Here is a 72,089-nt window from a genome sequence, read left to right on the forward strand (position 1 = left end):
ATAAAAAATCAAAAATTTTTAATTTGTTTTAATAGCAACTAAAATGTCAGGCATTTATAGATTTTGGGAAATTTTTTATAATCAAAGTTGGCTCAAAAATCAAAACTACACGAATTGGTCTAAAAAGCTAAAATTTAGTAATCTGAAATTTCTAAAATAAGACCAGGAGGTTCCGAAACTACTTGAATCACCTCCAATCGACTCAGTGTCAGTATATTGAAATCAGAGTACACAGCAAATTTTAGCTTTCCAAGTTCACTACCTATAGATAGAATTTTGTGAGAATTCCAACTTTCAAAAATCCGCTGGAAGTTCCAGAACTACTCAGAACGATTCGAACCCATATCCAATCGATTCGTGCGGCCAAAAATAGGCTGCCTGTCAAATTTAATCTTTCTAGGTAAATTTGGTGATTTTTTTTGCATTTTTTACCCTTTGATTTTCAAAAATCCAGCAAATAAACAAAAAAAAAAAAATGCACTTTAGCATCTGAAATTTTGGCAGGTGATGCATTTTTTTATATTCTTTGGATTCAGTTTTGTCCGGTTCAAAAATTTTTCCGCCTACTGGGATACTTTCCTCGTTAGCATGCAACAATTTTATTGTAAGTATATTTTCTTTACGAAATTTCGTCCAAAATTCTCAGATTACCAAATCCGATATTTTCAAAGCATGCCACTTGAGTGTTATGCCTGTCTATAGGTGTGTTAAGTAAAAGTAGGTAGGTATTCTTTTACATTTTCCACCAATAAATTCATAGGTACCTATACTTCACAGAAAAAAAAAACAGCCACATACACTAAAATGCCAACACATCGAGTCACTCGTCTTCACCGAGTATTACAAAAGGATTGTTACATCGTAACGAGAATAAAAGCTGCATGAATCGGCACTAACTTTTTTATCTAAAAAGAATACATCGTCCATTTCCTACCCTAAAAGAATGCACGCTGCGTGAATAACATCTTTCTTTCCTCCCTTCGCAGTCTTGAAAGAGTTTCAGGGGGAAAATCGTACAGAGAAATCAGAAAATAGCGAAAAGAAAACCAGCCAAGCCTTATACGTATAGTACGGCTATAGGAAAAAAGAACAGAAGAGACTTCTTTTATCGTCTGAGGAAATGGTACTCGGGTATGTGAAAAGTTATGATAGATCTTATGCACATTTTATGAGTTTTTTGGCTTCGTTTAGTAATGAAAGAGGAACTATACATACAAGTAGGTACACGTATATGCGAATCGACAGTAAAAGAAAAAAAAAGTGTACAGTATCTAAGCTTAAGTTTTTATAGTACTATCGTCTTTCGAATAAAAAATATCAGCCCATGTGTTAAAAATGTTTAAAAAAACAAGTTAATCAAATGCACGAAAAAGTTTTTAGGTGTTTGGTTTTTTTTTCGAGTAAGAAAAAACACAGTTCTGATAAGACTAAGTATAGTGAGTGAGAGAGTGTATTATACATAAGGGTACTTGCTCGTATCGAGGTAATGTTTTCTTTTTATACCAAATCTGTGATTTCTTATCGGCTGAAAATTTAATCTGCTCGTTGAAACATACTCTATATGTATAGCGAGGTTGAGAGGTACCTTTAGCTTTTATGTGTATACCTATCTACCTTCGGTGTATTTTAACGTTAACGTTGAACGCTGTGCCAAAACTCTCTCGTCTCTCATCCTGCCCCATCCCGAATTGGAAAACTAGCATCGTTATAACGTAGTTTGAAAAATCTTCGACTATATAGACTTTTGAAACGATAGTAGACCACATCAGGTCCATATAGAAGAGTGTACGTATTATTATATAGGTACCTATGGGCGTGCGTTTAAAAACAAACAAACTTCAAACACTTAATGGCTCTTCTTTGAAGTTGAAATTAAATAAAAGACGAATCGATGACAGAGTGTGCGAGCTCCGGAGAGCTCGAACGTTGATGAATATTAGTTTAAAAAGAGGTCGTGGCTCTGGCTCCTCCACGATGAAGCAGGGCAGCAGAGTCGGAGTCGCGATGACGAGCGAATGTCATCTCTCTTAAAGAAGATGTTGCTCGTGAAGTGTGTAAATGAGTGAATTTACATTGAAATGGAAGTTTTCGTTGGCAGCATTATAGTCTAAACTTGTCGAAATGCAGGATTACAAGAAATGCAAATAAATGGAGGACGCGTGTTAATCTCGCGATAATGAAGCAATTGCGAAGGGAGTTCGCTCTCGCTCTCGCGCTCATCCCCTTGTTACACCCGACTATATTCGAAGGGTGCCTCTGCCGAGCACTTGCAACGCGAATACAAAACGAGAAACTTAAAGTACTTTACGATAGCAGTTAAAATGAATAATTTTGCTATTTTAGATGAAGAATGAGTTTCATGTCTTTTCCTCTAGATGTGTTTGTACGATCTCGCCGTAGTACTACTATACTAAGTATATAAAACTTATCCACTCGACTACAGAGTACCGCCGATGAGGCGATGAAGCTGTATAGGGGTGCTCAAATCCACAGCAAACAGATTAATAGCACCCATGACCGTAACTTCATCATCAAGGTGCAATATTTATTCGCATAGGTATATCTTTTATATATAGCGTAGAACGTCAAACCTCATCTCTTTTTAAATGTAATAATTTTTTAAACCAAAAAATACCGATTTTTTTCTCTATTCAACCAATCCTCGCACTTTGGAAAATGATACCCCCCCCTCCTTACCTCTACGTACTTAAATCTATGTCGTCGTCGCTTTCATCAAACGGCATAATTTAATACGTTCCAACTTTTCAATATTTCGAAGTCTGGCAATAAAAAAGAAACTGTTTTTAAACGTAATTTGTATACAGTCCAAGTTTCCCGCATAAAAAACTAAAATTCGTAACGAAGAGATTAAAAGGTCAGCTAATTACCGAAGCACAGAAGCTACTACACAGAACCTTAATTGCCATCACATTTTCATCGAAACAGAATTTTAAATAAGTTCGACGAAAATTAACTTCGATACTTTTATCGCTCGCTTTGCCCAAGTATAGTTAAGTAACAACTGACGAACGGTTTTTTTTTCGACGAGTAATTTTCGCCTTGTATTATTTTTATTGGGCCGTTTACTTATTAAGGGCTTGAGCTGTAACAGTCGAAAGAAAAAAATGTATTTTAATTAGGTTTACTGGTCTGCGTCCGAAAAATCAAAGGTGGAATGGAAGACGGGGTAGTGGGGGATCATACGCGAGCTTCGTGCAATAATCGAAAGTATCATGGTAGGTTACTTTTTAAAGTGATTGCCTATAGTTTAGTCAAAAATCCAATTCATATGTATCACGTTAAGGAGTTCGTTTCGCACTCACTGAACCAAAATTCACAAAAAAAACGACTGATAAAACAGAACGACGCAGTCGAATTTTAAAGTCTGCTCCTCCCCCCCCCCCCCATTTCAAATAAGAATGAACTGTTGAAGAATTATCCAAAAGTGACCTTGAAACCAATCTAAATAGGTTAAAATTTCGCAAGAAATTCGTACATTTCCTTGGAAATGTTTTTTGGGAATTTTTGGAAAATTTTAGGCCAAAATTTGGTTGTGATTCCTCGGATTTTTGAATAAGTGCCATGCAATCTATACTGTAAAAAAAATGGAATATTTCGACAAAATTTTTTTGAGCATTCTTGAGGAATTTTAAGCCCAAAATTGGTCATGATTTTTGGAGTTTTTGAAAAAGATGCCCTACGATCTATAAAATAAATAAGAATTTCAGCAAAATGCCAAAAATTTCTATTATCTATAATTTTTTGACCTCTTTGAGAAAATTTTGAACCCATTTATTTTTTTAAGAGGCAAGGAGGGAGGGGGGGAGTTAGTCATGATTTCAGAATTTAAAAAGAAACGTTTTTGTCGTGATCTTTGGGATTTTTGACAAATGTGCCATGAAACCTTTGAAAACTGGTCAAAATTTCAACAGAAACCCAAAAATTGCTATCAATAATCTATTTTTGAACAGTTTTCAGGAGTTTTGAGTCCAAAATTGCGTCATGATTTTTTCGGATTCTAACAAAAGTATCAATGCAACCTATCGAAATGTGTTAATATTTCCGCAGATAGATATCTATTCAAATATTTCCAATTTTACATCAGCAATTTTTTTTGAAGACTTCAAAGAATTTCAAATTCAAAATTGAGCCATGATTTCTCGGATTTTTAAAAAATATGTCATGCACAAATTAGAATTTCACCAAAAAATCAAAAATTTCTATTAAAACTTTTTTCAACAGTTTTGAAAAATTTCGAGGCCAAATTTGAGTCACAATTTTTGAGGTTATTGAAAAAATGCCTTACAATCCATCAAAATACAAATAAGTAGAATACATTTTAAAAGAAACCCCATAAATTTCTATCAGAATTTTTTTGTGCAGTTTTCAAGAATTTTGAGCCAAAAGTAGAGTCATGATTTTATGGATTCCTGGAAAAGCTGTCATGTGGTCCATAAAAGTGAATGAACATTTCAGCAGAAAATCAAAAATTACAATCTAAACTTTTCTGAACAGATTTAAAAAATTTAAAGTTCAGAAAGTTTCGGAAGAGATCGATATTGAGATGGACAGTGAAAGCAGCGAGCAAGAAGCTCAAGAAGATATTCAATTTTTATCAATTTTTTTCATCAACAAATTATTTTCAAGCTTGTCTTTAATATTAATGGAAATTTTTCGCCAATTTGTTAATACGATTCTAAAGCAGTTTGGGTAATTTGATTTTCTCATATAATTTCAGCCTAATTCAGAGGACAGTTCGTTCCTTCTCTGATAGTTTCAAAAAATTAACCAGATTTAAAGCATATGCAACTTTTCAAAAAGGCTCGAAAGACATTTTGATAGAACATTTTTACTTTTTGCCAAATTCAATTGCCATTTTGATAGGTCGAATGATATCTACCTATTTCAAAAGCTCCAAAAAATTAGCACCTAGCTTTTGGCTCAACATTCCTCAAAAATGCTCGAAAAACATTTTCACCGAAATATTCGAATTTTTTGTGAAATGACATGTTAACTAAAAACAATTCAAAATTCAGCACTAAGGATCTGTTTAGGAGCCCTCTATTCCTCTCCAATAGATAGCCTATATTGTGAAGCTGCAGAATTGCCCCCAGATTTCAGAAGAACTCTCATAACAAACAAATTCATCTCAAATGCATCCACCAACCCTTCCAATCCACTCCAAAACTCAATTAACCCTCCCAACCCCCAACATTTTGATCATATAGAAGGACCCATTTCTAATTTCATCACAATGTTGAATGATCTTCAAATCAATCCTAAAACACTCATCCAACAACCGATATCATATCCCCCTTGGCTCCTCAGGTCTCCTGAAGTCAATACACAACTTATTAACTACCCGAAAAATAGCCACTCTCTACTAGTAATAAAACAAAACTATCTTGAACTCTTATCAGAATACAAAAAATTCAATCTCTGCTCTACAGATGGATCAAAAATACCAACACTTCATTCGGGGTATGCCTACTCTATTAATGATAGAATTTCAAATTTTAAAATCCATAACTGCTCTTCAATCTACACTGTCGAACTCACAGCTATTTACCACTGCCTCTGTGATATATTCACTTATGAATCAGAAAATAAGTCTTTCTTAATTCAGAGTGATTCCCTCAGCTCACTAACTGCTATCCAAAATATATTTTCTGACCACCCCCTAATTCAAAATACCCATAAAACTCTTATTTGATTTACAAAATTCAAACTTTTCCATCCAGTTTATGTATGTACCCAGCCATGTCGGAATCACAGGAAATGAAATTGTAGATAAAAATGCAAAATCCGCCACTACTCTTTCTCCTCTCACATTTATCACAGCTGACGACCTTAAATCTATCTTCACCCAAAACACACTCAAGAAATGGCAAAACTTTTGGTCCCTCCAAACATCAAACAAACTCTTTCACCGCAAAAAAAACTACTCAGCCTTGGAAAAACCTATCTCAACTAAATAGACTTGAAGAAATCATTATAACCAGATTGAGAATCGGCCACACAAAACTCACCCACAATCACCTCTATGAAAAGGCCCCAAAACCCACATGCCAGTTCTGCACGTCAGAACTTATATCTGTCCAACACTTACTATTTCGCTATCCCTCCTTACATCAGCACAGACGGATATCCCTACAAATAGATGAAAGATCCCTATTCATACCAGATGACCCTTCCGAAATTAAAAAATTCTTAGACCTAATTAAAAAACTTGACCTTAACGATTCGATTTAAATCTCACACGACGGGTGTAATTAATCAAGTAATTACAAACACCCCCCCAAAAAAAAACCTATTTTGATGAACTTCAAGGACACTTTTTATTGATTCAACAGCAGTTTATTTTTACTGTGGGTTCAAAATCCACCCAAAAAACTTTTTTGTCGAAATATTTGAATTTATTTCAAAATATTAATCTACTTATTTTGATTGGCAATGACATGACACTTTTCGAAATTCCAAAAAATTATGACTCAATTTTGGGCTCAAAATTCTTTTAAAATGCTCAAAAAACATTTTCGTCGAAATATTTGAATTTCTCGAAAAATAATGACCGAATGGCATAAAAATTCTTCAAGAAATGCTCAAAAAATCAAGTGAATTTTTGACCAAAATATTATTAAGGGGAAGAAATTTAAAAAGTTTACGTTCGTAGGAAAGTTTTCTATATTATTTAAGGCATTTTGAAGCCCACAGAGCGTAATTTTCAATCTTTCTGCAAGGCCTCAAAAAATTAATTTGGGCATCCAAAATTGCAGATGTGGTTTATTTTACACCTATTTAATAATTTTACAACGTTTAGCTCAATTGTCAGGTGAACACCTTGAGTGTGTGTATTTTACCAATTTTTCCAATTGATAGCTGGAGAATTCTGGTAAAAAAAGAAGAAAAAAAACAGGTTCAGAATAAGCCACAACTCGGTTTCATGTCTTTTGAAAAAATTTTAAAATTCTGAAGAAATGGAAAATCGTGCTGGAGCCTTCAGAATGACCAAAAATGGTGAATATCTGTTCGAGAAAGTTGATATTGGAGGTTAAAAGGTATAATTTGAATCATTTTCACTAAATGAAATTATACCTATAGGTCTATACTTTCGGAAAAAGCATACCTAAATCGCTGAAAATGGCAAATTTTGAACTTTCAATTTGCTAAAAATCAAAAAACCAATTTGGGCAGCTGAAATTTTGGCGAAGGTGGACACCTCAAGATATTCCCTTGTGAGTATATAAAATTTTCTATCATTAAATCCTCAATTTCTATGTGAGTGATTTCTCAATTTTTTTAAAAAACTTACCTACGTATTACAATAGGTAATATAGTTTTTCAGTGTACCTTCTTGCATGAAAATTTTATTTTAGAAATTTTTTTTCAACTTCATTTTTGGGCATAAGGGTTCAAAAAAATCGAATAAAAAAATTCACAAAAATAAAAAATCACACTCGAGAAATTGGTTTGTAAATTGTTTTTAAAAAAAACCTATCTATCCACTGAAATCAAACCACACATTCAAATACCTCCATTCACCCACATTTTAACCATCTGGGTAATTTTTTCGAAAACTCGTACATACAGTATGAGCTTTTGCGTACATTTTCGTGCGTTTTTCAAATTATAAAGAAATAATTTATTAGGTATCGATTGGAAGCTATCGCCAATTATCTAACGAGACTTTCAACGTAGTAAGTATATACGTTGAAACAGTTTATATTTTCATTTATATAGTGTGTAGCCGTTCATTGCAATAAATTTACCGAGTCCGGCAACCCTTACCATATTTTGCACTTCCATTTCGATGTATAACGTCTTAGGGTGAGGCATGTTTCTCTTAGCAGCGTTTAATTTAGTAGCTTTTTTTTCTCCTCTTTCTCTCTCTCTCAAGTCTCAGTGTGGTGAAAAGTAATAAACTATATTGTAAAGGGATGTATCGTTGTAGTAAATCTTGGTTCGGACACGCCTCGAAATCGTCATCAATTTTATGACGTCGGTCGTAATAGTACGTATTTTGCGAAATATTACTCTATAATAAATATTTAAATATGTATCTATCTATCGAGTTCATTGTACACATGGAATATAGACTTTTTTTTGATAGTCTAAAAAAAAAAAAATCTAAAGCAAAAATCAAGATCAAGCACTCATTCATGTCGTTTACCTATATCGGGTATCCAAGTACCCACCTCTACTCTCCCTTCCTTCATCCGTCTGCCATTCATTCCGTAGGTATTTTCATTCATAACGATATACAATACGATGCAGCTATACTAAAATAGGAAGATTTGTTTTCAAATACTTCCAATTGTCATCTGACGCGCGGTAAAACATTCGAAACGTCATTATTTTTAGAACAAATTCAGCGTAGGTTTTCAAAACAACTAGTTTCCTCTCGTTTTATTGGCACAATAGCGTGATCCGCGCCTTCGCAATAACGAGCTCAAAGCACTGTATACGATATGGTATAGATGCCTAGCCTACGTATTTTTTCTAACTCTTTCGCTCCGTACAAATCAACTTGCATCCAGTAACCAGTTTCATCCGATACGTGCAACGTTATAATATTAAATTGTGTCGTTCTTAACGCTTAGTTAGTTCTTTTTTTCCGCTTTTAATTATTTATATTATTATTTTATTTAAAAGAACGTGATTGTTTCGCGATACTGGTGAAAAAATGACGAGAACGGTGACGACCAAAGTGACAGGTAGGATTATTTTTCGTTTTGTTTCTTTCAGGGTGGGAGCGCGAGCGGTGTTTTTGAGGAGAAATTCGTGGTTGACGATTTTTTTGAGGGAGGGGCGAGTTTTTGAAGGAAAAAAATTTGCCAAAATGAACTTTTTTCTTGTTTTTATGCGATCGAGATCGCGTTAATATTGAACTGAAGACACCTCTCTCCCCCCTCCTTCTCAATCAGAAGTCTCTCTTTCCATGAAAGCGTTGGCAAAGGTAGGATAGCGGATTCGTAAAGTAATCATATGAATAATATGAGAAGCTCTTTGATAATAATCTCAAATTTCCACCTATTTGTGATTTTGTTTTGTCCTCACCTTGAAAAATGCTGGCAACTCGAATGACTTTTTCGCATACTTTTTAAAATTCTCATTTCTGGAAATAAATACAAAAGACCCCCCCCCCTTAAACGTAAGGTTCAAAAATAATGGTCCAATACTTATTTGTAGAGCAGAGAGCAATTGAAATTTCATTTGAAGCACAAAACTGACCATCTTTTAGAAACAAAAAATTTCTTTAAAAAAACTCGCTCTTCTCTTCCATTTCTTTTTCGGTGAATATTCAATGTTCCTCGAGAATTGATTGTTTGACAAAGAAAACATGGGAATTGCCATATCTATACCTGAGAAAAACTATCAAAAGTCCAACAGAACAAATTGTCAATCATCATTCTTTATTTTTAAGAACGATTATTCTCCAAGAGGTTTTGTTTTTGAGTGATATTTAAAGCATGAGTTGAGAAGTTCGAACTGAATTAGATGATCAGATGACGATGAAAAATAGTGTTTTTGATTTTTCCCCCCAATTTGTCACTTCAGGTAAGTATGCCCTGTTTGGGAAAAAATTACATTTCAAACGGGGAGGAGAATCGTGGTGATTTTGGAGGAAGAGGGGGTGCTCCTCGTAGATGGGGGGGGAGGGGATTTGAGATATTTTTAAGCACGAGTTGAGAAGTTCAAAGAAAAATCATTCTAAAATGTTTTCAACTTTTCAACATTTCTAATGAGAAGGAATCGTGGCGATTTTTTTTGGTGGGGAGGGGGTGCTCTTCGTACCTATAATAGATTTAGGGAGATTCGAGATATTTCAAGCAAGAGTTGAGAAGTTCAAAATGAATTACGTAGATGATGGATGACGATGAAAAATAGTGTTTTTGATTCCCCTCCTCTCCCTCATTTTTCCACTTCAGGTATGCCCTGTTTTGGCCTTTGGGAAAAATTATGCCAAAATTTCATAAACTTTTCAACATTTTAAGTAGGAAGGAGAATCATGGCGAGTTATTTGGGATGAGGGGGGTGCTCTCCTCGCATATTTATGAAGATTTAAAGTATTTTAAGCACGAGTAAGTAGAGAAGTTCAAAGAAAAATCATGCTAAGATATCATCAACTTTTCAACATTTCAAATAGGTAGCAGGATCATGGCGATTGTTTTGGGGGGGGATGCTCTTCGTAGATTTAGGGAGATTTTAGATATTTTAAGCTAGAGATGAGACGTTCAAAATGAATAAGACGATGAATGGTTTAAAAAAAAAAAAATTTACTTCAGATTTGCCATGTTTTGAGAAAAATTATGCCAAAATTTTAACAACTTTTCAACATTTAAAATGGGGCGGAGGATCATGTGGATTTTTGGGGGGGAGGGGCGTGCTCCTCGTAGATTCGGGTGGATTTGAGATATTTTAAGCACGAGTTGAGAAGTTCAAAGTGAGTTAGACGAATGACGATGAAAAATAGTGTTTTTGATTTTTAAATTTTTTTTTTTCACCTCTCAGGTTTGCCGTGTTTTGGGAAAAATCATGCTAAAATATCATCAACTTTTCAATACCTATTTCAAATGAGAAGGAGGATGATGGCGATTTCGGGTGGAGAGGGGGTGCTTCTCGTAGAAATAGGCAGATTTCAGATATTTTAAGCACGAGTTGAAAAGTTCAAGCTGAATTAGATGATGAATGACAATGAAAAATAGCGTTTTTGATTTTTCACCCATTTTTTTCACTTGAGGGTCATTCCACGTCAATTCAACTAAGAAGTGGTAAGGGGGGGGGGGTCAGAGATTTTTTTGAAATTTTTTCTGTTGAAAGACCTTCCGAAAGGATGACCAATGGTGCAAATCGCAGCCCTCTAGCCCTTTTTTAAAGGCTGCTAGGGAGGTATCAAAGTTTTTAGTGAACTTGAAATATCATCCATTTCAGCAGTGGATTACTCGATAACCGCGATACCTACCAAAATGAAACTTTTTCCAATACTTAGAGGTTTTGAAATGCTTTTTGGTGATATCATTAAAATCAGTATTGCTACCTACTTTTTTTCGTACGAAAAATTAGCTCGAAAAGTTTCAGAACGTAGTTTTCAAATTGAAACACGAAAAAAAGTTATGACCGGCGAAGTTGATCCATTTGACCCCTATTTTTACGTATCCGTTGAAAAAGTTGAAAAACCCCCTTCACTCGATGAAATAACTCATCACAAAAAAATCAAAATTCAAAAAAATTCAATTTTCAATTTCAACATCAAAAAAAGTTTAAATTTATTCAAATGTCTTATTTTGACCTCTTTCTGACGTATTTCAAGAAAAAGTTGATAAAAATCACACTCATAACAAAAAAACTACAATTTTCAGTTAATTTTTTGAATTTTTTTGAATTTTGTTTTTTTTTTGTGATGAGTTTCTTTTATTAGTAGGGTCCCAATTACACGAAAAAAGGCGATCCGCTCGATCAGAGTGTTGAAAGCGATTTTATGATTTATTATTGTTCTACACCCATAAACAAATAAATTTAGCTTGTATGCCTATTTCCCCACTTGAAAATCACTACATCTCCTTATCTATGGGCTGTATGAAAAAAATTTTCAAACAAAAGTTGTTCCTTGATGTCATTTCTATAACTTTAGTTATTAACAAAATTCTGTTTTGAGCAACCCTTACCCCTCCAGAACTCGAAACTCATTTCTAAGAAAAATCAAAATCACGGTTTTTCCGATTTTTAAAATTAAAAACTGATAATCACTAAAAGTGTTCAGAATTGAATTTCCTTTCAAATGAACTATATTAGTATAGATTTCACCCTCCCCCTCCTTGAGGATCTACACCCCCTCCCACTTTTCGGCCCATCTATGGACTGTACGTGAAAATTTTTCAAACAAAAGTTGTTCCTTGATAATTTTTCTATAACTTTTATTATTTGCAAAATTGAGTTTGAAGCAATCTTTTCGCCTCAAAAAGTCTAAAAACAGCTGAAAAAGTCGACATTTACAATTTTTGCATTTTCGATGAAAAATATAACGACAATAGTGAAAAATTTTAAGCGGCAAAATTGTTCAAAATTGGATTTCCTTTCAAATGAACTATTACACGCTAGGTTTTATTGGGGTGAAAAACTGAAAATCCCTCAAAAGATCAGTTTTTTGGATTTTTTACTTATTGAAAATAATGAATGGCTCAAGATCAAAATTTTGGCAACAAATTACCTAGGTATAAGTAAACACGTTTATATAGGTCCAGAATCAGATACAACAGTTTAATCTTTCATTTTGGGCTGTTTAAAAAAAAATTGAAAAAACATCCATAAATTGGTCCTTATCTAACCTAAATTCCACAGAAATCCTAAAACTTTCACTCAATTTGATATATGTAATGAGTAACAATAATATTTATGCTAAAATCACAATTTTTCAAATAGTGAAATCTTTTGGCGTTTCAATTTTTAAGCCTTCGATCGTGGATACATACACCTTGAAAGTTATTATTTTGGATTCATTTTCAAAAATTCATACGGTTTATTCCTCATGAAAATAAATCAAACTTTTATTCAATCAAATTTGAAACTAAAATCTGTTTTTTGGCATGTTTTCAAATCTATTTTCACACCATAAAATCAATTGAAAAAGCTTTCACAGCCTTTCCAGTGCCTCCAGAGAATTTTAAATATTTCCCATATCAATTTTTTTTTTTGAAAGCTTTTCATGAGTCCCTCTGCTTTGGGTCGAAAAGTTGGGGGTTGAGGGGGGGATTGAAGGGGGTGATCCTCAAGAAGAGGGAGGACGAAATCTATCCTGTTACAGCACATTTGAAAAGAAATTCAATTCCGAACACTTTTAGTGATTATCAGTTTTTCATTTTTTCGGCATTTTCCCATGAAAATCGGGAAAAACGTGATTTTGATTTTTCTTAGAAATGAGTTTCGAGTTCTGGAGAGGTAAGGGCTGCTCAAAACAGAATTTTGTTAATAACCAAAGTTATACAACTTTTGTTTGAAAATTTTTTTCATACAGCCCATAGATAAGGAGATAGACCGATTTTCAAGTTAGGGGATGGATCCTCGGAAAGGGGGGAGGGGAAAAATAGGCATACAAGCTAAATTTATTCGTTTATGGGTATAGAACAATAATCAATCATAAAATCGCTTTCAACATTACGATCGAGTGGATAGTTGATTGGGACCTTACTATATCGAGTGAAGGGGGTTTTTCAACTTTTTCAACGGATACGTAAAAATAGAGGTCAACTGGATCAACTTCACCAGTCAAAACTTTTTTTCAAATTTTCAAATCAAAAAATCGCATTTTTTCGCAAACTTTCAATTTTTTTAAATCGACTTTACGATATAATGCCATTCCAATTTTTTAATATGTTGTTCAGCATAAAAATTTGTCCATAATATATTTTTTTCAGAATTTTTGAGAGTCGTAACGATATGAAAACTACGTTTTGAACGAGGAGGAGGGTCATGGGAATTTTTTTCTGGGAGGGAAGCTGCTCCTCGTACATTTAGGGAGATTTTGAGATATTTTAAGCAGGAGTTGAGAAGTTCAAATTGAAACGATAAAAAATAATGTTTTTGATTTCCCCCCACCAATTTTTTCACTTCAGGGTTGCCATGTTTTGGTAAAAATCATGCCACAATTTCATCAAATTTTCAACTTTTCAACATTTTAAACTTGGAGAGGGATCATGGCGAGTTTTTTTGGGGGTGGGGGAAATGCTCCACGTAGATTTAGGGAAGATCGTCACACACCTATTACCTTTTATCACGTTAAATTACGTATTTCATCTGCAAAAAAATTTCATTGTCATCATTTTTTTCATTTCCAGGCAAATCGAGCGCTTCCTCGAAGAGCAAATTTTCACCCAAGGAGAAAGTGAAACTGGTAGGATCAAAAATCATAAAATCGTCGAGCAAGAAAAAAGTGCCAGATAAATTGGAATCAAAAAGCAACGAAAATGTCGCCGACGCAACCTACGTAATCACTCGAGAAACAACCGAAACCAGCGGCAAAGTTAAACAATCGTCGCAGTCTCAAAAAGATGTTAAAATCACTTCGACCTCGTCCACTTCCAATGTAGCTTCTGATTCACAAATCCAGTCCTCTGATTCACGTTTTTCCAGCGAAGTTCGTGGAAACTCGAGTACGCAGCAAGAAGGTAATTCCCCGAACGAGACTAGACGCGAAATACGTAACTTTTTAAACGAAATCGACGGCGATTTTCACGCTACTTATAATCAAAACTATGGCCAAAACGTCGCCTCTGGTTCGACTCGCGATCAAAGTGAAAATTTCATAAATACCGAACGTGTTACGACGAGTAATTCGTACGAAAATGGTAATTACGTTAACGGAAATCGTAACAATGTGGAATTCCAGAGCTCCCAGGTCACTCAGACTTCTACACCTAATTCTAAAACCACCACAAAGACTCGTACGCAAACAACCACGAGCCAATCAGGTGGTAAGAAATTCACCAACAAAGATGGCGACTATAAGGCTAAATTAGTCGGAGGAAAAATAGTAAAAACTTCGAATAAAAAAGACACCAAGTCCAAAAGCAAGAACTCGGCCGAAACATCGAGTAAAAATACAATCAATCGTTCCTACGAATCAAACGACGAGCAGAATTATTATCAAACTAATGTCACTTCCAGCTCCAGCAGCCAATTTTACGATAATCAAATGTCAGATAACTTGCAGTCGTCATCGTATGCCAATAATTCTCACATCGATTACATCGACAATGTGAGGAATACCGCAAATATGGGTAATTCGCAAATGTATCACGATAGTGGTTTCGATTCCACCCTCGAAGAGGCTATTTATTCGTCAAAAATTCAACAAGAAACTACCGACAGGATGAACATCCAGCGAGATTCTTATACCACCAATCAAACGGATTATTCGAATTATAACATCGTTGATAATTCAATTTCCAATCAATTCGTAGATTCGACAAATATTTTACACGATTCGGCCTACGATAGCAGGAATTATTCCAATAATGTCAGACAGACGTCTTTTGACAATGCAGAACTGTCTAGAAGTTACATCATTGATGATTCCATTGTGAATAGGAATACTTTCGATACATCAGATATCTCCAGAAGCTACATTGTTGACAATAGGGACACAATCAATACTGCTGATATCACCAGAAGCTACATTGTCGACAATAGAGACACAATCAATACTGCTGATATCACCAGAAGCTACATTGTCGACAATAGAGACACGATCAATACCACTGATATCTCCAGCAGCTACATTGTCGACAATAGAGACACAATCAATACCACTGATATCTCCAGCAGCTACATTATTGATAACAGAAACACAATCGATACCTCCGATATCTCCAGGAGCTACATTATTGACAATAGAAACACCATCGACACAGCTGACATCTCCAGGAGCTACATCATCGATGACTCCGCAGTCATCAACAGAAACACTTTCGATAACACCGATATCTCCAGAAGTTACATCATCGATGACTCCATCACAAATAGGAATGTATTCTACGACCAAGTTGTCCAAGATGTTGATCAACGAGTAGTCCAAGAAGTCTCCAATATATCTTCAACCTACGACAATGTCGACTACAGGAATTTCTCATCGATCGATGTAGTAGATCGATCTTCTGTCAATACATTCATCGATGAACGTCTCATTCAAGATGCATCCATCATTCAACAATCCTCCAACATCAACTCTTTCATCGACGAACGAATTGTCCAAGAATCAGCTGTTGTCGACACGTTTGTCAATGAAAAAATCATTCAAGAGACTTCCAATATCAACACCGCCTTTGTAGATGAAAGAATCATTACCAATAGAAATGCCATTGTTGATGAAACTCTATACACAGACGTCCGCCAATCCACTTATGATAATGTTGATCTTACCAGTAATTTCACTAATGTCAACGAATCCTCCATATCTACCAGAACAGATGTGTTTGTCGATGAGAGGGTTATTCAAGAAAAAGCAACCATCGAACGAACTGACGAAAGGTTATCTCAGAGGAATGTTGCCAAGACTCGTAAAGATACCAGAACCACCAGCCATAAGGAGCAATGCATTTGTGAAATTTGCACTTGCGGGTGAGTTGAGAAAATATACCTATATTAATTATTTAGGTATACCTATCTATATGATTTGCCTCTTTTTTTTTTTTTTTTTTTGGTATTTGGTAATTCTCAAATTTTTATGGAAATGCAGGGGGACTTGTAGAGGGTATTGAAAGAGTTGCACACCCAAAAATAAATCAACATTCAAACTTAGCAACTCAGAAAACATGATAACATCCATTCACTTTTTCCAATAATTGTGCTCAAAATTTTGGGGTCTCGTGACCACCCCTCCTCCCCTTCCTTTTGGAATTCTCTAACCCTAGAAAGGAATCCATATTCGATGAATAAATTTCTGAAACAATAAACCTCATATTTTTTTATCCTCCACCCTATATATTATGGATGTCCTTGTTTCTAACAACATGAAGGGCAAAAAAGCAAATAATTCAGATTTCCAGATATATGAATGAGAACTCGGTATTGAGAGGTACTTAGCTGTATATTGCGAATTCGTCATTTTAACCCTGACACTCTCGAATAAACCACAAACTCATTCCTTCTTTTACCTTTTGTCATCTACATAAGTAGTACACATACGTGTTACCTACCTGACACACTGCACAAAAATTTAAAAAGTGGAAATATATCTTATGCATATTAACCTACCTTACCTATCGAGTACGATACACTACCTCATATCATTGCCTACTTATAGGGATATCGTCCTTCGCATTCTGAAGTCAAAGTCAACGTTCATTTTACTTGTCTAGATACCCATTTGTGTATGAATTATAATTAGATAAGTATTAACCAAAAGGAGAATCATCTCCAATATTTAATTGCGCTAATGAAACCGTTTCATTTGACATACGAGTGGAAGAACATGGATGTAATTTTACATTTAGCGCAGTTAATAAAAATTTTACGTATTAATTCTAATTCTGCCTGATGTGTTTCTTCTCTGCTCTAAACACGAGTATACGACAGTAAAAAAAAAAAAAAAATACAAATTACATCCCACATAAATTCTCAAGTCATGTACATATGATGAATATAAATCGTAATATCGTAGCATTTTCTACTACACCTCCATGTCTAACAATAGGTTACGTTTCACGTATGAATAATTATCTACATTTTTTAAACCTTCGAAGAACAAACATAAAATTTTGCGAACGTGCAATTTTCTAATCAGAGTTCATAATTAGTCTTCCAGAGAGATTAGGAAACTCGCTGGAGGCTCCAAAAAGGTCGAATCGCGATTGTTTTTTGAGTCGAGTGATCAATGTGGACACACCAGACAATATCTTTGTCAAAAAAAATCAGTTTTGATTTTTTTACACATAAGTTCATTTTTGTCAATTCAGGTTTTTTTTCAATTTGGAAAAATGCACTCGTCATAAGTAAAAAAAAAAAAAACGAAGATTTTCAATTTCTCTTAAATTGCAATTTATGGTGTAATTTTGAGTTGATATTGATCTAGACATGAATTTCGGCCACTTGAGTAATCCGGAAGGGGGTTCAGTGGTTCTTAAAATCATGGAATCCAATTTTTCTAGTAAGTAAAAATTATTAAACATAGACTAAGAACAATTAACAAATTTGGTCCAACTTCGAGTCATGGTGTAGTGTGGCGACTTTCTTAATATAGGTATTGCAAGAAAAAATTTTCCGGTAGAAATTGACCAATTTAAGCGAAAAAAATCATGAAAAAAGCAGTTTTTTGCATTTTTTAAGATCTTCTACCTGATTAAAAAATTCTGAAAAAATATGAATATCTGAAAAAAATTGAAAATTGCTCTGGAAGGGCCAAAAATCTGAAATTTTGGTGGATGCTTTGAGCTTCCTTTCGACCATACTACGAAATTACCGTAAAATTCCAGAAATTTCGGTTAAAAAGTGAATGTTTGACCATTCTGTTTGGAAAAGCATTAGTGGGGTAAAGTAGGCAATTTGACCTCATCCCCGGAATTTGAAACCAGCCTGCGGAAATTGTTCATTATGGTCCATAAAACCCCGTTGATAACATTTTTAGATCGCCAAATCACTTTTAACACCTTCAAATGGGGTGAATTGGAAATTTTAGTTGGAAATTTCCTACCATGGCAGTCTTTTCCCATTTTTTTCAAACTTGCAGGATGTTCAATACTACTGAGGGCTATTTACAGACATTTTTTGGAATTTTTTCAAGCGTATTTTTTGGCCAAAACGCGTATTTTTAGATTTTAAATCGCACTTTTGGTTGCTACTTTCAGAGGTGCAATTATGGAAAAAAAGATGTCTTTTATCTCAATTAGATGCCGAACATATATTTTTTTCAGAATTTCTTGATTATTTGGAAGACCTTGAAAAAATCCAAAAGAACTGCCTTTTTTCACAATTTTTCGCGCCTAAATTGGTCAATTTCGGTTGAAAAATTGTTTCACGCAATATATCATGATATAAGTATGCCCAACTGCACCATAATCCGAATTTGGGCTGAATTTTTCAATTTTTTCTGTTTGATAATTTTTACTAAAAAAAAAAAAAAAAAACGAACAAAAAAAGAAAAATGTAATTTCATGATTTTGGGAACCCTTTTGAATTTGTCAATTTTTTCTATGTTTGAAAATTTTTACTTAAAATAAAATAAAATGGAATTTCATGATTTTGGGAACCCCTTGAATTTGTCAATCTTTTTCCATGTTTAATAATTTGTACTATGGTAAAACAAAAAAAAATGGAATTTCATGATTTTGGGAACCCCTTAAATTTGTCAATCTTTTTCTATGTTTGATAATTTTTACTAAAAAAAAAGGAATTTCATGATTTTGGGCACCCCCTTGAATTTGTCAATCTTTTTCTATGTTTGATAATTTTTACTAAAAAAAAAGGAATTTCATGATTTTGGGCACCCCTTGAATTTGTCAATCTTTTTCTATGTTTAATAATTTGTACTTGGTAAAACAAAAAAAAAATGGAATTTCATGATTTTGGGAACCCCTTGAATTTGTCAATCTCTCTCTATGTTTGATAATTTTTACTAAAAAAAAAGGAATTTCATGATTTTGGGAACTCCTTGAATTTGTCAATTATTTCTATGTTTAATAATTTGTACTTGGTAAAACAAAAAAAAAATGGAATTTCATGATTTTGGGAACTCCTTTTTCTATGTTTGACAATCTTTACTAAAAAAAAAGGGAAAAAACGGAATTTCATGATTTTGAGAACTCCTGAACCTCGAACCTCCTCCCGGATTACCCAAGTGGCTAAAATTCATGTCTGGACCAATTTTCAACTCGAAATACATCATAGCAATTTCAGGGGCTCCAGAATGGCCCAAAACTAGTAGTTGTTGATGTGCGAGAGTTGAATTCAATTGAACAAAATAATTCACGTTAGTTTTCTTTTGCTCAAAAAATTTATATTTCATGTAAAAGTTTAAAAATTGCCCTAAAAAAGCTTTTTTGAATTTTTAAAATTTTCGAAAATTCGCCAAAAATCCAAAAATGAACTCGAGAACCTGAAATTTTGGTTACATGAGTTTTGAGACATATTCTTCCGATCTAGCTCGGTTTTGTCCAAATCGGAGAATGACAGCTCAAAAGACCCCCAATGAGCACAAACCAAACTTTTCAAATTTTTGCCAATATTTAAAATCAAACAAATTCGTTGGGAATAATTTTCTCATCAAAATTCACCACCAGGATTTTCAATTCATACTTAAAATCTGTGCCTATAAAACGAAAGATGCTTTAGATACCTATACACCTTCTACATATAATCTGACTCAATCCATCGATAAATCCATATAGTTAACATTATGAATTCACTGATTTGTTTACAAAATTCATCGACCATATTCCCTTATTTGTCCACCTCTCGAAGCATGATTTCCGTGAACTGTTCTCGCACAGGTATAACGGAAAGAAGGTAATAGTTTAGTACATTGATCTTATTATCGAAGGCAAACTTGAAGAATGCTATGAATCGCATTGACCTTTTATGCTAAAATAACATTTGTTTCTAACCCACACTCGAGATAGGCTACATGTTGTGTACCAATAAAGAGACGACGAACGAAGCGCCAATTCACTCAGATTTTAATTAATCATGCTCTATTATATCAAGTGTAATTCTCACATCGTCGAAAATGGATCGAAATCTTAGATAACAGATACATAGATCGATCGATGTACCTACGTTTGGTATACTTAAAGTACCCTATAAACTTAACGACATCGAGTGGCATAAAAACTCTCATATAAGATAAATTTCGCATTTTGGTGCTACAGTAAAAGTACCTACGAGATAAAACCTATAGGTATCTAAATTTCTGCGATGGAACCAAAATGATGCGATTTTTCACCAAGACAACGACCTCCCCACATTTTTACGCCCCTGTCAATGACGAAGCGAATGGCGATAGATGCGGAGAAAAAAATCAGTACCATCGTCGAGAAAGACGAGACGAAACGGCAATGTGGGCAGCGTATTACCAGCGAGAGAAACTGGTCGAAGTCTCGGCTCTCAATCTTAACCATATTTGGTGATCAAACGTTGTAACCATACACAAATATAGCATCCTGCATTGCCTTGCAACCTCGCTAGCATATATGATAATACCTATGTACGTTTAGTTTATACCGTGGTCGACGTATTGGATTTTTTTTTTTTTTTTGCCATACACCATTTCGTCATGTTTACGTGATACATTTGTAAATTCGAACCAGTTTCTTCGAAGCGTCAGACTATGAGAAAAGTACACCTACAAGGAGTACTTCCGGAGAGAAAATTTTGCAAGTCTATTATGGTATTGGTTTTGAAAAAAATATAAATCGCCAACAACGTAATTGATTAGTGATTACTCATGTCAGCTTTCGATTAGAGTATTTATGTACCGACTGTAGTTGATACTGTATCCATTGTTAACACTGTTGATCTTACAAACAGGTATTTTTGCGAGTACGTTAGCGTTATGGCAACACTGCAGTAGGTACTTACTGCTAAAAATTGGGTCATATACGAGTATTTTACAGAACAAAAAACTAAGGTATCTAATTTTTGCTCATCGTTTCAAAACTAAAAACCAAATACCTACCTGCCAAAAATAATAAAATCCTCAAGGTTTGAGCAAAAGAAAATACGTAATATCTATTCACATTTCTTATTGCCATTTTGACTGCACCCTGAAATCATAAATTTTATCATTTTCAACTACATACCTACTTACAAAAAATTTGTAATCTAAAAGAGTCATGGTCAAGTCAAAAATAACTGAAACACATGAAAATTCACTCGTATGATGAGGGGAGGAGGCTGCCAACTTATCCCTCTAGGTTTAAAATTTCATCATGGCTATAGCTATAGCTACATTAGATTTCAAAGGAAGAAATCCATCAAAATGATGGAATTTACTTAGTTTAGAATTCAATTTTTCATTTTTGCAGTTGCTTCTTCATCTAACCTTGAAGGTGCTGGCGATATTAAAATGGTATTAATTGATACGCCAGCTAAAATTTTGAGGATCTGGGGGTCACATTTTTTTTTTATCAAAATGGGAATTTTGAGCTTGTATGTGACCTTAATTCAAAGAATGTAACACAATCGTCATTTTACAGAAAAAAAGAAATATTTTGAGAACTCTTGCATTCTACAAGAATGAACTTTGAACTTTTCTAACAATCTAAAAAAGAGAATAATTTTTTTTAAATCGAATTTTCAAAATTTTATGCTCCAGTCGGGGAAGGGGGGGGGTCAAACGTTGACCAAAAAATTTGGAAGTTTTGCCATGATTTTTTACTAGGCTCCATCAAAATTCGGAAAAATTGAAAAACAACCCACCTTATATGAATTTTAGCCTACATTTGTTCTTTCTTTCTAATTTTTCAAATTTATTGTAGATTGGCTTGACTTCCTAAAACCTGTAAGTTGTGTGAAAGTGGTTCATGAATATTTTGAGAAGGCTTTTCAAGCTTGGAAACAGATTTCTTAATTTTTTCTGCATCTCGATACCAAAAGGTTGACAATTTAAAACCGTTTCCAGGCTCAAAATAATATCTCTTTTTTCCTAAATTACTTACTGCTTACTTACTAAAGTTGAGGGACGTAAAATATTGTTTAGAAAATTTTGAAGTGAACTGACAAGGGAACCTTGGTAACCCCACTGATACATTTTGATTATGTCGAAATTTACATTTCTGAAAAACAATGTCATCCATGCTATGCTTCTAACAAAATTTTGAGCTATCCAATCGATTGCAATTACTCTCAAGTTGACTTGAATCCTCCAGCAGAAGTTCAGTTCCTTCTAGCAAATTGAAATAGCTCCAAAAAGGAATTTAAAAACATTGCAAATTTATTCTGGAAAAAAACTAAAACCGAAACTCTGTTACAGAAACCTTGAACTGAAACTTAAATCTGTATAGGCAGAAAAAATCGTTTTTTCTTTCTTTTTTTTGTGAACGTTTTTTACCCAAAATTTACAAGGAATATCATTGAATTTTTTTTCCGCAAAATTGATGTAAAAACGCACAAAAAAGCATTAAAATCTCTGAAATTTGGTAAAAGGTGACGAAATGCACAAAAACATGACAAAATGATACATGTACTAAACTTTGAAAAAAAAACGAAAAACAAGAAAAAACATCGACATTATTGAATGTTATCAAGAAGTAGGTACCTGGTACCTAATGAAACTTTGGTCAAATTTGCCAAAACAGCGAGAAAAGTGTTGTGAACGCGTTAAAAAAATTTAAATTCTCAAAAAAAAAAAAATTAAAATTTCTGAGCATTGCCAAAAATAAATAGCTTAAAACTCTAAAAAAAAAGATCTAAATGAATACAAATTACCATAAAGAGAAGAAATTTCATCAACATTGATCAAAATGTTAAAAAAATTACATAAATTAAAGTCACTGAAAATTTCTTATAAAAGTGATTAAACTTCAGCCAAATTTGACAACATTTTAAAGAATTTGCGATGAAATTTTAGTAAAATTTTCCAAAAATGCATGAAAAATTTTTGAAAACGTGTGAAAGTGACGAATGAATGACACTCTAAAAGGGTATTAAAATCACGTGGTGTTGGAGCGAAATTTGACAAAAGTGCATGAAAATCCTCCAAAAATACAACATCAGGCCAAATTTCAAGTGCTCAATTTCATTTTTTGATTTTGGCTATTTTTTCAAATTTAAATTGAATTATTAGGACAATTTTTATGAAAAAAAAAGAATTGTATATCAAAGGATGGAAATTAGCTTATTTTTAATCTCCTGAATCGACAGTGATTGGTTTCGAGCTGTTCTAGAATTTCCAGTGAATTTTCGAATTTTTCAGTTTTGGGAAATAGTCATAAAAAAGTCCTAAAATGAAAATTCAGTACCTATTAACTCGTGTTTACTGCCTTCCTGTTCGGATTCCTCTGATCAATTTAATCAATACGAAAAGAAAATGATGAGAAATTATTGGGAAAAATCATCGCAAAATGTCACAAAAAAAATGTACAGAATCCCTGGAAATTTGGTTTCCGAATTTAAAGATAGAACCAAATTGTTGACATCTCATTTCAATACAAAAATTTCCATTAGATTTTCAAAATTAAATTTTACTCACGAAACTATTATTACGTACATAGGTATGTTTTATGTTCTTATCATTCAAGTCCAGCAGTCTTCCAAAATATAACAAAAATTGAAAAAATTCTACGTTTATGTTCTTCATTTAAATCTTCATTCAAACTTGACTTTCATACAACACATTTTTCAACTTTTCAAGACAAAATTAAGAATCTGCAGAAGATTTTTCAAATTTTTGCCTTAATTTTTTTGTTGAAAATTTTACAACATCTAATTACTTAAGTAGAAGTGAGTTTTTTACAAACCTTCATTTTTTAAAATGAATGTCGTGATTCCGACTTTAAAAATATTTTCAAACCATGAACCAGGTCAAATTAAAATTGGATGCATGTATAGAATTTCCGGACTTGATCATATCCAATCATTTTCTGCTGTATTGTGATCATGTTATTGGACCCTTTCACACTGACCAATTTTTTTTTTTAGAAAACGTGCCGGAATCGTTTGTTATTTTGTTGAAATTTTTTTGCCATTTTTTGTTGAATCAAAAATTACTTCGACTCGACCAGACTTTCGAGACAGACTGTAGTCACATAATGTGATACTTATAAATATAAAACCAATTCGAAATTTCAAACTGTATAAGTATTTAATTTACTGCATACGAAATTTTCTTCTGCGAAATAAATGAAATATCTACATGGATTTTTATTCACCTATACGATGAAGTTTAAGATTTACTTTTTCATCGATTTTTCTAATTATTACGCCATTCTAACATATAAATGAGCAGATAATCAATCCCACATATATTTACCTAATATGGATTATAGTAGCTTAATCCAGTCTATGTAGCAAAATTCGTATGACGACGATGAAAATTTTCAGACAAATGACGCAGCATTCGCTCGATTCCTATGTATCGTCGAGTCGTCGCTTCTTAGCACTACTCCGTGAATAAGATAATGTATTTTACATAACGAAACAGACCAACTCATGGTTAAATAATGGTCAAGGGCTCGTACAGTTATAAGTATAAAGAGGAAGCAAGTATAAGCATGTGGTTGCGACTGCGAGAAATGAAACCGAAAGTGGAATTAGAAAGGCAACAGTTACACTAAAATCCTACACAATAATACGAGTGCATATTTACATTCGTACGCTAGGTACATATTTATTCTTTATTTCTGCTTTATGACGTCGATAATTATTTTCTTATTTTTGGTGTGCCGATTTCGGTCATCAGTTTTTCGTTTTTCAAATTCTCATTTGCAATAAAAATGTTCCACATGTCAGCTTCTAAATGCATACGAATACCTACATAAAATACCAATTTTTATGTAGGTAATTATTTATTTTCGCAAATGAATCATAGATACCTATACATCCACCCACAGCATACAAGTATTGCAAATCGAAATGCACACTACGTTGAAACAAGCTTATTAAATTGAACGGTGGAACCGGTTTGAAGTGCACAGCGCCTATTCGATATTCTTAATATTTCAGTATATTATTTTGTTGTCCGATTTTTAATACAGATTAAAGATCGAATCACATGTAAAACGGTCACACACATCTTACATAAAGGGTATTCCTGGTTAAGATAGGTGAAATGGCCCTGTTCTCAGATTTGGAAAATCATGATGGATTATTGTTGGGTACCTCCAATAAAAATTTTCGACCGGAATTTCCGCCCCCCAACCCACCCCCCTTGGGCAGTACAGCCAAAAAACGCGTTTTTTGCGCGAAAAATTCGGTATCCATGAGTGGTGGGGATAAAATTCTGGTACCACGCGGAATGTGTAGGGAAAGCCTGAGCCTTTCAACTCGATTTTTTTCAAAAAATTTTATCGTAGTGGTGGGGGTAAAATTGACAAAAGAAAACTTTGAAGCGCCACAGCTCCGAACTGAAGGGTACTACACAAAAACTGTTTTCGCCAAAATGTGTCTTTTTACTAGTACTTTCTTCCTACTAATCCATGAAATTGAAATTTTGTCTGCAAAAGGCTCATATTTGCAAAAAACCCTGAAAAATACGCGTTTTTCGCGTTTTTTTTGCAAAATTATGCAAAATATGCGAAAAATGTATTGAACAAAACATGTTAAGCGTCGAATTTCACCCTAGAAAACGTGTTCATAAGGTTGTCAAAACGCTCATCTACTGAAGTTAGCTTATATTGTAATCATGAGCTCTCTGAATAAAAAAATACTTGCCAAAAATATTCAGATTGAGGTCAGAGCGATTCAGTTATAATTTTCACAGTCTTCTCATTTTAAACACGTTTCCACAATGCTTGGTCAAAAAAATCCTTCAAAATGAAAATATCGCAAGTAAAACTTACAAAAAGTTACCAAGAGTAGGCAAATTACCCAAAAATTGTTCAGAAATCTAACTCAAAATCAGTATTTGCAGAATATACAAATTTCGATTTAAATTTAAATTTTCAAAAATTTCAACAAAATCTTTTTCAAATCCAATAGGTACCATACATACATGTTCAACAAATCTTACCAAAATTCAAAAACTTGACCCATCATGAGTGACAAATTGTTTGAAAAATCAATTTTTTTTAGCAGTAACATAGGGTACCCTATCATTTTATTTACAAGTATAAATTTCTTTCGGGTCAGAATTTTTCAATTTTTAAAGAGAACTAGAGAAAATGAATAGAAAAATAAATCGAGAGAAAAAATACCTATAAAATTACAAGTATTGATTTTAAAAATGGAGAAAGTAGCGCTTTTGAGACAAATTCTGATAAACGTTAGGACTTTTTGACAATTTTTTCAAAAACTGCACCTTCAATCTATTTTGGCTAACACGAGATTTTATTAACCATTTTGGCATAAAATAGAATTTTTTGGACAATTCATCAGAAAAAGGCCTTTGCCCACGATATTTCTTCAAAGAAGTGGAACTTGCAGACAATTTTGACAAAAAGCAGTAGTTTTGAAAATGTTGGCTAAAAGCAGAAGTTTTTTTACGATACCTGGGCATGTAATTTATCTATTCATTTTGAAATAACTAAGAAAAAATTAATTTTGACAATGATTTGGCAAAAAACAGGATTTTTTAAGGATAATTTTTGGAAAATCAAGATTGCGGCAAAAAGCAGGAGTTTTCTTCTGGCAATTTTTACAAAGTTAGGAGTTTTTTTATAATTTTGACAAAAAAGGAACTTATATTTACAATTCTGACGCAAACGAGTTTTTTTGACAATTTAGGCAAGAGCAGAACTTTGCAGACAATTCTGGCAAAAAACATAACACGGACTTCTTAGGATCATTTTGGCAAAAGAAGGAAATTTTGAAATTTTGTCTACTAACAAAGTTTTTGGTCATTTCTTCAAAAAATATTAGGACTTTCTTGATAACGTCAATAAAAGGTATTTTCTCAACAATTTTGGCAAAAAACGGGACTTTTTTGGAAATTTTGACAAAAGTTGGGATTTTTCAATAATTTTTTCTACAATTTTGGCGAAAATGAGACTTTTCTTACAATTATTCCGGTGATAAGATTTTTTGAACATTTTGACATTTTGGACAACAACGGTTTTTTTTGCTCTTTTTTACAAAAAATATTAGGATTTTGATAACATCATTCAGAAGAAAATGTATTTTCGACAATTATGACCAAAAACAGTGCTTTTTTGATAATTTCGACAGAAGTTGGAATTTTTTTATAATTTTTACAAAAATGTGACTTTTTTGATAATTTTGGCAAAAGCTGGAATTTTTGACAAGTTTGCAGTAGCGATTTTTCGCCCCATACTATGTAGCGACATGACCAACGTGGCAAATCACTTTATCAGATAGTGCACAGTGAGGTGCCATACCTCATTTCATGACAGTCATGACTTTGCTGCAAAGATGTGATGTGTGCGCGCGCTTAGCTCAGTAGATGAGCGTTTTGACAACCTTATGAACACGTTTTCTAGGGTGAAATTCGACGCTTAACATGTTTTGTTCAATACATTTTTCGCATATTTTGCATAATTTTGCAAAAAAAACGCGAAAAACGCGTATTTTTCAGGGTTTTTTGCAAATATGAGCCTTTTGCAGACAAAATTTCAATTTCATGGATTAGTAGGAAGAAAGTACTAGTAAAAAGACACATTTTGGCGAAAACAGTTTTTGTGTAGTACCCTTCAGTTCGGAGCTGTGGCGCTTCAAAGTTTTCTTTTGTCAATTTTACCCCCACCACTACGATAAAATTTTTTGAAAAAAATCGAGTTGAAAGGCTCAGGCTTTCCCTACACATTCCGCGTGGTACCAGAATTTTATCCCCACCACTCATGGATACCGAATTTTTCGCGCAAAAAACGCGTTTTTTGGCTATACTGACCAAGGGGGGTGGGTTGGGGGGCGGAAATTCCGGTCGAAAATTTTTATTGGAGGTACCCAACAATAATCCATCATGATTTTCCAAATCTGAGAACAGGGCCATTTCACCTATCTTAACCGGGAATACCCTTTCATACGATCGCATCAGTTCTATCTATCGCATCGAATACCTACTATTTTTTTTTTTTTTCAAAACGACTTCTCTTTTAAATCAGCAAAAAAAAGTGCAATCTGCAATGAGGTTTCAAAGAAAACCACCATAACCAGTATTTGCGTAGTTTTTCAACTTTTATTGGTCTTTTTTTACGATTTCGAGTCTTGAATATACGACTGCAATATATCAAACTCGTGTACTTGAATGAGAAATAACAATAGGATTTTTCAAATTAAAAAACATTGTTACTTACTTATAGATAGGTACGTGGTTTAACACTTGCTGTGAGGACTCGGTGATTTTTAAATTCGAATAAACAATGTACGAGTAACTGTTAATTCAGCTCGGAAGATTAAAGACGAAAGATATTAATGATGTTTTAATGTAAGAAACAGTCGGAGGAAAAAAAAAGAGCAAAATTTAGAGAATAAAATTTTCGTCAGTCACTCATTTTAGGGTCAAATGGCGGTCAAATTAATAACGCAAATTATTCATACCAAAGTCCATAACAAACGTCGTAGCAACTCGCAATTTTTCACTACCTAATGTTTTCGAATATCTTCGTGAACACATTCAGCTGTTGTAGGCGGTTGTCCAATTAGCATGCGAGATTCTCATAAATTGCTAATAAAAATTACTCAACTTGAGATGGATGTATCGTATTTTGTTTTAATGGTCGACTATACGACGAGGAATTGATTAGTCGAAATTTATTTACGATAGGTACCTACCAACCTATCTATTAAATTACATCACAAATCCGACATTTTTTCTCCCTATCTCCTCCTCATTGCGTGGATGATTACATTATTAGCCCATGACTTAGAATCGATACGATTAAATAATTTGAGAAACCAAATACTTAATTGAAACGTAGTGTGCTTCATTTGATGGAGATTGATTCAACACGCAAATTGATCACATGTACGTATTTTTCAGACGTCACAGATGCCCTCATACTCCCGTCAATGATGGTCCAATAATTACGTATGCGGATGAAACCACCACCAAGACTGATTATGAAGTTCAATTCCAGCACAAATATGCCGAAAGGCAAGAAGCGTAAGTAACCTCAAATTAACAAAATGAAAATTTTTATGAATCATGAAAATACTTGACAGGGAACAATTGATAAAACAGGGTCAGAGAATTAGAATGGGCCACTTTGCAACCCCAATTTATTCACCTTCTCGCTTTTCCCAGACTGCTCATTCGCATGGGGATGCAAAATATATGTTGGTTGCATTTCAGTTTTCTCAATATTTTGTGGGAGGGGTACAAGTACTCAGTTTTTGGGCATACCTTGGCACATGTGGACCCAAATCAATTGAATTTTACATTTTGAGGTTAAAATGCAATTAGGGAATCTAAGAACGTCTCAATTTTAGATCGTTCTTTCAATATTATGAAACAAAATATTCTGTTTGGAATTTTTGTGTTTCACTTCTCAGAATTATCTTACACTTTTAATAAAATTGGTTGATTTCCCCTATAAAATATTGTTGGGAAATTTTCTCACTTTTAAAAGCATTGTGTTGTGATTTCAAATGGAATTTTAAAGCACAGCTTTAGGGCTTTTGAAAATGTAATTTTGGATCCCTGTTTCATGTTTCCATATTTAGCCAACAAAATGCCGCAATCTGCCTCCTGTTTTCTAAAAATATGTTTTTGGTCAATTTTCAGAATTCACATGGAAGATAACTTACATTTAGAAGGTGAATATCACCTTGAACGTCGAGATGACTTCACTGCTCTCTATGGTGAGCGAGAAATTGTTAAAAGGCCCACAGATAACTTGAAACTCGAGGGTAATTTTGAAAGACCAACCAGACCTGCCATATTACCAGCAGAACGTCCAAAACCCATCAAACCATCTGACAATTTGAAACCAGAGGGGGATTTTGAAAGGCCAGAACGTCAAAAAGTCATTCCTGCTGAGAGGCCCTCTCCAATAAAACCTGCTGACAATTTGAAACCCGAAGGTGAATTCGAACAACCAACTCCAACCAGAGTGCAACCAAGCGAACGACCGAAACCGATTAAACCCTCTGATAATTTAAAACCAGAGGGTGAATTTGAAAGACCACATCCAACCAAAGTTTTACCTGGTGAAAGACCAACTCCAGTCAAACCATCTGATAATTTACGCCCTGAAGGTGATTTTGAACGCCCAAAACCATCTGAATTCCAACCAGCTGAAAGACCTAAACAGAAAAAACCAGATGATAATTTACGTCCTGAAGGAGAGTTTGAGCGTCCATTACCAGCAAAGTTTGTACCAGCAGAGAGACCAAAGCAGAAAAAACCAGATGATAATTTACGTCCTGAAGGAGATTTTGAGCGGCCAAAACCAACTGAATTTATCCCTGCTGAAAGACCCAAACCAAAAAAACCAGGAGATAACTTACGCCCAGAAGGAGAATTTGAGAGACCCAAACCAACTGAGTTTGTTCCAGCTGAAAGGCCCAAACCTAAAAAGCCTGGTGATAATTTACATCCTGAAGGAGATTTTGAACGACCTAAACCAAAGGAGTTTGTTCCTGCCGAAAGGCCCAAACCTAAAAAGCCAGAGGATAATTTACGCCCTGAAGGAGATTTTGAACGTCCAAAGCCAGCTGAAGCTCCCACTGGTGAGAGGCCCAAACCAGTAAAACCCTCTGACAACCTGAAGCCAGAAGGAGAATTTGAACGTCCTGTGAAAACTACACCTGGTGTACCTGATCGTGCTGTTGTTGTTAAACCTGTAGACAACTTGAAACCTGAAGGTGAATTCTTTGGTCAGCGGGTCATAACTGAAGAGTTTCGACATACAGTTGGAGAAAGAGCAGAGGTTCATAGACATGTGGATAACTTGGTCACAGGTGGAACATTTATTGGTAAGAATTTTACTGTTATGCCAATTCCTGTACTTACAATTAGTGTATGAACCATCCATCATTAATAAGGTTTTTTTATTTTTATTTTTGCCCATTTTTAGCTGAAACTACCCAACAAACTGAATTCACAGGAATGCAAGTAGAAAGACCTAAACTGATTCGAAGAAACACATTCACAAAACTTGAAGGAGATATAACAACTGAAACCACAAGTTCTCTTCATTTTAGACAGCACCAAAATGTTGAGAGAACAACAAAAGTTACAAGAAAAGAAGACAATATTGTATTAGGAGATGAAACCTTTCAGGTACCAATATTTTCTATTTGCAATGTAGATTCATTTGGGAAAGGGGAATGGAAGGATTTAATTTGTGTGTTTTTTTTTTCAATTTTGCAGGTTACCACTCAGAATCGTGATGACTATCCTGAGAGGTGGATTGTAAAACCAGAAAAACCAAGAAAACATGTTGATAATTTGCAAGTGACAGGTGAATTTTACTCATCTACTAGCACAAAAGAAGATTTCCAAGCCTATCAAGATGTCACAACAAGAGAAACAATCAGAAGAAGACAAGATAATTTGATCACAGAAGGTACCATGATTCTAGAAACATCTGCTATGACTGATTTTACAGAAAAAATACCAGAACGTGTTAAACCTCAAAGAAGAAGAACATGGACAAAGCAAGATGGTGAACAATACTTTGAAACTACAACATCTGAAGAATTTAAAGCTCAAGTGACAGAACGAGTCTCCAAAGTTGTCCGCCAAGATAACCTTAGAATAGACACCAGTAAATTTGATAGTACAACCACTGCTCAAGAATTTTATCAGGTGCATGAGGCTGAAGAAAGAGTTAGACCAAAAAAACCAAAAGATAACTTGAAACCTGAAGGGGAATTTGAGAGGCCAATTATTGAAGAAATTGAGATGGTCAAGAGACCTGAACCTATTAAACCAAAAGATAATCTCAAACCAGAGGGAGAATTTGAAAGACCCAAACCTAAAAAAGTATTGAAAGCAGAACGCCCTAAACCTGTAAAACCAGAAGATAATCTTAAACCTGAAGGTGATTTTGTGAAACCAAGGAAAGAAAAATTTGTTCCTGCTGAACGTGTGAAACCTGTTAAGCCTGATGACAACTTAAAACCTGAAGGTGAATTTGAAAGACCAACTGCCACAGAATTTGTCCCGGTAGAAAGGCCAAAACCTGTTAAACCATGTGATAATTTAAAACCTGAGGGAGAATTTGAAAAACCAGAAAGATCTCAATTTATACCAGCAGAAAGGCAAAAACCAATCAAGCCAGATGACAATCTTAAGCCAGAGGGTGACTTTGAGAGACCCAAGCAAACAGAATTTAAACCAGCAGAAAGACCCAAACCAGTCAGACCCTGTGACAATTTAAAACCAGAAGGAGAATTTGAAAAACCACATAAATCAGAATTTGTTCCAGGTGAAAGACCTAAGCCAGTTAAGCCAGGTGATAACTTGAGACCAGAAGGTGACTTTGATAGACCAAAACCAGCAGAATTTGTACCAGCAGAAAGACCAAAACCAGTTAAGCCAGGAGATAATCTCAAACCAGAGGGTGATTTTGAAAGGCCAAAACCAGCCAAATTTGTTCCGGCTGAAAGGCCAAAACCTGTTAAGCCTGATGATAATCTCAAACCAGAAGGTGATTTTGAGAGACCAAAACAATCAGAGTTTGTTCCTGCAGAAAGACCTAAACCAATAAAACCTGGAGACAACCTAAAACCAGAGGGTGATTTTGAAAGACCTAAACAAGCAGAGTTCAAGCCAGCAGAAAGACTCAAACCAGTGAAGCCAGAAGATAATCTCAGACCTGAAGGTGATTTTGAAAGACGTAAACCAGCTGAATTTGTACCAGCAGAAAGACCCAAGCCAGTAAAACCTGGTGATAATCTCAAACCTGAAGGTGATTTTGAAAGACCCAAACCAAAAGAATTTGTTCCTGTGGAAAGGCCAAAACCAGTGAAACCTGATGACAATCTCAGACCAGAGGGTGATTTTGAAACGCGTAAGGTTTCTGAATTCATACCTGCTGAGCGCCCTAAACCTGTAAAACCAAAAGATAATTTAAAACCAGAAGGTGATTTTGAAAAGCCAGAGGAAAAACCATTCAAGCCTGCTGAAAGACCAACTCCAGTCAAACCTGTTGATAATTTGAGAACAGAGGGAGAATTTGTGCAGCGAGAAGTTACTGAATTTATATCAACTGAAAGACCACTCCCTGTTAAACCAACTGATAACTTATATGTAGAGGGAGAATTCACTAGGAGAGTAGAACAGTGTTATGTGTCAGTTGAGAGACCCAAACCAATCAAACCCTCTGATAATTTGAAACCAGAAGGAGAATTCCAACAACCAGAAGAAATTGAATTTATTCCTGCCGAGAGACCCAAACCCATAAAACCTACTGATAATTTGAGACCAGAAGGTGATTTCGTGAGACGAGAGGATGTAGAATTCATTTCTGTTGAAAGGCCAAAACCAATCAAACCAACTGACAATTTAAAACCAGAGGGAGAATTTCAAATGCCTGAAGAAGTTGAATTTATTCCAGTTCAAAGACCTAAGCCCATCAAACCCACTGATAATTTAAAACCAGAGGGTGAATTTGAAAGACCAAAGGATGTGGAGTTTATTCCTGCTGAAAGACCCAAACCAGTAAAACCCACTGATAATCTCAAACCAGAAGGAGAATTCCATAAGCCAGAGGTTTGTGAATTTATTCCTGCAGAAAGACCAAAACAAGTGAAACCTGGTGACAATTTGAAACCAGAAGGTGAATTTGAACGACCAAAACCCAAAGAATTTGTTCCAGCTGAACGCCCCAAGCCAGTTAAACCATGTGATAACCTGAAACCAGAAGGAAAATTCCATAAGCCTGAGGTTTGTGAATTCGTACCAGCAGAAAGGCCAAAACAAGTGAAACCAGATGACAATTTGAAACCAGAAGGTGAATTTGAACGGCCAAAACCTAAAGAGTTTGTGCCTGCAGAACGCCCTAAACCAGTTAGACCAAGTGACAACCTAAAACCTGAAGGAGAATTCCATAAGCCTGAAGTTTGTGAGTTTATACCAGCTGAAAGACCAAAACAAGTTAAACCAGGTGATAATTTGAAACCAGAAGGGGAATTTGAGAGACCAAAACCAAAAGAATTTGTTCCAGCTGAACGTCCAAAACCGGTGAAACCTAGTGATAACCTAAGACCTGAAGGAGAATTCCATAAGCCTGAGGTTTGTGAGTTTATACCAGCTGAAAGACCAAAACAAGTTAAACCAGGTGATAATTTGAAACCAGAAGGTGAATTTGAGAGGCCAAAACCAAAAGAATTTGTTGCAGCTGAACGTCCAAAACCAATGAAACCTAGTGATAACCTAAAACCTGAAGGAGAATTCCATAAGCCTGAGGTATGTGAATTTGTCCCAGTAGAGAGACCAAAAGCAGTAAAACCAAGTGATAATTTGAAACCAGAGGGTAAATTTGAAAGACCAAAACAAACCGAATTCAAACCTGCTGAAAAAGTGACTATTGTAAAACATGAAGATAATTTGAAAACTGAAGGTGTATTTGAAAGCAGAGTTGTGAATGAATTTGTACCAGCAGAAAGACCCAAACCAATAAAACCATGTGATAACTTGAAACCAGAGGGAGAGTTTGAAAGACCAGTAGAAACAGAGTTTGTACCAGCTGAAAGAACTACCATTATACGCCACACTGATAATCTTAGGACTGAAGGTGTCTTTGAAGGTAAACGAATTGTGAACAAATATGTTAGAGCTGAAGTTCCCTCACCAATTAAACCAACTGATAACTTGAAACCTGAAGGTAGAATTGAAGTTCCTGAAAAACCAAAATTCATTCCAGCAGAGAAAACCACCATAATAAGACATGAGGACAACTTGAGAACAGAAGAAGCTATTTTTGAAAGCAGAGTTGTAAAAGAGTTTATTCAAGCTGAAAAAAGGCAACTTGTAAAACCAGTGGATAACTTGAAACCTGAAGGTGAATTTGAGAAGCCAAAAGAAGTGAAATATGTACCAGCTGAGAGGCCAAAGCCAATAAAACCTTCAGATAATCTAAAACCTGAAGGTGAATTTGAGAAACCCAGAGAGGTCGAGTTTATTCCAAGTGAGCGCCCCAAACCAATCAAACCAACAGATAACCTAAAACCAGAGGGAGAATTTGAAAAACCCAAAGAAGTTGAATTTGTGCCAGCTGAACGTCCCAAACCAATTAAACCAGTAGATAATCTCAAACCAGAAGGGGAATTTGAGAAACCTAAGCAAAGTAGATTTGTTCCAGCAGAAAGGCCCAAACAAATCAAACCTGGTGATAACCTTCGACCTGAAGGAGATTTTGAGAGACCCAAAACTAAAGAATTTGTACCAGCAGAAAGGCCAAAACCAGTGAAACCTTGTGATAACCTCAAACCAGAAGGTGAATTTGAGAAACCCCATCCTACTAGATTTGTACCTGCTGAGAAGTCTAAACCCATCAAACCATGTGATAATCTCAAACCTGAGGGTGAATTTGAAAGGCCTAAACCAGCTCAATTTGTACCAGCAGAAAGACCTAAACAAAAGAGACCTGATGATAATCTCCATCCAGAGGGAGAATTTGATAGACCTAAACCAGGTCAATTTGTACCTGCTGAAAGGCCTAAACAAAAGAAACCTGATGATAATCTTCGGCCAGAGGGTGAATTTGATAGGCCCAAACCAGCTCAATTCGTACCAGCAGAACGTCCAAAACAAAAGAAGCCATGTGATAATCTTAAACCAGAGGGAGAATTTGAACGACCCAAGCCTTCACAGTTCAAACCAGCTGAGAGGCCAAAACAAAAGAAACCTTGTGATAATTTGCATCCTGAAGGAGAATTTGAACGTCCCAAACCAAAAGATTTTATCCCTGCTGAAAAACCCAAACAAATTAGACCTGGTGATAATCTTAGACCAGAAGGTGATTTTGAAAGGCCTAAGAAACCCCAATTTGTATCAACTGAAAGACCAAAACCTGTTAAACATCAAGACAATTTGAAACCAGAAGGTGACTTTGAGAGGCGTAAACCAGCTGGCTATACCCCAGCTGAAAGGCCCAAACCAATCAAACCTGAGGACAATTTACATCCAGAAGGAGAATTTGAGAAACCGAAAGCACCTAAATTTATTCCTGCAGAACGTCCTAAGCAAGTCAAGCCTTCTGATAACTTGAAGCCAGAAGGTGACTTTGAGAGACCTAAATCAACCAAATTTGTTCCTTCTGAAAGGCCTAAGCCAGTGAAACCCTCTGATAATTTGAAGCCTGAAGGTGAATTTGAACATCCAAAATCTCCCAAATTTGTACCCTCTGAAAGACCAAAACCAATTAAACCCACAGATAATTTAAAACCAGAGGGTGTCTTCCATAAACCTCAAGAAACCTCATTTGTGCCTGCTGAGAGGCCTAAACCTATTAAACACACTGACAATCTTCGCATGGAGGGTGAATTTACTAAACGAGAAAGAACTGATACATTTACTGCAGTTGTTGAAGCAGAAAGACCAAAACCAATCAAACATACTGATAATTTGCGCATGGAGGGTGAATTCACAAAACGAGTTAGAACTGAAACTGTAAAAGCAGTTGTTGAAGAACGTCCAAAACTAATCAAACATGTGGACAACCTTAAAATGGAGGGAGAATTCACAAAACGTGTGAAGTCTGAAACAGTATCTCACCAAGTTGTTGAAAAGTCTAAACCAATAAGACCAGTAGATAATTTACACATTGAAAGGGAACAGGTCACTCAGCAAGTTGTCCAGCAACAGCAAGTTGTTCAACAACAGAAAGTTGTCCAGAAGCAGCAAGTTGTTCAGCAACAGCAAGTTGTTCAGCAACAGAAAGTTGAAAGACGTACTGCAATTAGACAAACTGATAACTTGAGAATGGAAGGCACATTTGAGAGTAGGGTTAGACATGTTGACCAAAGTCATGTAGCAGAACGTGTCACGGCAGTTAAACCAAAAGATAATCTGAGACCAGAAGGTGATTTTGTAAGGCGCCCTGTCCAAAATGTACAAGTTCAAACTGAAAGGGTGCAAGTTGTTAAGCATCAAGATAATTTGAAAATGGAAGGTCACTTTGAGACTAGGAAGAAAAGTGAAGCCTTCTTCATTGCTGCAGAAAGAGTAGTACCCAAAAAACCACAGAGTACATTGAAACCTGAGGGTCCAATGATGATAGAACCTAAGAAAGATTTTACATCAATTCAATCTAACAGAGTTACTGCTATTAGACCCAGAGACAATCTAAGAGTAGAAGGAGAATTTGTAAAACGTGTTGTTGGTGTTAGTGAACAACACACCACTCAACAAACAGTCAATACTTCTGAACGCATTACTCAACAAACTGTAGGTGCCATTGAACGTACCAGAGTAATAAAGCAAGAAGATAACCTGAGAATTGGCAAAACAGAATCCAACAAAGTTGACCTTTCTAAATTAAAGCTCACTGATGAAAATAAATTCAATACAATCACCTTGAGAGATAACCGCAGTCAAGTGAGACAAAATCTACAAATGACACATCATCAAAATGAACTCCAACGTAATGAAATTATTCGCCAAGAACAAATTAGAAGGCAAACAGAAGGTTATACAAGAATTGAGAAGAGTCATGCTGAATCTAAACATACTGAAATGTCATCCTTAGACAGAAGAATTCTTGACAACAGCACAAGGAATGAAACATTACAAAGCAGAAGGGTGCTGACTGAATCTCAACAAACTGCTGGTCCTACAACTCCACAACTAAATGGTCATCACTCAGAGCACACTAGTGTTAGAAAAGAAATTCGAAGCACAGGTTCTGAGCAAACCAAACTAAATCTTGATCAAATCACACAAAGACTGCAGGATGTAAATCGTTATATAGAAAAAGGCAACATACAGGACACATCCAGTAGAATAATTTCAAACAGTTCTACTAGTCAAAACCTTGGCAAAAGCTCAATTATTGGAGAAACATCTCGTACCTCTTCTGAAACAAAATCTTCAAGTAGCAGTCGCATTATGAGTGGCCAAACTACACAAAACATTTTAAATATTGGAAGCACATCCTCTACTAGTCGAACAATAACAGATGAAAAAACCACCCAAGGAGAAGTTGGTGCTAAAATCAATATAGCTCCAACCTACAGACCCACAAGTCAAGTAGATGGCCAATGTTTAAGTCGTTCCAATAATTTAGGTTCTCAAAGTGCTACCCATGAATTCATTTCAAAAACTTACCTTTCTGATCAACATGCGCCAACTACCAGTCAAGTTATTCGTACAACAGTCCAAGATACAAAAAATCTACAATCTGGATCTCAGTCATCAGTCACAGAGAGATTATCAAAAGAAAGCTCATCCAGTACTCACCACCGAAAAAATCTTATCAGTTCAACATCTGAAGATGTTAGTAATTCAGTACTACATAGAAAAGGGATGGTTGTAAATGTCCCTGAGCCTGGTATCCATGCTATTTCCACTACAGCCGCTGTTCAACGTAAAAGTATTCAAAATATCGATGGTCAGTTCTGCTCACAACAACAATCTGATCGTAAAAGTCTGAGTTCCCTTCACAGGCAAGGTGTCTCTGATAGTCATGCTCATAATACACACACCTATACTAGAAGGCAAAATGATAATTTGGCTGTTGGTACCTCTGGTCAATTTTCCAATGAATCTGAATCCCGCAGTTATGGTAGTTTTACTGAATCTCAAAGAGTTAAAACAACAAAAAGCTACAACACCTCGCAAATTAGTTTTGGAGCTGATTATTCCAAACAAAATGTGCATTCATCTTATCGCAAAGAATTCACACCTCGTGTGACAGGACCCTGTCCTGCAGCATCAATAGTTACCAATCAAGCACCAACTAGTTTCCAACATACCAGAGATACTAAATCACACAAATTCTATAAGTCGAGTGAGAGTAATTCACAAAGTACATCAAAGTAATTCAAAACTTGGCTTTTTAGACTTAATACCCTCAGCTTATGTATCATGTTCACCTTTTCCTCCCTTTGAGAAATATCAAAAATTTTAATTATTAGCTATGAAATTTGAAAAATTTGAATGTGATAATTTTTTTCAATACCACCTTTGAATTTATTATTATAGGGAAATCCCATTTTGAATGTGATAATTTTTTTAATACCGCCATTGAATTTTTCATTATATTATTTGTAGTCATTTACTTTCACTAACAAAACTTTTACATAATATTGCAACCTACGAGAGTTGTTTTTCTTTTAATATAAAATGTGTGTATTATCCTATAGTATTTATTTTTTTATTTATAATGTTGATCATTTTTTTCTGTTATTAACAGTATGTTTTAAATTGCTTTTTCTAATATAAATGTTAATCATTGATTTTTTTTTTGGTTTCATTTTCTTTCTTTGGTACCTATCTACTCGTATTTGAATGAAAGTACAACTTTGGCTGAGAAATAGGCAAGAGAAAATTTGGCGTATGGTTGCAATTGATAGTTATTGAAGCAAAGAAAACAAAAAATAAAAATTGAGTGATTCATTTTCAAAACAAAAACAAAATCAAAATAAATAAATAAATAGGTACTTATGTACCTACATACATACAAGAAGTTACCTACCTGATTCGAGAAAAACATTTCTCAAATATGAATATTCGTGGAGCCAGGATTACTCCGTATTGTACCCGAATAGGTACATATCTTCGTCGCTTCATTTTTCTGTTCTGAGAGGAAAAAGCAAATGAAAACAAGATTCGTTGAAGTACACAAAAGTAAGTAGGTAGGTATGAATAATTAGAATAATATGTGACGCGGTGAGCGATACCATACCATATGTCGGAAAGCTTTTTTTTGAGATAATCGCGTTTTCATGGAAAAAGTCAGAAAATATCAAAAAAAATTTTTTGTCGATTCATATACTATGAAGCCTATACTTTGGAATGGATGTACCCACCGATCTCAAACACGTCGTTTTAGTGGTGAAAAACCGGTTTTACAAAAGTGCTTTTCATAAAAAAATGTCAAAAAAAAAAAAAAAAATATTATGATGTAAAACCATTGAAAGATGAAGAAAATCAAAAAAAAAAAAAAAAAAAAAATTTAAAAATGTTACAAAAATAACCCAAACTTTCAAACACGTTTTTCTCAGAATTTTGGTTTTTGAATTTCAAAAAATACGCAACTTTGAAGTTTTGAAAATTTGTCAGATTTTAATATTTTGAAAATCTGTTTGCACCATTGAAAAGAGGAAGAAAAACACTACCAGAAACCACAATAAAACGAAAAAAATTTTTGCCGACATATGGTATGGTATCGCTCACCGCGTCACATATTATGGAGTAGGTCAGGTTCATATAGATACTCGTGTGTAGGTACCTATATTGCTATTGTTTAGCAAATACAAATATAAGCATGTTGTACACATACAAACTTGCAATTTAATTATTTATTAGCAGCTATAGCTTCACATAAATATACGTAAACTGATTTCGACATGATACAGAAACAACCCTTTGAATATACTATTTAATATTAATTCTCATTCCTCAATACATTTATTTATTCTTCGACTCTTGATTGATGTACTACGTATTTCGAAGCTTATTAGGTAACAAGGCCTAAATTCTGAAAATTTGGCGATTTTCTAATTTTTACACTGAAACAAGATGCCTTCATCACAATCATTTTCCCTTTAAAATTCCAAAATTAAATTCGAAAAAATTTTCCAACTTTTTGCGGGTTTGAATGGATTTTTTTCTACTCAGAAACAAAAAAGTTCTGTTAAAAATTTCCAAAAACTGCGGTTTTTACCAGTTTTTTCCTGATCTTGTAAGTCCTAAAAAAATTTAGGCAGAAGAAATTAGAAATATTTGTAGCTGAGAGAGTTCTTGATTTCCAAAATGAGTTGAGAAGTTGAATTCATTTTTTAGTCAGAAAAATAACGTAATTTTTCAGTCAAACTTTTCGAATTAAAATTTTTGGAATTTATTCGCTGAATGAAATTGGGGCATTAGGGTGTCGAGCAGGGACGTGTCGAAGTGGTTTTGCTGAGGGGGGGCAAAAACCCTATGATTTCCCAACTAATTTGACTGAAAATTCCAAACTTGTCGAGTACTTACTTTACTAATGAATAATGATCATAATTATGATATGCAGCGGTTTGAAAAATCGTCATTCTACAAAATGATTTTTTTTACATTTTCTGAACGTTGGCTAAATTTTATGAACACTTTACAGCCCCAAAATCAAATTTTCACCATCATTTGATTAGAGTACGTCGTTTAGCCCTCCTGCAATTTAATTTTTTGACATTCCTCAAGTGCAAAAATGAGCAGTTGAAAGTCCATTTTGTAAGAAAAATAATTTCGAAAATTATCTATTCATGTAAATTATTTACTAATAAATTTCCTTTCGGGTGAATGTCGATCACAATTTACGAAGTTGAACTACCTAATCAAGATTAGTATTCTTGTAACTTCAATGCTGCTCAAATATTTATTTCAATTACAACGAAGAAGGCTCAAAATCATTTTTAGAAATTAGCGTGTTCTCGAAAATGGATGACTACAGCAAATCGATGAGAATTGCCTATACCAGTTTTGTTTACAACTACATAGGTACATTTCTTTTCTAGGAAAATACAAGTACATACAAACTATCAACCCGTATAAGTTTTCTCAATAACAAGCAACCTGATGGTAAAGTATTCTTCGCCTTCGCGAAAAAAATGAGTTAATAAATTTGCCTATCTCGTACCTTGGAGGCATCTTATTGTTTGCATTCCTATGATGATATCATTTAGTGCAACACCTATGTACACGAGCATACTTCAGATTTAAATTATTACTGTACATAATATGAAAACGATTTTTTGTTCTATCGCCTCACGAATGAATTTCCCCTCACCCTTCTGATCTAATTGGTACCCTTTTCTGAAAAAATCTGGAAAGTGGAAACCCTCGGAAATTCTGTATTACCTTCATTGCCAATTTTGGAAAGGTAGATATCGCGCATGTAGGCAGTTATGCTATGAACATACGGTGTGATTATTTTACAATTTATGTATCTAACTCGAGGGTAGATATTTAAAAGTAATATTAAGGTATGTAGGTATAACCTCATTGCTCCATTAAATAATAAAACAGTCGCAATTACATAATAAAAACAATAAACAATCTAAACTTTTTACTTCCTATCCGAAGAAAAGTGGTATCAAATTGGTGCTCGAGGTAGTAGATATTCGCACCATACAATGAGATTTTTTTTAAAAATTCTATGTTGAACTTTTCGATACAATTGTGCTATTTCATGATAGAGGAAACAAATCGAGATAAAAATAATTCATTTTATTTCCTACAAATTGGATTAGGTATTACTTGAAAAAAAAAGAAGTTAATAATTTAGAAGAGTAGAACATTTGAGTACCTATTCCTAATTTCCCAATTTATTGACCATAAACCTTGACTGGCAAATTTACCTGTTCGTATTTATCTCGAGTTTGTTCTAGGTAAATTTACTTTTTTAATATTTACTTAAGTATCTTCCATTGGAACAAAATTAGTCAATATATTTACAGTTTGTGATTTGGATTCTATATTATGGACATTGGACACATAATACAGCCATAAAATTTAAAATAATAAAATCGAGAATTTGCTGCGGTTGCCAGACGCTTGACTTGCTAAATATGGTATGTAGACTGCTTTACCCACATATAAAGACAAAAGTTCGTTATAGAAATGAGTGAAAGAGTGTAAATCTAGTTGATGACACACGTTTTATACATCTACAGAAGTAATACAGAAGATGACAAAAAAAAAACTTCCGATTTGTAGTAACTTATATCGCGTGACCCTGTGACATTGAGAGGGGATATGTGTATCGGTTAAACGTCGTCGAAGACCACTTTATAACGATGATCTAATCAAAAAGCACGAGCACGGTTTATGGTCAAGTTGCATGAAAAATGATGAAATGAACGTTTTGGAAAAAAAAACTGGTTTTTCATATAAAATATATCTACTAGGTACTTTATCAGTGTAAATATAAATGAAATTATTATAAATCCTTTGGTTAATTACTGGAGTATTGTTGAAGAAACGATGGGAAGTTGCATGTACCGGAAAGCTATATAGCTCCCTCTTCGCTTACAAGTCCTCATTTACAAAATAGTCTTATCCACTTCCGGTCAAGGGCAATTGTTTCTTAAGTCTGAAAATGGCTATTCTTCGAGTTTTAAGGTGAAAACGACAAAATTCTCATGACGTTTTTCACTCCGCTGTGTAACTATTGTTCGCGTATAATTAAGATCAACGAACTTCGCTTTTAACCATAACGAGCCAAGACTTAATATTTGAATAAAATATTAGTCATCGTTGTACCCATACGCATATGTATAGTTTATGTACGAGAAATAGAAGTACGTTTTAATGTAGGCATATGAACTCACTAAATTTTTATAATCGTTTGAAAAATTATTGGAAGGGCAAGAAGAAGAAATTCGAGTTGGATGTTTTTGCATGGGGGCAATAGTGCACCAAATTATTTTTTTCAGTTCACTACTTTCATCAAAAATGAAGCTGCCTTGATTGCATTATTATTACTCCATATAGTATTTAGACCAGAATAGGTATTTGATGTTTTCTTTCTTCTAATATGTACTAGATTGAGAGTCAGCCTTTTTCCTACACAGACCATTATTTTTTTCCAATTTTATTTTCAAGTAGGTAATATTATTATTTGTTTCTTTTTAATCTTACAAGGGAAAAATTCTACCGGCAGAAAAACTGCAGAACTGACTATTCTAAATCGAAAGAGCATGAAAAAATACATCATCATCCAAAATTTCAGGTGCCCAAGGACATTTTTTAGTTTTTACCTAGTAAATTTTTTAAAATCAAGTTTGGGTCAAAAATATTGAAAAATCAAAATTTTTCCAAATTGATCCTCATTTTTGACCATCCAAATCGTTCACAAACAGTTTCGAACAGTTTTCAATAGTTCTATAGTTCTAGAGCCTCCAGGATCATTCCACGTGAATTCGACCTAGAAGTGGTCAGGGAGGGGGGGGGGTTGACAATTGTTTTGAAATTTTTCCTGTGGAAAGAGCTTTTTAAGGGATGACCGATGGCGCAAATTGCAGCCCTCTAGCCCTCTTTTAAAGACTGCTAGTGGGTGTCAAAGTTTTCAGTGAACTTGAAATACATATCATCCATTTCAGCAGTGAAGCACTCGATAGTCGCGATTCCTACAAAAATTTAACTTTTGCCAATAGTTAGGGGGTTTGAAAGACTTTTTGGTGATATCATAAAAATAAGTGTTGCCAGTTTTTTTCGTACAAAAAATTAGCTCGAAAAGTTTCAAATCGTAGTTTTTATATCGTTCTGACTCTCAAAAATTCTGAAAAAAAATATATTGGGACAACTTTTCAAGCTGAACAACATATTAAGAAATTGGGATTGCATTATTTCGTAGAGTCGATTTAAAAAACTGGAAAGTATAGATACGAAAAAATGCGATTTCTTGATTTAAAACTTGAAAAAAGTTTTGATTGGTGAAGTTGCACCATTCGACCCTTATTTTTACGTATCCGTTGAAAAAGTTGAAATACTCCTTTCACTCGATGAAATAAGGTTAAACTCGTCACAAAAAATCAAAATTGAGTGAATTGAAAAAATACATTAATTTTAATTTTTTTGCCATGAGTGTAATTTTTTTCAACTTTTTCATGAAATACGTAAGAAGGAGGTCTAAATAAGACAATTGAACAAATTTAAAGTTTTTTTGATGTTTAGAATTGAAAACTGAATTTTTTCAAATTTTGATTTTTTTGTGCTGAGTTTATTTCATTGAGTACCCAAGAAGGGGTTTTCAACTTTTTCAACGGATACGTAAAAATAAGGGTCAAGGGGGGCAACTTCACCAATCAAAACTTTTTTCATGTTTAAATTTAAAAAATTAAGTTTTTCGTGAACATTCAATTTTTTAAATCGACTCTACGAAATAATGCCTCCCAATTTTTTAATATGTTGTTCAGTTTGAAAAGTTGTCCATAATATATTTTTTTTCAGAATTTTTGAGGGTCACAACGATATAAAAACTACGATTTGAATTTTTTGTACGAAAAAAGTGGCAACACTGATTTTTATTATATCATCAAAAAGCTTCTCAAACCCCCTAACTATTGGAAAAAGTTCCATTTTGGTAGGTATCGCGGTTATCGAGTATTCCACTGCTGAAATGGATGATACGTATTATTTCAAGTTCACGGAAACTTTAATACCCCCTCCCGCCTTTAAAAAAGGGCTAGAGGGCTGCGATTTGCGCCATTGGCCATTCCCTTGAAATGTTCTTTCCGCAGGAAAAATTTCAAAAAAATTTTCGACCCCCCCCCCCCCTTCCCTAACCACTTCGTGGTCGAATTGACGAGGAATACCTAATCGTCCAGCAGATTTTTAAAAGTTCAATTTTGAACCCTTTATTTTAACACGCTGAGTCGATTGAGGAGACTCCAGAACGGCTAGAAAGTACATCTAATCGACTCAGCACGTTGAAATTAGGGTATAAAGCAAATTGTAGCCTGGCAACTTCATTGGGTAAAATTTTGTGGAAATCTCCACTTTCAAAAATCTGCTGGTGTTTCCAAAACTATCTAAAACGAATCAAAATCCTTTCGAATCAATTCAAAGGCTCCAAGGGGTCCATAAAATTTCAATTTTCTACTCGTCAATTTGCTGGAATTTTGATTTTTTTCAAATTTTTAGCAGCCCATATTGATTTTAAAAAATTCATGAATAAAAAATCAGAAAATGCATTCGAGCACCAGAAATTTTGGCTAGTGATATGTTTTTGCTCCATTAATTTCCAGGATGGGCAAAACATCAACATCACATTTTAGGACATTTTATTGAAAAAAAATTTGTTTAAAAAATATTATTTCTATTAATCTTGTTGGAAGTGTCTTTTGAAGCATGTTGTATTATGACCTAGAAATTTTTGCATTTTTTTTTGTTAAAATTTTAAACTTCTTTTTTTGCTCCAGCTCTCAAAATCTTCTGATCCTAGCTCATGAGGTTCCTTAATTCCTAATTTCTTAGTTAATTCCCTACTTGAGGAATTGCAAAAAAAAAAGCAAAAACAATTACAATAAATATGAAATTTTCCAATTTTTTTAAAATTTCAAACAGAATGTTTCACCGGAAGCTTCAAAATGACTCAAAAACGAGTCAGTAATTTCGAAAGCTCAAAAGCAAGGTATCTAATTTTCAGCTTGATTACGTTGAAGTGTCCATAAAAGACGATTTTTTTACTGCCATGGGAGGGGGAAAAGGAGATGAGAATGCTCCATGCAAAAATCGTACTTCTATCGAAATCAGAGCTAATCCCTCGCGCGACGAATTCGCTGCACTTTGAAACCATGAGATTCCCAAAGATCCCTCGTAAAAGAATACCTACTTTGGAATTAACCATCAACAAAACCTTATGTAACGTGAACTGATTCGATCCCCTCGTCGATGTACACGAAGAATTACAGCCCAAACGTCAAAAATTACGTAAGTATTTGTACATTTACGCAGGCGAAATTATCAACAAAAAAGGCCCCATATACGTAATAAATTAGACGTCGGGATACGGACTTGTTATTTGTAGGAGTTTTATTGGAGCATTTTATTGTTTATGGTTATAGCGTGTTTTCTTTTTTGACTACGGGCCGTAAAATTTTCACTGGTAAAATTCAAAAAAGATTTCCAGTTGAAAAGAAACGTTTACCCTAAAACAAAACGTAGAATAGGAGCAAAAAAAAAAAAAGAAGCAAGATATATTACGGGAGGGGTTGGAGTATTTTTCATTTTAAGTACGACGATGCGACGAAGTGAAACCGGAAGCAGAGATTTCCCGTTTGCAAAAAGCTTTGCTGTAGAGAAGGATTTCCACATCCCACCGGTGTACTTGATCAGCTGTTAAATTTGTATCTTGGCAGTTTTAATAGCTCGAACGGTAATAGGAAATTAAATAAATGACGTTTGCGCAAAATCTTGGACCATTTGTAAATTGGCCCGGTGCCATAATTTGTGACACAACGGATACAGCATCGAAAATTTGTCGAACTTTATCCGGAATTGAGTAAATGGTGTGATTTAATCGGCGCGATGCGATGCGAAATCTTTCTCAACGTACTATAATTTCAAATAAGGTGTGTAAAACTAAGGTACTAAGCGGAAAACGAACACCGGAACGTACCGGTGTTTTTCGTGGACCGTGGTCTTGTTTTCGCTCATTAATTTTCATTTTACTTTACCATCACATGTACCTACCCACTGGCTTATATATAGCTGAAAAACTATCGAATGGATAAAATAAACGTTCAAAAGCGCCGAAAACAAGCTCTTTCCATTACTTATGTTTTTATACATCGATGGCTCGTACGTATTATGCGATCAAATGTAGCATCGGCTTCGTTGTCGACCGATGAAAAAGACGTGTCGATTTGATGAACGTTGATGGGATTATACTGCTGGAAGAAAATACGATTGCGAGTGTAGTATAGAGTACCTATAGGTAAAGGTGTAGACGGCACCTCCCGTCCTAGTTGCACAGGTACCTTACATGTTGGGCGTACGTTGAACTCGAATTTTTTTAATTAGTAGTAAACAAGTGTACATGTGCATAGATGCTAAAAAAAATTAACAATGTGAATCAATCATTCATTAAGACATCAACTGCGGCGAGACGTTCAAGTCGTATATTTGATTGGTGTTTTCGAATGAGTGAAGTCCCATAATGATGCTCGTTCATTTTTACAAAAAATTCATCATTATTATACCTAGGTATAGGTACCTACTCATCTTCCATATGACATGTGCACAAAGATGGATCGACCAAAAAAAGTTGGCGGATTTTGACCAAATTAGCAGATCCGTTCATTTTCAGTTGAAAGTTACTCAGAATTTTTTTTAGCTCTGGAGGTGTCCCTGAAGAGGAGATAGAGGCCTCAAAGAGGGGACATTTTTGAAAAATGCGTGAGTTCTTCGCTCTAGCTCCAACACAACCTGTATTGGGGAAAATGACCCAATCCTAAATGAAAGTATTTGAAATTCTGCGTCGATCAATGCAATTGCAATCAAAATCCATGACCACTTTCAGGGTTCTTTTGAGCGGTTGAAGATTTGCAAATCATTTTTTTCTGGATTAATTTGTGTTTTGAAATTTTTTTCTTCACAAATATCTATTTTGTATTAATTATGCCAAAACATTGAAATATATCATTCCTAAAAGTGGAGAAATATCCCCAGTTTCAGAAACGATACTTTCAATATTTTGGCATGACTAATGGGAAATATTTGGCAAGAAAAAATTTTCAAAACACGAATTTATTCAAAAATCAGCGATTTTTGCATTTCCAACCGCTCAGTAGAACACTGAAAGTGGTCTTAAATTTTGACGGTAATAGCATAGATTGACCCAGAATTTCAAATATTTTCATTTAAGACTGAGCCATTTTTCCCAAAACAGGTTGTCTAGCGAAAGGGGCGAAAAACCACGATTTTTTCGAAAATGCCCCCTCTTTGAGAGCCCTAATCTCCCCTTCAGGGGCACCTATGGAGCTAAAAAAAAACTTGTGGGTAATAATGTTGGACTTGAAATGAAGTTCTCTGCTAAATTTAATCAAAATCGCTTCATTTTTTTGGGACGATTCATCCTAATGTACCTACATGGATAATTCTCAGAAAAAAGGTCAATTTTGATGTGCATAATTTTGAAAAATAAAAATCATTTTTTTGGAAAATTTCAAGTGGGAATCATTTGTATAGGTGTCCCAGATCCCTGTTCTAGTATTGGCCTCAATTCAATCCCCCCCACTGTGGACCCCGGCCCCCCTAAAACAGCGATAATTAGAATTCGACCCTCATCGATGTGTAATATGTCGATTGATATGTTTTCGAGGTCGTAGAATTCGAATCTGGAGTCATTTTTTATGTAGAGGTGGAGAGGGAGGCGTGGGGAGGGGGAAAATGTCAAATTTTGCTTATATTATCGTGTAATATGTCAATTTATGTTTTTCAGGCCGCGAAGTTCGAATCTGGACTTATTTTTATGGTAGGGGTAGAGGTGAGGTGTGGGGAGGGAGAAAATGTCAAATTTTGCTTGTTTTATCGTGTAATATGTCGACTAGCGCGATAAAAGTACAGCTGTCTGAAATTTGGCCAAGTCGAAGGACAAATGGGCGCTGGACAAGCCGAAGGACAATCTCAACGTTTTTTCGTTTCTAGCCTTACCTACTGGACATTATTCAATTTTTAACACGTAATAAATGTGTACTTATCATGTAGAATAACTTCCCTTTCTCAATTATCGTTTTTGGCGGGTTCATCAGGGTAAATAAAAAGGCAAGCCGAAGGACACCAATTTTGCGAAATATCATATTTTCAGAGACAAGTACGATCAGAACGAGCCATTGCGTAGGTTATGAGAATAGCATTGCGGGGTAACATTTTTATGAAGACAGTGAACCAGTGCAGCCACTCACCAGAAAAAAATATTGGATTGGGAAGCTACCAAAAATAATTGAAAATTGCTCTAAAATTTGCGCAAAAAGTGTGTGACAGTTTTCAAATGTGAAATGTCAGCTTCCTATATGGACTTATTCCAATTGCAATTTGCACAATAATGGACCTTCGTGTTCTATGATAATGAGAACGTGCCAATTTTTCCCCAAAAAAATGAAGTTCATGACACTTTATAACATTCATTTTCAAAAACATGGTGTGTGACAGCCAAGTCGAAGGACATTTGGGGTATAAAATCGAATGTACACCAATGAAAGGAGGGGCTAAAAATTGCAATACCATATGTGAAATGTGTGGGGGATGATCCTTGAATGGACCAAAAAAAAATTCATGCCAAAACCTTTGAGAAGCCATGTACACGATTTTTACCTTTTTCTGAGAATTACCCACATACATGTAATCACAAACTAAGGAGGATGAACGTAAAGCTTCTCCGGAACCTTTTGAGGTGTCACTTTCCGATTTGAACGGGAACAAGATTCTTGAGAACAGCATGGTCTAAACCCCCCAAAACCAAATTTTCAGCTGACCAACTTCATTTTTCGATTTTTGGCGGGCGTTTGAGAATTCAAAATTGACTGATTTTGGTGATTTATATATTTTTTTAAAAAAGTACGTACTTGATCAGTAAAAATGATCAAAATAAGTCCTAAAACTGATATTGATTTTCCAAATCCAAATTTCACCATTTCCTGCCATTCTGGAGCCTCCAGCGCGATTCTTCAATTTCTCCAGAATTTTTAATTTGCTCCAGAAGACGTAAATATGAAGTTGGGCAGCTAAAAATCGAGTTGTAAGTTATACTCGACCTGTTTAACAAGTTTATCCACATTTGAGCCGATTTTGGAAATGGCACCTCAATATTGGTTTTTTGACCAGCATTTTTCACAATAAAAATATCCAAAAAACCAAAAGCTTCCCGTTTGGGAAGAAATTTTCGAAATTTGCGCGAATCGCTGTATTTCGTCCAGAATTAACCCCCCGAGGACGAAATTCACCATTTCCAGCCATTTTGGAGCCTCCAGCGCGATTTTTCAATTTCTCCAGAATTTTGAATTTGCTCCAGAAAGCGTGAATATGAAATAGGGCAGCTAAAAATCGAGTTGTGTGTCATACTCGACCTCTTATCCACATTTGGGCCGATTTTAGGAGTGACACCTCAAGAGTGGTTTTTTGAACAGCTTTTTTCATAGTAAAAATATCCAAAAAAAACCAAAAGTTTTCCGTTTGGGAGGAAATTTTTGAAATTTTCGTGAATCGCTGTATTCCGTCCAGAACTATCCCCCTCTCCCTCCCAAGGGTAAATTTAGCCATTTCTCACGCCTTCTGGAGCATATTCAAAATTCTGGAGAAATTGAAGAATCGCGCTGGAGGCTCTAGAATGGCTGGAAATGGTGAAATTTGGATTTGGAAAATTAATATCGGTTTTAGGATTCTATTTTGATTATTTTTACTGATCACGTAGCTACGTTACTATTTTTTGAAAAAAATGATAATAAATCACCAAAAACAGTCAATTTTGAATTTTTAAACATTGGTCAAAAATCGAAAAATGAATTTGGACCAATTGGGGAGCTGAAAATTTGGTTTTGGGGGTTTTAGACCACGCTCTTTCCAAAAACCGCGATCCCGTTCAAATCGGAGGGTGAAACCTCGAGAGGTTCCTACAAGATTGTGGTTCAACTATTTCAAAAATTGAGCCCATAACGTCGATTTTTAAAAAAATAGTGATTTTTGATAAAGTGTGCCCACCATATTGCTTATCATGACATCGCTGAAATACTAATAACCAATATGCAACATGATTTCCTCTATTTTAGGGAAATTTTTGGAGCCAAGGAGGACATCACTAACATCAAATCAAGAAAATAGCTGATATTGGGGTTCTGTGCTCCGAAAAGCCTAATACGTATATCACATTAAAGGCAATTTTTAATTTTCAACAGAGAAAATTACAAAAAAACGGCATGCCTAGTTTTTTTTTTTTTGAAAATTGCTTGTTGGAAACATTTATTATACAATTGTTCGAGATGGATAATGCTGACATGGAATTCAATACATTGGATAAGCTCACACCCTAGAATATCTAATTATCTACCCAGAAAAAATGGAGAAAATGAAAGTCAATGTCGCATTGCTGAGGTAAAAGTACCCTAAGATACTTGAAAAGGCCTTGCTGTTCCACGGTGACTTGGTATGTTCAGTAGATTTTTCCAAGATGACCCCCATTAGTAAAATTAGTCAAAAAAAAAAAAAGAAAAAATGACGAGAAACTGATTTTTAAAAAACAAACTACGATTCTATTCATTTTGATATTGGTGAAAAATTGAACTCGACTCATTTCATGAGTTTCTTTTAAGACAAAAATAAATACAAAAATTTGGCTAAAAATATATTTCGAGTGCACGTCAATAATCTTTACACCGCGGGTGATTATATCATTTTGAAAATGCATCCGCAATCCGTCATGAACAGTGTAATATGTGTTGCCTACCCCCTGGCACTAGGCGTGTCGTTCAAGTTATAAAGTGCAGGTGCAATCCACTCGCCGAACGCACAGCTAGAGGTGATCTTGTTCATTTTTCGATTTCGAGAATCCATAAGTATTGTATTTTTCATCGGCTGTGACTTTTTTGATAATTTGTCTGCTTATTTCAATTAAAATTATGAAGAAGGAATGAAAAATGTTCGAATGTCTATACGTCGTGAAAGTATGTAGGTACCTAGGTATTTTGAATAATACACGTACACTTCTAAGGTTAAATTGAGCCATGGGCCAGAAGTGACGCCATTATTTGCTTCTCGCTCATGTCAATGAGTGACTGTGACACAATGTCATCTCCTTCTGGAATGGACAAAACTGAATTCATCAACTAACAGGAGGGTCATTCCACGTCAATTCAACCAACAAGTGGTAAGAGGGGTCGGCGATTTTTTTGATATTTCTCATGTGAAAAGACCTTCCGAAAGGATGACAAATGGCACAAATCACAGCCCTCACATTTTTTTCAAATGCTGTTAGGGGGGGGCGGGCAAAGTTTTCAGTGAGCTTGAAACATCATCCATTTCAGCAGTGGATGACTCGATAACCGCGATACCTACCAAAACGAAACTTTTTCCTATAGTTGGGGGTTTTGAAAAGCTTTTTGATGATATCATAAAAATCAGTGTTGCCACTTTTTTTCGTACGAAAAATTTGCTCGAAAAATATCAAAATGTAGTTTTCATATCATTCCGACTCTCAAAAATGCTGAAAAAAATATATTATGGACAACTTTTTATGCTGAACAACATATTAAAAAATTGGAATGGCATTGTTTCGTAAAGTCGATTTAAAAAAATTTAAACTTTGTGAAAAATGCGATTTTTTGATTTGAAACACGAAAAAAAGTTTTGATCGGTGGAGTTGACCCATTTGACTCCTATTGCTACGTGTTCATTGAAAAGATTGAAAACCCTCTTTCACTCAATGAAATAAAAACATCACAAAAAAAATCAAAATTCGAAAAGATTTAAAAAATGAACACGAACTGAATAAATTTCAACTTTTTTTGATGTTTGGAATTGAAAATTGAATTTTTTGATTTTTTGTGATGAGTTCATTATTTTCATCGAGTGAAAGGATTTTTTCAACTTTTTCAACGGATACGTAAAAATAGGAGTCAAATGGGTCAACTTCGCCGATCAAAACTTTTTTCATTTTCTAAATCAAAAAATTGCATTTTTTCGCAAACTTCCAATTTTTTTAAATCGACTTTACGAAATAATGCCATCCCAATTTTTTAATATGTTGTTTAGCATAAAAAATTGTCCATTAAATATTTTTTTTTCAGAATTTTTGAGTCGGAATGATAATTATAAAAACTACGTTTTGATCTCAAAAATTCTGAAAAAAAAATATTTAATGGACAATTTTTTATGCTAAACAACATATTAAAAAATTGGGATGGCATTATGTCGTAAAGTCGATTTTTAAAAATTGAAAGTTTGCAAAAAGTGTGATTTTTTGATTTGAAACTTGAAATAAAGTTTTCACTGGTGAAGTTAACCCAATTGACCTCTATTTTTACCTGTCCGTTGAAAAAGTTGAAGAAACCCCTTTACTCAATGAAAAAAACTCATCACGTCATCACAAAAAAATAAAAAAAAATAAACTAATTTCAATTTTTTTTATGAGTGTGATTTTTATCAACTTTTTCTTGAAACACGTCAGAAAGAGGTCAAAATAAGACAACTGAATAAATTTAAACTTTTTTTGATGTTGAAATTGAAAATCGAATTTTTTCGAATTTTGATTTTTTTGTGATGAGTTTATTTCATTGAGTGAAGGGGGTTTTTCAACTTTTTCAACGGATACGTAAAAATAGAGGTCAGATGGATCAACTTTGCCGGTCAAAACTTTTTTTCATGTTTCAAATCTAAAAATCGCATTTTTTTCTCAAACTTTCAATTTTTTTAAATCGACTTTACGACATAATGCCATCCCAATTTCTTGATATATTGTTCAGAATAAAAAGTTGTCCATAACATATTTTTTTCAGTATTTTTGAGAGCCGGAATGATATGAAAACTACGTTTTGAAACTTTTCGAGCTAATTTTTTGTACAAAAAAAAGTGGCAACACTGATTTTTATGATATCACCAAAAAGCTTTTCAAAACCCCTAACTATTGGAAAAAGTTCCATTTTGGTACGTATCGCGGTTATCGAGTAATCCACTGCTGAAATGGATGATATTTCAAGTTCACTAAAAAATTTGACACCCCCTAACAGCCTTTAAAAAAGGGCTAGAGGGCTGCGATTTGCGACATTGGTCATCCCTTCGGAAGGTCTTCCCACAGGAAAAATTTTAAAAAAATCTCCGACCCTCCCCTTCTTACCACTTGTTGATCGAATTGACGTGGAAAATGACCCAGGAGCGCAATTCCAACCGGTATCAACATTTGAATCTTGATGGAAAAAGCATAAATCGACGAAAAATCTCAAATTACTTTCATTTGCTACCAGACCATTTTCCCCTCAAAACAGGTTTGGCAGAAGCTAAAGCGAAAAAATCACGATTTTTTTCAAAACTGTTCTATCTTTGAGGGCTTATAACTCCCTTCTAGGAGCACCTCCATAGCTAAAAAATTTTCCAAGTAACTTTGTCAACTCAAAATTAACGCCTCTGCTGAATTTGGTCAAAATCTGTACATTTTTTTTCGACCCACCCGAATCTAGATGAATTGAAATGAAACTTACACCGGTATTTATGGGGTTACCTAATCTGTATTTATTTGTGATGAATTAATATTAGATAGGTGTGTGCGTGTGATCATTCTCAACTATCACATCAAGGTTGTGTTCTATAGCTTATTATTCAATTTGATTAACTTTGTTCACCTTACCTACTTAATATTGTGTAAAAGGTATTGTATACTGCAGTATACCCAGAAGTGGACAAATACTGGCAGGTATATTTTATAATTAGCTTCATTCATGTAAGTACATTGCAATAATTGTGTCAAAATTTATCAGAATAGATATGAAATTTCGTTATGTGTTGTGGCACACAATCTAATTCATATGAAAAGGGTCCATATAAGCAACTCTTTTCTTCAGTCCATAGGCTATAGGTACCTACTTATAATTCATTTTGAACTTGAAGATGGCTATATGGACGTATAGCCTATCACGGTATGATATGGTCTAAGAAAAAATTCAATATAGGTGCGTGATTCCGCACGTCAGACACGCTTTGAGATGATAATGCTCATAAATGGGAAGCTGGGCGACGCGACGCGAAGACGATACGCAGGTATATTTGTAGGACGAGGTACCCGAGGCGGTATTATGTTCGGTGTACATTAAAAACGTGATTCAATCATCACAAAAATTGACCATTTATTATAAACGGGAGTGAAGAACAAAAAACAAACAACGATCAAGAGAAGGGAAAAAAACCAACCTAATGGACAGGTACAGGTACAGGTACGCCGACCAATACACACACACACTCACACAGAGCTTAACAAATGATTATTTTTAAGAAAGCGGAGGGTGCCTTTTGTTGGTTTTTCTTATTACCGCGTCCGTTCCGGTGGTACCAGCGAACTTGGTACGTGACAAACGGGCTACACGTTACACTCGACTAAATTCAATCTTTAGTGATTGTGTTTTCTTCTTCGGTTCCAGCAGCAAATTCAGCAGCCAAGCAACCAATACCACCAAGTCCGCCGAGCTTCATGGATGATAATGCATCCTCTCTCAGCTCGTTAAGTGCAGTTATTGAGCCGTGCACGACAAATTATTTTTTTCGGCTTGATTGCGACGAGACGGAGTTTCGGGTCTATATAGGGGGCTAGTATGTGGGGATCTGTGGATATGTCGTCGACGCGACGCCGTTTCCTACTGCTTTTGCACGACGATTAAATATTTTCACACCGCAGGCAGGGTCAACGCTTCAGAGGAGATGCGCTCGTTAACGAGGTAATCGTTCGATTAGCCATATTGAAATCATCTTAGAAGAGGCGCTCGTGGAGGCGTATCCGAGTAATTAATGCCATATATCAAACTCGATCGAGAATTGATTGTATAGGGGAGTTGTTGAAGCCTGAATCGAAATAATATTGTCGATAAGGAAGTGTATGAATGTGCTTTTCAATGTAGGTATAGGTATACCGAGGAGTTTAATGAATTGCTCACTTGATTTTCTAAAGTGGCTGTGGGCAGTTAGTAAACATTATTGTGATTAAATATTCACCGGTAACACGAGCTAGGTACAATGCAATCAAAGATGTACGAATGGACGAGTAATTGAGAGATGGTATTTTATTCTTGTTATACCTGGTCCGATTAGATGATCCTACGAGCAACAGAATTCATTAGGTAGGTATCCATGAAAAGTCTGATATCGTCAGAATGTATTGATGAGGTGGTTTTTTTCATTTTCTGTAAAAGGTATTTTCTGAAAATGTGTTTCAACGAGCAAAATTGATTCCATGCCAAAGTGATTTTTCTTTGGGCCTTCCTTCTTTTTCTGAACCCTTTCGCGTCGACCCTTTGTCCAAAGTAAACAGTCTTATAAATTTTTCTCTATTTTTCGTCCACTGATTTTCAGGCTGTCATTTGATTTTGAAATTGGTTCGTGTTTAATTTGACGGAGAGAGTATCGCTAAAACGTTGCAAGTAGCGATCATTCTTCAGTACACTTTTAAAAAAACATCAGATTTCTTTCAAAGTTAATTATGTAAGTTTTTTTTTTATTCATAATTATGTACAGCTCCAAACAGGGTTACCAAAAGGACTGCTGGAAAACTAAAGGGTCATTCCATAACGTTTCTCAAATGTCAGAAAAAATTATTAATGAATAATTTTTCATGCTGCCATTATAAAAAAGTAAGCAGAGAAGAAATTTTAATGAATTTTTTCAACATTTTCAGTTAATAAGTCATTGGCAATTTTTTATAGATTAATTGATTTCAAAATCATGTTCAAAAAACAAATTTTTTGGCAAATAAAAAGCGCTATCTTTGAGATTTCTTCAGAATTTTCAATCCGTATTTTCGTACTTCTATTTTAATTGCAAGTTTTTTAACTGACTTTTTTACATCATCAAAAGTACCAACACTGATTTTGGCTCCATGAGCCAAAGTTTAATCCGCAAAATTGACCAAAACCACAGCTACAGGCATTTAAAATTTTCATTTGGCAATCATTTTGAAAATTTTCAAAATTTTATGAGCTAAAAAACTGAGTTGTGACGCACTCTTGACCTATTCAACGAATTTATCCACATTTGGTCTCATTTTGAGGAGAATGCTGTGAGTATTTTTGTTTTGAACCAACATATTCATATATTGTGTAAATACCTACTTGATAAAAAAATGAAAATAAAAATACTCTGGTTTAAGTAAAATTTTCTGAAATTCGCAGAAAATGACTGCTCTTTGTTTAAAACCAACTTCTCTGTTTGAATCCTAATTTTTATCATTTCGAACTATTCTGAAGCCTCCATAAGCTGTTTTTCTGTTTTTTTCCATAATAAACGAAATTCGAAGGTGCTTTCTATGAAATTTTTTCAGAAATGTACATACCTATATCTAGTTGGTAATTCGTATGCTTTTTAAAAAAAAAAAGAACGCATTTTTTCAGCTTTTTTTCAAAATTTTCAACGTTTTATAATTTCAAAGTGACCTAAATCCACCGTTTCTCACTCTTTGGTGCGCTGTGGACCTGAAAATACGCAAATTAAAAAAAAAAAAAAAACAAATACATCACCTATTATTGAAGCGAAGAAGCGACAAAAACAGTTATTTACATTGTTTTTTTTTTCGAAATCAAGAAATGGACTAAGCCTGCAATTTATAAATCAGTTCGTTCGCGAATGATTCACCAAAAATTATTCAACTCGTTCGCGAATGATTCACTAAAAAATATTCAATTCGTTCGTGAATGATTTAGAAAAAAATATTCTATTCCTTCGTGAATGATTCATATCAAAAATCAAATAAATGAATCGATTCGTTCGTGAACGAGTCACTTATACGAATCAATTCGTTCGCGAACGAGTCACTTATACGAATCAATTCGTTCGCGAATCAATGATTCACTAAAAATTATTCAATTCGTTCGCGAATGATTCACTAAAAATTATTCAATTCGTTCGCGAATGATTTAGAAAAAAATATTCTATTCCTTCGTGAATGATTCATCAAAAATTAAGTAAATGAATCGATTCGTTCGCGAACGAGTCATTAATACACATCAATTCGTTCGCGAATGAATGATTCACTAAAAGTTATTCAATTAGTTCGCGAATGATTCACCAAAAATTATTCAATTTCTTCGTGAATAATTCACCAAAAATTATGTGAAAAACCAATGGTAGTGATAGACACTGTTTAAATCAGCTGTAGTTTTAGAACCCATGTAAAAAACCAGTGGTAGTGACAGACACCATTTAAATCAGTGGTAGTGTTCAAACCCACAGGAAAAACCAGTGGTAGTGACGGACACTGTTTGAATTAGTTGTAGTTTTAAGAACCCAAGTAAAAAATCAGTGGTAGTGACAGACACTGTTTAAAACCAGTGGTAGTGACAGACACAGTTTAAAACCAGTGTTTGTGACAGACACTGTTTTAGAGCAGTGGTAGTGCCACACACTGTTTAAAACCAGTGGTAGTGATAGACACTGTTTAAAACCAGGACGGTGTTCAAAACCAATGGTAGTGACATACACTGTTCAAAACCAGTGTTTGTGACAGACACTGTTTTAGAGCAGTGGTAGTGACAGACACTGTATAAAAACAGTGGTAGTGAAAGACACTGTTTCAAACCAGTGGTAGAGACAGACATCACTTAAATCAGTGGTAGTGTTCAAACTTATGTAAGAAAACCAGTGGTAGTGACAGACACTGTTTAAATCAATGGTAGTGATAGACACTGTTTAAAACCAGTGTTTGAAACAGACACTGTTTAAAAGCAGTGTTTGAAACAGACACTGTTTGAAACCAGTGTTTGAAACAGACACTGTTTGAAACCAGTGGTAGTGACAGACACTGCTTAAAACCAGTGCTTGTAACAGACACTGTTTTAGAGCAGTGGTAGTGACAGACACTGTTTAAGACCAGTGGTAGTGACAGACACTGTTTAAAACCAGTGGTAGTGACAGACACTGTTTAAAACCAGTGCTTGTAACAGACACTGTTTTAGAGCAGTGGTAATGACAGACACTGTTTAAGACCAGTAGTAGTGACAGACACTGTTTAAAACCAGTGTTTGAAACAGACACTGTTTAAAACCAGTGTTTGAAACAGACACTGTTTAAGACCAGTGGAAGTGACAGACACTGTTTAAAACCAGTGTTCGTGACAGACACTGTTTAAGACCAGTGTTTGAAACAGACACTGTTTAAAACCAGTGTTTGAAACAGACACTGTTTAAGACCAGTGGAAGTGACAGACACTGTTTAAAACCAGTGTTCGTGACAGACACAGTTGAAAACCAGTGTTTGTGACAGACACTGTTTAAAACCAGTGTTTGAAACAGACACTGTTAAAGAGCAGTGTGGTAGCGACAGGAACTGTTTAAAACAGTGTTAGGGACAGACGCTGTTTAAAACCAGGACACTGTTTCAAACCAGTGGTAGTGACAGACACTGTTTAATACCAGTGGTAGTGACAGACAACATTTAAATCAGTGGTAGTTTTCAAACCAAAATAAAAACCAGTGGTAGTGTACAAACCCATGTAAAAACCAGTGGTAGTGAATGGCACGGTTTTAAATCAGTGGTAGTGTTCAAACCCAAGTAAAAACCAGTGGTAGAGACAGACACCATATTAAAACAGTGGGTGTGTGTTCAAACCCAAGTAAAAAACCAGTGGTAGTGACAGACACCACCTAAATCAGTGGTAGTGTTCAAACCTATGTAAGAAAACCAGTGGTAGTGACAGACATTGTTTAAATCAGTGGTAGTGACAGACACTGTTTAAGACCAGTGGTAGTGACAGACACTGTTTAAAACCAGTGTTTGAAACAGAAACTGTTTAAAACCAGGGTATTGACAGACACAGTTTAAAAAAAATTATTCAATTTCTTCGTGAATAATTCACCAAAAATTAAGTAAATGAATCGATTCGTTCGCGAATGATTCATCTAGAAATCAATCAGTTTGTTCAATCGCCAATCGGTTGCGAATGATTCGATTGTAAACAGATCAATTGCTAGCCTATACCTCGTTTTCATTTTTTTTTTTTTTTTTTTTTTTTTTTTTTAGAAATTTCATGGAAAAAATTACAATTTAATGACCTCAACAAGACGTGCGGAAAATGTCAAATTTTTATTGAAAACCCCTGAACTTTGTAAAAATGAAATTCGAGCATTTCATAAGGTTCAAATTCGATGATGTGGAAATACCTACTAAAGATTTCATAAGATCACTTGAACCAAAAAAATTAAATAAATTTTGAAACGTTTGAAAAAGTTTTAAACTTTTCAAACTTTCAGCACTCACAAAGGAGATTAAACATGGAGGGACCTAAAAAATTTTAATCCACTTGTTCAGATCATTAGGCTATAATTTTTGATAAAATCCGTTAAATTTCAAAACAGAAATAATCAACTAGCAAAAAGATTCGTTGAAAAGATGATCCGGAATCAGAACATGCCGGATACCCAATCCATCTTCCTCCCAACCCTATAACTAGAGTCGTTATTTTCCGCTCATATTTTCATAAATTGAATTCTTCTTTCTGTAAACGAATATGAATGTAAAAATCATGAAACCTCCAAGCGGTTGGAAATCGTTTACAGCCTAGCGAATATATTATAGGTATGTGTACCTCTCACCCTATCCTATTCACCGTATAAAATGCAAAAAAAAAAAAGTAATTCAACGTCTGTGCGTTTGTTCTTGGTACCTGCGCTATATTTCACTTTCGAAATACTATATTAAAACAAATAACATTTATTTTCATAGTCGTGTGTATTTCGAAACGCGACGAAGTCGAAGACTATACCTACGTATTTTTCAAATAAACGCTTGGTTTTCTTTGCACAAAGTAGTATAGTACGCGGATCCCAAAGGAAATGTGGTCGAATAACGAGTTAAATAGGCAGAAAACGTCAACTCGAAGAAGTTCGCTTCATTTCACATTTTGATATTTACAAATGAAGATATTTAGGTTGTTTAAACTCGCAAGGTTTATTGATTTAACAAATTCTGGCAGCATATTTGATTCCTATGTGAGAGACGTCTTCTAATAAGAAGCATAAGTTTAACGCGAAAGTTTTTGCGGCAAATAAATTAAATTTTAGACGAAACCCGATCGCATTTCATGTACGACGAGTATGAAATGCAACATGAACGAATCAAAATGCTGTCGACGAGGATACGACACGGTTTTGGTAGACTCAGGCTTATTATTCATCTCGTAAATCATCATTTTCGTTTAATATCGTGTTTACTACTAGTGTAACAAAACAATGAATAATCCGTTTGCTCACCCAGGATGGCAAATATGTAGAGAGGGTCACGACTCGCGATGGTTGTTGATTTTAAAATATTCTTCCTCTAGCACCTACCTATACGTAGTACTACGTAGATGCACCCATTTTGTCGCACCCTTATTTTGAAATGATATTTTAGTACGTGGAGTGAGAAATGAGGGAGCAGTTTTCATGCGTCATGTTTTTATAACATTTTTTCGGTCGGCATTGTTGCGAAATAATTAATTTTTTATGGCTTTTACCCCTGTGTTTTTCGTTAATTGGTGTGGCAGCAGCGGGAACAAATGAGAAGGGATGATCAATGAGTTGGAAACGAAATTCAAATTTTTTAACATCGATATGCTTGGGTTTTAAGGAGGGGACTGGGTATTGCATTTTGAACTTTGGTATCATGAAATGTAAGAATGAAACAACTGAAACAAGCTTCAGGGAGTATAATCAGCTCATTCCTCGGATGATCTTGGACGTCTTGGCAAAAAAAAAAAAATTCTTGGCAATTTTGGCAAAAATTACCATCACTTGACTATTTTATCAAAAAATTACGTTCTGAGGACTTTGGCGAAAAAAACAACTTTTCTTCAATTTTCCAAAAATTGATACTATCTGTGTGTCAATTTTGACAAAAAATGGAAATTTTTTGGCAATTTTGGCAATTTTGGCAATTTTGGCAATTTTGGCAATTTTGGCAATTTTGGCAATTTTGGCAATTTTGGCAAAAATAGGATTTTATGGAGAATTTTGACAAGAACGGAAGCTATTGTGCCAATTTAATGGACACTTCTTGACTATTTTGCCCCCAAAAAACTGGAATTTTTTGACTATTTTTCCAAAAATTGACAATAGACTTGAACAAATTTATGTAGTCGAAAAAAAAACCTTTCACATGTACTCGTATAGGTAAGCAAGTTTAGTGGAAAAACAGGACTTTTGTTTGGCAATTTAGGAACAAAATACTTTTTGAACAGATAAGGTGAAAAACAATTCTTTTTGAATGTTTGGGGTCTGGAGGGGATACAAAAAATTATGGAATTACGTTTGGGTCATTCCATGCCAAATTGGCGGATTTTTGCAAGGTGGGTCTTCGATTTTTTTTAAACCAGCTCATGTGTAGAGGTCATCAAACGAAGACGAATGACGCAAACCGGACATTTTTTCGATTTTTTTTTACGGAGCTGTGGCCATGGCGCTTCAAAGTTCTCCAAAATGGACGAAAATGGAAAATTTCAGTTGCAAATTGCTTCGGTTGTACGCGGTATAGAATTTTGATTTTTTTTTTCAAATTGTAATACTTTGAGAGGGTAATTGACAAATTATGTCAAAATCAGTGTTGTCACTTTCAAAAACCTAAAAAAAAAATCGATTTAAAAACTTGATTATTTAAATATAACCACGATGTTCACGAATTAAAATTCTGAAAAATTCTCAGTTTTAGTCCTTTTTATGCAGAATAAAATATCTAAAAATTTGACAGACATTTTTTTTCATTTTCGAGAAAAAAATTACAAGTTTGGCTCTTATTGCAAAAATACCATAGACAAACATGTGAACCCCCCCCCCCCGCAATTATCAACGAATTGACGAGAAATGCCATTTTTTGTGTTAATTTTTTGAGTGAAACATCTTGAAAAATTTCGCCGCCGTTTTAAACGAAAGCAGAAACCTAAAAAATGAATATTTGTGCATTTTTGAAATATTTCACCAATATGTAGACAGACATGTGAAAAAATCCCTCCTCCTCCCCCCCACCCTCAAACAGAAAAAGGTCTGGAAAAATGTCGGAAGATATTGAATAGAGTTATGTAGTTGAGACCTATATTTCAAGTTGGAAGTCACCCAGAAAAAAATTTTAGCTTTGAAAGTGCCCCTGGTAAAGAGCTATGGCTCCCCAAAAAGACTTGGTTTTCGAAAAAATTCATGTTTTTTTCGATCTGGGCTCTATACGCAACCTGTTTTGCGGAAAATAGTACATTTCCAAAAGATAGTACATAGGTATTTGAGATTTTGCATCAGCTTGTTGTCAAAATCCAAGACTACTTTTAAAGTTCTACTGAGCGATTGGAAATTATAATCGCTTATTTTTGGATAAATTCTTGTTTTTGAAATATTTCCTTTTCAAATTAATCATGCCAACATATCGAAGGATTATCATTTCTGGAACTATAGAAATATTTTGGAATAGAAAATTCAAAAGATTGCCAATTTTCAAAAAAAATCGAAAAAAATAGTCAGAAGCATTGTCAAAGTTTTTTTTGTTTTTTTAAATTGGCAATAATGAATAAAAATTGGCAAGACTGCTTTCTGAAATATTTTTACAGTTTCAAAAATAATATCTTTTGATGTTTTGCCATACCTAACTAATGTAAAATATGTACCTACCTAATTGAGAATAAAATATTTTCAAAACATAAATTTTCTCTCAGATAAGCTATTTGCAAACTTTCAACCGCGCAGTGGAACCCTAAAAGAGGTCTTGGAATTTTAAGAAAATAGCCTAAGCTGAAGCAGAATTTCAAATTCTATCTTTTGGAATTGGGCAATTTTTCCTAAAACAAGTTGAGTAGGAACTATGAGAGAAAAACACGATTTTACCCTCCCTTTGAGGGGGCCATAGGATTCAAGATTTTTCCTGGGAGTCTTTAAGCTCAAAATGAAGGTCTCCACTGAATTTTATGAAAATCTTGCGACAATAATTACCTAATGTAAGCATAGGTAGGTATGTATTTTTTTTTTTTGGCTAATTTTGAAATCGTGGAGATTATCTGGATTGCTTAGAGAAGGATCCTGGTAAAAAAAAATTCAATTTACGTTTGTATTTCCTTACTGAGGAGGACGCTAAATTGAAGTTGCAAGTTCCTAATTTTCACTACTCCCCTCCCCCCCCAATTGTATTTTGAGAAAAAAATCGAAGTACCTAAATTATTTTTTTATTGTTTGAAGAAATATTTTTGAAAATTAGGAATAAAAAAGTAACTTTTGCTTAAATTCAAGTACAAGCTACGTAAGTACTAATGACTAAGGTACAAACTTGAATGCTAAATTTTAGATGTGAGCAATTTCCAAATTTTTATCAAATTTTCATTGTAATTCTGATCTCGTTTTCGCACTTTACTATTCTGATAATTCAAAATTTTTTAAAAGTTACCAAAATTTATTTATTTTTTCATTTTTTTCAAATTCTTTCATTTTTTAGTTTTTATGGCACTTTTTTGATATTTTTGATTTTTTCTTTGGGAGAACTGCGTCACCCTGCGCTCCCCCGCAAAAAAAGCCCAGAATATTTCAATTTTTAAGAAAGAGGACTCGTTTTTGGATTTGGGTACCAAGATCTGAAAGTAGGTAGGTACAAATTTTTTCCTTGCACAAGTCCCAATTTTCTAAAACGGATTTCGATGAACAGTTTTTCTCTTTAGTGCTTTTTGATGCAGAACTGCTCTGAAGAATTTTCAGCAATTAATTTCTTTAAAAAATGATTTTTTTCATTTCATTACTGAAAAGGCAGAGAAAGAAAGGGTAAGGGCATCCAAAACCGCAATTTTTGTGTTTAATTATCCATCCTCGAGAATTTCTAAACAATTTTTTCCAAACTCATGAGGGAGATATCCCACTAACACACATTTTTTTTAACCGATCAAAGGGGTTCGAAATATGTACCAAAAATACACCTCCAGGGCTAATTTCAACTAATAAATTTCATTTCTCGATTTTTCATCAATTTTAAAATTCTAAATTTTGGTCCATTTATTCCTGTAAACAAATCAAAATATGATTAAGTCAACATAAAATGGCTTACTCTGAAGTCCAAATGTCAAAAAATCAAAAAAATGTATATGATCACTTTTTTAAATCAAATACTGATGGCCTTACAATCAGCTGCATGAAAGAGTCGACAGAGGGGGGGGGGGTGTTATGACTTCTTCAAAAACATTTCGTAGGTACCATTTATTCAACACAACCGTAGCCAACACTTCTTTACCAAAAAAACACTCCTCAATTTAAATATAGGTAAGTGAATAAAAATCACTACAAAAGAAACTGCCACATTAAAAAAAAATATTCTCCTTCGTTTCTTTCCGCGGAAACACAAATAAAACCCCATTCTGTATCTGACACCTCGATTTAAATCTTAATGAAAACCTCGTCAACTCGCAACGCCTTCCCAACCCTTTGTTTTTCTGTGACGATTCAAATAGCTAATCAAAAATACAACAAAAGAATACACTGCACAAAAAGAAACCTACTACAGTGTAAGCAAATTACCAAAAATTTTCAAACGAAATAATCGTAACACTGTAGCGAGCATGATGATGATGATGATGAGGCACAACGACCAATTCAACTAGTTGCAAAATATGCACGCAAACTGCATGTTGAATTGCAGTGTTTATTTTTCGCAGATGCAAAGCTGCGAGCGGCGAGGATTGATTAGAGATCTCAATAGCATTATGCTAATGTGCGAACAAAAAACACCGAGGGAGAAAGGATATCGAAGAAAATTATTCATAGCTGAATTAAACATCCTCCAGCTCAACTCCCTGCGTTGAAACTTACCCTATATATAAGTTCATTACACGGGTAACAATATAGTATCATTAAAAATGAAAATAGAAAAAAAAATCGCACATCAGACTTAAGCAGTAAATCGAAATATACAGGATGTATCTTTGTGAATCAGCCATCCCCTTTTTTTTCATACAGGAAATTGATGTCTCCGAATATGCGAATTCTATTCGTTGACAAAATTCGCGATATGCAACAAACCGAGAGGAGAAAAGAAGTCGCAAAAATGGCTGGTACGAGTAAAAATATCGTTTTATCGTTTGTTTTACACGCATCGGATGAATAAATTTAATCAAGTCTGGAGAAAATAGTTTTGTGTGTTGAAAAATAGAAAAATAATTTCGTATAGTTTTTGGTCAATTTAACGTTTCGGCTTGGAATTGGTGTTTTTCTTTGTTTTCATTTTGTAAGCCCTCGTGTATTGTTACATCTTCAATTCGATAATAGAATGTAAATGAAGGAAAAAAGAAATTCATCCTCAAGGCGATATATATAGACTAAAAGCGACCCCTTGCTTGCAAGAGAGATGAAAAAAAACACACGCGAACCGAATGATGCAAAATCGATTTTCCAATGATGACGCAAAAAGTTACATCATCTCATTGTCTACAGGCATGGTTCGATTCACGACGAACCTCAGTAAAGCCCATTTCAATTGCTTTCTTGTATCATTGAAACGAAACTAACGCCGGCAAATCGACTCTGGTAATTTTATTTTATTCAATTTTCTTTATCGAAATTACAAAAGGCCTATTGAAATTGAAATCATGGATAAATAACATCTGAGAGATGGCTTTCTTAGGCAAACTTTTCTTCTTTTTTGTCTATTTTTTGTCACTGGTCGAGTTTCCTTTTTTTAACGCGAGTTCTTAATATTTATGGTATTTTTTAATACTTTCGTCAAGTATAAAAATTTATCGCGCGAAAATAATCGAATCGAAAAGATTTCGCGTGTACATAAAAATTCCGCAAACTGTCCCTATGTGTCATTGTGCCCTGGCTTTGTTCAGATGTAGGGTGCAAATCGAACACAACGTGGTATTGTCGACTCTTGATGATAAATTCGTCGAATATTCGCACTATTCTCGACGTTTCATCGTATAGGGTTATTGTATCGTCAATTTTTCAAGTAACTATTACTCAACTTATTTAATTTCTGCTAAGCTAATATAACATTGGAATAAAATTAATATCTGAAGGGTGATTTTAAAAATATAAAATCGTGTATCAAAGAAACACTTACAAGTAGGTAGATAAGTACATAGATAAGCGTAATATTTTTCATACCGACGCTAAATTTCTTCAAGGTATAACTTTTTGTTTACTTGTGATATTCTAGCTTGATTGAAAACACAACCCTCTTCTAAATCGAGTTTTTTTAAAAAAATTCCACTCCGGGTTAAAAAAGAGATTTAAAAAGTAAAGAGGCAAAAAAATAAACGCGAAAAATAATCGCTAAAAGGTGCAAGGTAATCAGATAATATTAGCTTTGAAAAATTCATTAAGCGTAACTCCTTCAATATTTAAATTAGGCATAAAATCGACTCAACGTTCGTGTTTATCTTTTACATTACTCGATATAAATGCTTGGTTTTAGAGTAGCATCTCGTCGAGATGGTCAGAGAGAGAAACGGAGGTAGAAGGATTGCGTAGAATTAATTTTGTGCCTCTTTTCTTTTCTTTGAAAAGAAGTACAAAAATTAAACGGGCATATACTCAGCCATCTGGAGGAAAAATTAAGATAAAAAAATAGGCTATATGTTTTAAAAATATTGAAAAATCTACGTCGCCTGAAAAAGTAAGGAATTTAATGTATTATGGTCTTTCCATGTCTAGAAAAAACATTCTTGGACATGGCTTCCTTCGACAGGAAGGGTTAAAAAATCATCAACATTTCACTCTTCACTCTGCGTCAACCTCAAAGGTTGAGAGTTAAGATCTCTTACAAGTGCAACCTCACGAGTGTGCAGAAACCGACTTCAAGCACATTTTTTTCAAATTAGAAGACCCCTAAGGTAGTTCGAAAATGATTAAAAAATAAGACTCAACAGCTACAATGACCTTCAGAGGCCAGACTGGAAGCCAGACGACCTTCAGAAACCAGGCAGAGAGGTCAATGACCTCATGAAAAACAAACCATATAGTGTTCAAAAGGCAGATAGACGAGTCAATCACCATCGGAAGGCCACACTGGAAGCCAGATTGGCCTTCAGGAACCACACAAACAGGTCAATGACCTTCAGAGGCGAGACAGGATTCCAGAAAACCATCAAGAGTCAGATCGCAAGGTCAATAATTTAAGGTGACCACACAGGACGCCAGGAATCCTTCGAAAATCAGATAGACTGTTAGACGGATATGCCTTAATGGTAACACGTACGTGTAAAACAGGTAAATTAACCCTTCCAGCACCGTTCGGTGATGTGGTTGGTAACAATGAGCGGTCAAGGTGTCAAATGACTAATGAGCCTTCCAGCTTCTTTGGCAACTGGACCAACTTGTAGTTCGAATTCGCGAGTATCTGAGGTACAAAGTTAATATGTCCTTAAATCTTTAGAGCTCCGGCCCTAGGTTAAAAGTGTTTTGTATAGTTTTAATTTATCGATAATTAGTGTTAATGTAATTCCCCCCGAGTAATCGTTGTATTGAACCCTTCAAGTGCTCCGAGTCGGTTTTAAGTATTGTCTTTATTGACAAATATATTCGTTGACACGAACTTGTCTTATGATAATTTATTGTGTTCGGTAGTGTACTGTAAAACCCATAGCCGAGGTAAGTGATAGCTTTAATATCATTACAGTAGTGCATTTCCGTCATTGATTACCTGCTTATTCTAGTAGGTAACTCCGAGTAGGTATCGAATATACGCACGTATATTTATCAGATATCTACGACACAATATTATTTTATCAAGACAGGTCAACGACTCCATTCAGCTTTCAAAACCCAGACAGAAAGGTCAATGATCTTTCAAGGCCAGATAGAACGCCAGAAGGCTTTTGAAAGCCAAATTGAGAGAGGTCAATGACCTTAGAAGTCCTGATAGACTTCCAGACAGCCTTCAAAACCCAGGCAGACAGGTCAATGACCTTACAAAGCTACACAGCACGCCAGACATCTTTCAGAAGCCATGAGGTCAATAACCTTCAGAGACCGGAACTGACTCCAATCAGCTTTCAAAACACAGACAGACAGGTCAATGACCTTAAGAGACCAGATAGGACGACGCTAGACTGTCTTTGAAAGCCAACCAGAGAGGTCAATGACCTTAGAAGGCTAGGCATACCACCAGATGTCCTTCAAAACCCAGACAGACAGGTTAATAACTGTACATACAAAGCCAAGCAGGAACGCCAGCCAGTCTTCAGAAGCCAGACAGATAGGTCAATGACCTTGAAAGGCCAGACAGACCTCCAGACGGTCTTTAAAACCCAGACAGACAGGTCAATGACCTTACACAGCAACACAGCGCAACAGACATAATTCAGAAGTCAAGAGGTCAATGACCTTAAGAGACCAGAAATTACTCCAGCCGGCTTTCAAAACCCAGACAGACAGGTCAATAACCTTAATAAGCCAGATAGGACGCCAAACGGTCTTTGAAAGCCAGGCAGAGAGGTCAATGACCTTGGACAAGGCTAGACAGACCTCCAGACGGCCTTCATAACCCAGACAGACAGTTCAATATTCTTACAGAGCCAGACAGGAACACCAGACAGTCTTCAGAAGCCAGACAGACAGGTCAATGACCTTGCAAAGCCAGACAGGCCGCCAGACGACCTTCGGAAGTCAATCAGAGAGGTCAATGACCTTGGAAGACCAGCCAGGTTTTCAGATGGCTCTCAAATGTCAGCCAAACAAATCAATAACCTTCGGTGGTCAGATTGTAAGCCAAAACCGGTCTTCAGAAACTAGACGGAGAGGTCAATGACCTTAGAAGGCCAGACGACTCTCCAGACGACCTTCTCTGATTTAATATGGACCAATTTTGAGCCCGAGCGCGAGCCAAAGAAAGGTGTTCAAATTTTCCATTTGTAATGAAATTTTTCGACTAATTTGAGGACGCTGAGCACGAAAATGACGTTAATTTTGCATTTCAACGAGTAGTTCCTAGTTTGTGAGATAAGCAATTTATAATTGAAACTGCGCCCTACGACTTAAATGGACACCACCAGATTCGGACTCGCGCGACTTGGAATTGGTCGAAAACGACCTTTAAAAGTGGAAAAATAATAATTTCCGTAGTGTTAATAAAATTGCCTAACCTGTTTGCCGTAAATACGAGGTGTAATTTTCCTCAAAAAACGGCACATTGGAATTGCAGTCAAATTTCCAGGAATTTTCGGCCATGGTTTTTTTTTGGGACAGCAATTTCATATTCTTCAAAACGAAATGGCCCATTTCTTAAGCTCAAAAATGACCTTGAAAAAGTCATAAAATTCTGCATTTTTGGTGACATTTTCTGACTACTGTTAGGTCGCTGTGGACTCCAGATTCTAACTCGGTGACCTCAGCTTAGTCGAAAACATCTTCTCACTCGATTTATTCTGAATTTTAAAAAATCCAAAAGATGCAAAGGGTTAGTTCAGAACTCCTTGGAAAAAGTAAAATATATTACGTGAGTTTCCTTTTTATTTTTTTCTGAATTCGGGTTGTTGGGCCCATCGGCCATCAGCCCATTTCCTATGACATGTTAGAAGAGAAGATTGAATCAAACATACACAATTCAGGACACCCCCTCCCCCTCTCAACTCAAAATAAGAATGAGAATCGAGGCGAATAATTCACCACCAAAACTAATCACCAATACCTAAAAAATCAAGCCAAATTCTCCATTAATTAATTTTTTCCAAAATCTCAAACATTACTTAGCTCACGACAATTACGTCACCATCACCAGTACTACGTCTACTCTCACAACCTCAGTCTGCTCAGAGACAAGACATTATAAGTTGAATATAATAAAGGCGACCGTGTCGTCATTTCTACTCGTAACAAAATCTCGTGACAATTTAATCCGCTTTATGTACGAATAAAAATAAGAAATCTCGCCAAGCTTCGGCTCACGTTTTCGGTAAATCTTCTTATGCTACGTTGTGAAACCTGTTGAAAAAAAAATCCAAGGGCGGCTTTAGTAGGATAGAAAAATTGAATAAATTTAAATAGCTGTAATTTTTCTAGCCAGGTGTTGCCTTCGGTGCGGTTGATCTTCGGGCATGAACGATGATGATGATGAAGGCGACGCGACGCATTGGCTTTTAACTTTTCTCATTTCGCCAAAACTTGGGGCTTAAACAGTGAGAACACGAGTTGAAACCTTTTACCTTAATTATAGTTAATTTCGCCATTAATTTATTTGGCTGTTTTCTTCAGACCACACAATAGTGTGTTTTAGAAAACCGCAAAAACATTACACGACTGCGAACCCGGGGTGTTTTTATTATTTGTTGAAATAACAAATTGCATTTCGTGTAAACATTTTTTTTTTTACCTATTAATAAAATATTTGTACTTAGGTGTAAAATTAGTTTTGAGAGCAGGAATCTTTGAATAAAAAAATTCGACTCCAAAAGCTAAATAAGTTATAAATATTTTTTCATTTTTTACCAACACTGTATAAGAAGTAAAAGAAAAAAACGTTTATATTAATGAACATAGAGTTTAATAATATAAGAGAATTAAAACGCGAAAGTATAACGCAAAGAAAAATAAGAGAAAATCCAAGCTAAGTAAGAAAAAAAGCAGAAATAATATCATTGTAAAATTTGAAAAAAGGTTCAGATTAAAATCAGACAAAAAAATGACGCTTTTGTTACTTCAAAAACATCTAAAAATTCGGCCTGAAATCCGTTTTTCGGTGGTTTTAGAGTTTATAACGCTATTATGTTAATGCCGAAAAATAAACCTAGGGG

General features: G+C 34.7%; 1 protein-coding gene across 1 annotated transcript; it reads left to right on the top strand.

The window, feature by feature from the left end:
- Positions 1-8,421: 8,421 nt before the first annotated feature.
- Positions 8,422-39,447, top strand: Sdb (SAXO downstream of blistered). The gene is made up of 6 exons (XM_065359130.1): positions 8,422-8,714; positions 13,833-16,113; positions 29,081-29,203; positions 29,825-31,017; positions 31,119-31,324; positions 31,415-39,447. Exons 1-6 carry the CDS (start codon positions 8,684-8,686, stop codon positions 39,029-39,031), a joined length of 11,451 nt encoding a protein of 3,816 aa, XP_065215202.1. The 5' UTR covers positions 8,422-8,683; the 3' UTR covers positions 39,032-39,447.
- Positions 39,448-72,089: the final 32,642 nt, after the last annotated feature.

The sequence above is a fragment of the Planococcus citri genome, chromosome 3 (assembly GCF_950023065.1).
Source record: "Planococcus citri chromosome 3, ihPlaCitr1.1, whole genome shotgun sequence".
Taxonomy (NCBI): domain Eukaryota; kingdom Metazoa; phylum Arthropoda; class Insecta; order Hemiptera; family Pseudococcidae; genus Planococcus; species Planococcus citri.

Excerpts from the sequence above, each read along its gene's own strand:
- Sdb (XM_065359130.1), top strand. The coding sequence starts at position 8,684 with ATGACGAGAACGGTGACGACCAAAGTGACAG. Across the intron at positions 29,204-29,824 it reads TATGCCGAAAGGCAAGAAGC|AATTCACATGGAAGATAACT; the intron begins GTAAGTAACCTC and ends GTCAATTTTCAG. Across the intron at positions 31,325-31,414 it reads TAGGAGATGAAACCTTTCAG|GTTACCACTCAGAATCGTGA; the intron begins GTACCAATATTT and ends TCAATTTTGCAG.